The 68,638-nt window shown below is 35.2% G+C and overlaps 3 protein-coding genes across 3 annotated transcripts in view; all 3 read left to right on the top strand.

The window, feature by feature from the left end:
- Positions 1-22,963: 22,963 nt before the first annotated feature.
- LOC117714198 (prolactin-3B1-like) lies at positions 22,964-29,450 on the top strand. The gene is made up of 5 exons (XM_034510882.2): positions 22,964-22,997; positions 24,021-24,178; positions 26,054-26,161; positions 28,038-28,217; positions 29,262-29,450. The coding sequence occupies exons 1-5, from the start codon at positions 22,964-22,966 to the stop codon at positions 29,448-29,450; spliced, it is 669 nt and encodes a 222-aa protein (XP_034366773.1).
- Positions 29,451-49,420: 19,970 nt separating this feature from the next.
- Positions 49,421-55,393, top strand: LOC117714370 (prolactin-like). The gene is made up of 4 exons (XM_034511099.2): positions 49,421-49,707; positions 51,608-51,715; positions 54,142-54,321; positions 55,083-55,393. Exons 1-4 carry the CDS (start codon positions 49,534-49,536, stop codon positions 55,269-55,271), a joined length of 651 nt encoding a protein of 216 aa, XP_034366990.2. The 5' UTR covers positions 49,421-49,533; the 3' UTR covers positions 55,272-55,393.
- An 11,465-nt stretch (positions 55,394-66,858) lies between these two features.
- LOC117713342 (prolactin-like) overlaps positions 66,859-68,638 on the top strand; it is a 6,003-nt gene continuing 4,223 nt past the window's right edge. Inside the window, exon 1 of the mRNA XM_034509574.2 lies at positions 66,859-67,143. Within this exon, the coding sequence (XP_034365465.2) occupies positions 66,970-67,143 (174 nt within the window). The 5' untranslated portion in view covers positions 66,859-66,969. The remainder of the gene's footprint in view (positions 67,144-68,638) is intronic.

Genomic DNA, 68,638 nt, shown 5'->3' with positions numbered 1-68,638 from the left:
TATTACATGAACACACACACACACACACACACACACTTGTCAGAGAAAAAAAGATGAACAGTTTGATAGCTTCAGGATGAAGAACACTGTCTGTGTTCATAATATGCTTCCCTCACCAGAACTTAAATGCAGTCTTTTCTCATAGTAGGAGGGAGATTTGTTTATCTGAGTGTTAACACTATCAAGACAGTATGAAAGGAAGACAAGAATGACTGACACAAGGGGCTATTAGAGGAAAATTGTACAATATTTGTTTTGAAATCAAGTAGTCCTTAATTGTGGACAATTATCTCTGCATTAGAGTATAGTTTGAAGTTCTTCCCTTGAAGTTAGTTAACAGAAGGTGATTGAGCTATGGCTTATACATTTGGGGAGATTATCTTGGTGTAGAATGTCAGACAATCTTGAGGTATTTTGGAAAATGGAAATATGATGTGGGAAATTGTTCTCTCCTACATGGGCCATTTGACCAAATAGTTTTAGTCTACAAAAATATATGTATCACTGGACTTCATAGTACCTGTCAGAATTCCAAAGGCAGAAAGAGAAACAGCAAGTATAACAGAATAAGATATGGCTCTGCTTAACTACTTCATAGTCTACCCACAAATTTAACTGATTTGATCTTATTAGCCCAATAGCATCATGCAAATGCACAAATAAAGAAACTGAGGCTCAGATAGTGTGGTGGCAAATTATTTTCAACTAAATGTAGTACCATTTACTATTTATGCTGAGATAAGTTGTTCTCTGATATTTTGATGTCTTCAGTCCTTTTCATTCTGTATTAGACTATGTTTAAATTTTTTTGTAATGTCACAGTTTCTCAATCTCAATGACCATTTTCTCTTTAGAAGGATGGCTACATTTTCTGAATCCATTCCTATGTTGAAGGACGTCTAGATTCTTTCCAGCTTCTGGCTATTATAAATAAGGCAGCTATGAACGTAGTAGAGCATGTGTCCTTGTTATTTGTTGGAGTATCTTTTGGGTTTATGCCCAGGAGTGATATATCTGGGTCCAGATGTCCTTCAACAGAGGAATGGATACAGAAAATGCTGTACATTTACACAGTGGAATACTACTTAGCTATTAAAAACAATAAATCATGAAACTCTTAGGCAAGTAGATGGATCTAGAAAATGTCATCCTGAATGATGTAAGTTAGTCACAAAAGAACACACATGGTATGTACACATTGATACTTAGATATTAGCCTAAAAGCTTGGAATACCCGAGATAGAATTCATAAACCCCACATGAAGCTCAAGAAAGAAGACCAAAGTATGGATGCTTCAGTCCTTAGAAGGGGGAAGAAAATACTTAGGGAGGAAATAGAAAGACAAAGTGTATAGCGGAGACTGAAGGAAAGACCATCCAAAGACTATCCCACCTGAGGCTCAAGCTCATATACAGACAACAAACCAAGACACTATTGCTGATGCCAAGAATTATTTGCTGACAAGAGCCTGATATAGCTGTCTCCTGAGAGAGCCTGAAAAGCACAAAGGCAGATGTTTGCAGCTAACCATTGGATTGAGCATGGGGTCTCCATTGCGAGGAGTTAGAAAAAGGAATGAAGGAGCTGTAGGGGTTTGCAAGCCATAGGAAGAACAACAATAGCAAACAACCAGACTACCCAGAGATCCCAGGGACTAAACCACCAACCAAAGATTACACATGGAGCCAATCATGGCTCCAGCTGCATATGTAGTAGAGGATGATGGCCTTGTCAGGCGTCGTGGGAGCAGAGGCCCTTGGTCATGTGAAGGCTTGATGCCCCAATGTAGTAAAATGCCAAGGTGGGGAGGGAGGAAGGGGTGAGTTGATGGGAGTGCTCCCTCATAGAAGAAGGGGAAAAGGGGATGGGATAAGGAGTTTTGGGGGAGAAACAGGGAACACTTTAAATGTAAATAAAGAAAACATCCAATAAAAATATTGGGAAAAAAGAAAAAAAGCTCGGAATACCCATGATACAACTCACAGACCATTTGAAGCTCAAGAAGGAAGACCAAAGTGAGGATATTTCAGTACTACTTAAAGGGGGAACAAACTAATCCCTGGAGGTAAAGGTTGGGAATTGAAGATAGAGAAGGGGGAGAGAAAAAGAGGTCAGGACCAGGTGTGTGAAGAGAGAGGGGAGATATACAGAGGGTCAGGAAATTGAACAGAGGTGTGTATCAGTGGGGGATGGGAAACTGGGATAACCACCTGAAAGTCCCAAATGCCAGGAAAGCAAGAGGATCCCAGGAACCAATAGGGATGACAGGTGAAATACACAACAAAGGGGAGGGAAAAAAAAAAAAAAAAAAACCTTTAAAGACCATATCCAGAGGTTAGGCACTGCCCTGATTGAGGGATGAGGCAATCCACTCACTTAAAAAATAATTACCCAGAATTACTCCTGTCTTAAGGAAATACAGGGACAAAGAGTAGAGCAGTGACTAAAGGAAAGGTCAACCAGAGACTGTCTCAACTGGGGATTCATCCCAAACCCAGACACTATTGCTGATAAGAAGTGCTTGCTGACAGAAGCTTGATATAGCCATCTCCTGAGAGGATCTACCAGAGTCTGACAAATACAGATGTGGATGCTTGCAGCCAACCATTGGACTCAGCATAGAGACCCCAATGGAGGAGTTAGGGGAAGAACTGTAGGAGCTGAAGGAGTTAGCAACCCCATAGAAAGAACAACAATATCAACCAACCAGACATTCCAGAGCTCCCAGGGAATAAACTACCAACCAAAAAGTACACATGGAGGCACCCATGGCTACTGCTGTGTATTTAACAGAGGATTGCCTTATCTTGCATCAATGGGGGGGGGGGGGCTTTGGTCCTGTGAAGGTTTGATTCCCCATCACAGGGGAATGCTAGGGCAGTGAGGCTGGAGTGGGTGGGTGGGTGGGGAGAACCCTCATAGAAGAATTGGTAGGGGGGATAGGACAGGGTGTTTCCCAAGGGGAAACTGGGAAGTGGAATCAAAAACAAAAAAAGAAAAATGGCTACAATTTTTCATGATATAATGCCACTTCTTACAAGGTATATTGCTTTAGCACATCATTTGCAAGGGCACAGGATAAATTTTTATTAATAGTAAAGTAGTTGAAGAATTTGTACAAAGGTGTGCAACATACATGAAAAAATGCATGTATGATACTTAACAGGTTTCTTCAGAAAAAACCCTTATGTCTAGACTCACTCTTCTTTAAGAGTACTGGAAAGGTGGGGCATATGACACTCATTATCTGTGCATACTTTCAATTTCACACCAGAATCAAATGGTTAACCTCGATTGTTGAAGAAATGTCATACTTTAGTTCAACAACACTAAAACAATCTGGGCTGAGTGGTGATCTCAAAACTCCCACCATATGGAAAACTTTTGTGCTGCCAAAGGATGGCAGGTTGTTTTAGGGGAAAAGTTCATGGTTGTTAGCACTCAGTCACATGGTAACTCAATCAGCCACTCTGACAATGTGTCCTTGAGTCAAATTCTAGCACACAGTTATGGCAGCAGTAAACAATGTCCTGTTTGAGATTTAAAGCCAACCACATGTTTATAAATTTATTTGTGATATTGTAATTCTGGGCAAAATCAAGTGACTGGGAAGACTCCATCAACAAGGCTATAATTGGAATGGTATTAAACATGCACCTGGTCTTCACAAACACCTTGTAAACATTTGTGCCTACACTTACTTATTCCTGGAACTGTCACCTCTTTTGTGGTAAGTCATTTTACAAAGTTTTATAGTTACTGACAGAAAATTAGGTTTAGTTAAACTGCAGTGAAAAAAAATGACTATTTCTGTGATATGATGATCCAAAGCTCAGATGAGAATTGAGTACATTATCTACCACCAGAAACACTCAGGGAACATTGTAGAAGACGTGAGAAAAAGAATGTAACCCCAGGAACCACAGACAAGATATTAAGAAAGACTCATAGTTTTCCAGCTGGCCATGACTTTGAGTCATCATGAACCTGAGATGACTTTAGTGATTGACAAAGCAACCTGAGCTCTGGAGATGGTATCACAAACTGCAGAACAACACAGGAAGACATAGTAGTGGGATAAAAGTGAGAAGGATGTTAATGTTCCTTGTGGTAACAGGACTATGGAGGACAAAAGACACTTCTTCAGTCTGCTCACAATTCTTCTTGGCTGTTAATGCAGCCATTTAAGTGTGTGTGTGCTTGTGTGAGTGTGAGTATGTGTGTGTGTGTGTGTGTGTGTAAGTATGTGTGTGTATGTGACTGTGTGACTGTGTAAACTTGTGTGTTAACTTGATTGAAGTCAGTACTCAGGTGAAGCAGTGTTCTTGAATTTGAGCCAACATGATACCAGAACCTTTGAGAAATGTAGCCATCTTTGATTCAGTCATGCTTCTTAAGTACGCCTTTACCCATGATCTTTTAAATATGTTCCTTTGTACATGATTTTGTTCTAATAGGTTTGGATAGGATAGTTTCTTTGGTATCATTGGTGGTGAATCAATACAGAACTGATGCCTGAGCATGTCTTACCTAAACTCAAGGGAAGAGCTGATAAGAACTCTTAAGAATGTAATTGATTCACCACTTTGGAGATCAGTGATTTTATTTTAGGGGGATTCTTCTTCTTTGGAGACACATGACAATCCCCAGTCATTTGGCCTAGTTTCAGTTGACATAAGTGTAAAAAAAATGTTGACATAAGTGTAAAAAAGATCAATGTTATAGGCTTCTATGGGCTGAAACATCTATTTCACAGGATACTTTCCAGGAATAAAAATCAGACAAAATGATGAAGCTGTTGGAATTGTGAAATTGAGAAATTGAATTGAGGAATTGAACTCATTGAGAACTAGAGATCAAATGGCCCACTTGTTCCTACTTAGGAAGAAAGAATAAATAATTATTTGTGTTACCATGTCTTGGATGTGTGTCTGTTCACTTACATACTTACATCAACCTAATAAACATATTCCATTTTAATGCTTAATGTAGACAATAATTACAAACTTGTGTCTACCATTTTGTTGTGCTCCAAATAAGATGGCAAAAAGAAAAGCAGGCTTTTTGTACCAATCATCTTACCACAAGAAAAAATAAATTACAAACATAATGACCTACAGACATAAAATTTATTCAACATAAAAGAAAATGATCATACATTCTGAAGACATCAAACTATGCAAAACACTAATTTAATGATCTATCTCCAGATTAATCTCGGCTTCAAATGTTTGAAAGCTCATCTGAGCAGCAAAAGCTATAGGATCTCCTGCCTTTCAAGGTGTGGACTAAGGAAATATATTTCCTACATTTTTGCTATAAAAAGAATGTATGACCTACTCCAGGTATGTCCCGCGCAACCTCCCGCCAGCAGGAACGACGCGACACACAGGATCCTTCTGCAGTAAAGCTTTTATGCGTCTTGAGAGGGAGAGCATAAGCTTACAGATGAAGAGGACCCTGAGGGGGCAAAATCCCAGCCCTTATATATGAAACTGCTCCCCGCCTAGGAAGTGGCACCCAACGGTTGGCTGTATCCTGTCGACCGGTATTGTGTCACAGGTGAGGCAGTGCACAAGGAATGAAAAAAAAACGTCCTAGCACACGCGCAAACCACCTGTTTGTCAGTTGGTCGAGGGGATGTCAGTGCCATCTTGCAATGGCGAATGTGAGGGCGTCTCCTCACACAGGTACAGAACAAAATCTACTCAGCACAGAGCTCCTAGAAAAGTGTTTGTCAGAGAAAAGATAACTCCTCTATCCTCACTAGAGTAGATAATTTCAGTGTTATTTCTGTGTCTAGCAGAGCCATGCCCATTGCTGCTATTGTCAAGTTTTCTTCATTGAGAGCATGTGACAGCCATATTAGATGTCCATGTGTTAACAGAAGTCATGTATTAATGTGTAGCTAAACAATCTTCTTCCTCTCATGTCCTTGACTGACAAAAAACAACACTGTTTTGTTAGTACTGTGTCCGCTTCAGGCTTCTTCTCTAAAGAAGAATTCAGAAACCTTACTAATTAAATCATAAACTATTTTGAAGTGTAAATGATATGCCTTTGCTGTTGGAACAGAGAAAGTTAATGCAGGAGGAAATGGGAGGTTGCATTAAATCAGAAAGGTTTGTAATCACTGCAATACTGGTTCTTTCCTTTAATAAAATTTGAAATATTTTGTTTTGAATTTCCACTTTTTACAGTAAGTCTAAAGTGTATAGCCAATAATGAACTTTCTCTTGTCTTACATAGAGGGGTTTGGTCTCAGTGAGTATTCTTTTATTACAACTGAATAGATATCTAGTTTAGGAGAACTTCATTCCTGTAAACATGTTTTTTCTAACAATTTCTTGTTAAAGGAACCACATCAATTTGAACCAAGGAGAAACACGATAGTCATAAATGTGAATCCAGCCAGGCAGTGGTGGAGCATGCCTTTAATGCCAGCAATTGGGAGGCAGAGGCAGGTGGATTTCTGTGTTTGAGTTCAGCCTGGTCTACAGAGTGAGTTCCAGGATCGCCAGAGATACACAGAGAAACCCTGTCTAGAAAAACCCTAAAAATTGCAAATCCATATACACTATTCTATTTCTAGAGAAAGATACTATTTAAATCTTAATATTTTGTACATTTTGTTTATTTAGTACCTTCTTCCCAAATAATAAGTTTAGAAAGGACAAAAGAATAAGAAAATAATAACGAGGAGAATTAGATGACAGGATAATAATTCCATTCCATGTTTAATGAAAGAAAAAGGATGCAGAAGATATTTATTTCATCTTTGTGCCTTAATTGTTATGTTGTTTTTATTTTTTAAAGTTAAACATATATCAATTACATGTAATTTATGGGCAAATTGTATGTGAACTCATCAAATTATATGTATGCATACATACACACATATATACTTATATATACATATACATACATATATGGAACATCTCTCAAATGCATCAATGAACTGGTCACAGATGTGCTTATTTAATTCTGAAACTACAAAATGTAAATCTCTTAATTTTATCTACGATTTCAATTTTCACATAAAAATTTGTCACAGATTCAGATATTCATCACCTGCCACTTGTGTTAATCCCTACTCCGGAATACTGTGAGCAAGTTCTCCAGACAAAAGTTGGTTTCATCCCTAGTTTGCAAAACAGGATACTGTGCTATGTGTGATTCCTGGGCAACAACAAGTGTGCTGGTTTCAGATCTAACAGAATGGAGGAAAAAACAAGAGTTGGAGAACAAGAACATTATACAGTTGATAACTTGTATATCAATTTGATGCTAGCTCACATTATAGCAAATTAATAAGTTGTCCAGGACCAATTTTAGCATCATCTTGCTCATATGGTTGTCGTTAATAGTCCCAGGGAATACTTGATGTGGGTTAAATATTCCTACTTGAATCCTACTTGAATATATAGTGTCATGTGTATGGAAGAAGAAATGAAGACAGTAATTGATGCTATATTACAAAAGGCTCCTCCTCTGGCTGCATACTACTTAACCAATCTGTATGTGTTACTTTCCTTTGGTCCTACATCTGTCTTTTCATTATTTGTGCAATCCTCCAAAAGACCATTTGCTTTCTCCTGTATCTTAACTGAAAACCATGTTTCCAATACAAACAACGTCTTCTGCCTCAGGAATGACCCTGTAGTGATGAGATCAACATATTTTGGCAACTATAATGTATACTTAAGCATTTGGTATCTACTCCCTGACTTCTTGTCATATAGATTGATTTATACTAAAATTTGCATGTGCCCATGTCACAGAGATAATCTCTTCTCCCTTCATGCTTTCATTGTCCATACCAATAATGTATATAAAACTACTCTCACTAATAAAACGTGGTTATAAAATGGAAAAGGAGAAAAAGGAGAATATTACTTATATGTGTGTTCTAGAATCCCCTGAAAGCATTCTATTGACACTGGAGCCTTTAAAACTCACAAAAAAAAAAAGCCTCTAACACAAAGTGTTATTCTGCTGATAATAAACTGAGGCTCAGGCGGGTTAGGCTGAATTTGTATCACAAATATGCCACTTAAGAATGTGAATCTGAAATTCACCAAGTTTAAACCATTGTTTGTAATCATTAAGCCACAAAGAAACCATCCACCAGTCTTATCTTCTCTATTTTAGCTGCTCTCCTTTTTTCTTTCAGACATGGATTTCATGCATGAGTCTGACAGTGAGTGCATAAAAGCTATCTGTTTTCTATTGTGATTTCTACTGGTGCTAGTATGAAAGACAACACTAATTCAGTGTTCATCACCTATATGTGGCAAAATGGCCTGCTCTACCGGAGATAAGGTTAAAGAAGCAACAAAAAAAATGTAATTTTGAAGGGCATGTCTTTCAGTTTATATTTGTTTCTAATATTATAAATCAAAATGTATACATCAAAAATACATATACAAGTGTTCAATTTGATACATCAGTGTGAAAATCACTTTGGCTACTTAACACCTACAGTGCAAGCATTTCATACATCTGGTGCTGTGGACTTCTATTGAGTCCCAAATATTGACAAAGGAAACTATCAAACAGAACAATTTCAGGAGTGAAGACAGTAGAATATGAAGTGGTAAACAAAACAAAATCAGTTTGGCTTCAGATTAGAAAAAAATAGTTGAGACTAACTAATTTTATTTTAGAAAACTGTACTTCCATGCCATAAACTGTACAGTTCTAAAATAGGTGTTATATTTGGAATATTTTCTCTGGACAATTATTAGTTATCAAATAGGCATTTTAGGCTACCATTTGGTGCAAACACTGCATGTATCTACAATGCCGTAATTTACTTATTTTAAAGCAATCTTCCATCGTGATTACTTAAGCAGAAGCCTTTCTGATAGCTGTTATCAATATTTCACATGCCTGGGACACTGCTGAAAATCCACAGTTGTCTTGCAGTGGCTGGTCTTCCAGGAGACTCTGATAATTTTCTTGTCAAAAGCCAAGAATGTACAGGATAAAAATCAAAAAAATGCTACGAGGAATTAAGTTCTTACTCAGCAGGGTGAGCTCACTTTTCAGAATTCTTTGCTTATCTCTTGCCTGAAAAAGGTAATATTTTTCATAAGGTGAAAATAATTTTACAATATTTCATTTGAAAGATTGGGATTTAGGTATTCAATTTGTTGAATATGGTGTTATTGAGCATTTAGGTGTAAATCTGAACTCCTCCAATATTTCTTAGTGAGAAGCCTAATGCCAATGATTTCAATAAAAAGTAACTTTGCCTCAATATAATTTAGATAATAGCTTCCTATGCGAGGTGGACATTCATGCCTAACTCAGGAGAACTTATAACAGTCATGCTTGGACCTTAAGCATCTTAACACACATTAAATGAAATATTCACCATGTCTCAATTGATGGGGATCTCTCTCTCTCTCTCTCTCTCTCTCTCTCTCTCTCTCTCTCCCTCTCTCTTTTTTCTTTCTCCCTCTCTCTTTCCATATATATCATCTATCTATCTATCTATCTATCTATCTATCTATCTATCTATCATCTATCAGCTACCTATTTCTATATCTACATCTGTATCTATATCTACCTATATCTACACAGACACACACATACACGTGCGCGCGCGCACACACACACACACACACACACACACACACACACACAAACACATATATATATATATATATATTTGAAAGGTGGAAAAGAATCAGGAAATTCTAGTAGAACTTCAAAATTATAGAGTACACATCAGTGAAAGGAAAGTTCAATGGATTAATAGAAATTAGAGTATCCCCTCAATTGCTCTCTGATTAAAATCATGTCTATGATCAAAGCATAATTTTCAGATTCTTCATATATCTACTCCCCCATGGATAAACTTCATCTACTATCAATTGTACATGAGAAAATATATAAACACTTTTTCTATTTTATTTGGCTATTGTATTTATTATATTTTGGCTTTGATACATGAAAATGTTTGGACATACAAATAGAAACATTCACATCCATGTACATACAAATGTACACAAACACATAATACAGATATACAAGAAAATAAGGACCAATAATTATTAATTATGTAAATAATACCTGTCTTTTTGATATTTAGGTTCAACATGAAACTGAAGACAATGATTACTCTACTAGGTTGGAACTGGATAATTTGCAGCCATTCAATAAAGGCATTCAACCTTTTGTCTTTATAACCTATTCTAATGTTTTTCAGGAATACATATAAGGTTGCCACTTGTCTCAATGTCTGGAAGTTTCAAATTATCTAGAGCAATAACTGCTAATTGCATGCATATCTCCCATTTACCCTTTCCCACTATTCTTTTACACTCATGGCTTTCTTTTTAACCAAATATTATTGAATATGTGTTTTTATATGCATTTGTTCTTAAATATAACCAGCTGATTCCACATACAGATATTTGGATTATGTTTTCAGAGCTGACTCTTTGTCACAGGGCAATGAACTGATGTTCTCTTCATGGGAATGATTGCCTCCCATCTTTCCAGTTCAGTTACCATGAAGTAGCAACATAATGTTATGGTTGGGGGTTTACTATAACATGAGTGACTGTATTAAAGTGCTGCAGCATTAAGAAGTTTGAGAATCATTGATCTCTATACTCCCATCATGCTGAATGGCTTCCATGCTCAAAAAATAGTGAGACGTCTCTCAGTGGTGGTATATGGTGGTATGTAGTTTTCAGGCATGTTTTTCAAAAGTACAATGCTTTACATCATGTCCAATCTTTCATATGGAGGTTTAGGCCTAGTCTTATTGTAATTTTTGCCATGTTCAGTTGATATCCCTAGGAGGCCTGAAACAGGATATAGAGGAGAAATGAAACTGTAGATAGGTAAGGTGGGAGAAAAGGGACTCAGAGAAGGGGAGTAAGAGGAAACTGCACTCAGGATGAAATAAATAAAAGAATAATACATTTTTAAAAGGAAGTATGGAAAAGGATATTTGAGAGAAATTTAATAACCACCCAATTTCAAGCCAGAATGTATCTACATACCAGAGCTTATATAGTATTCTAAGATTGCTTTTAAAGCAGTGGCATTATTATATCAAGATTGACAGATGTTCAGTCAAACAGAAACAAAGAAAAGTTGGGTTCTGTCTAATATAACAAGTCAGTGCATAATATGGAAACTGAAGGGCCAAAGAGAGAAGAAAAAATGTGTTCTATGAACTTTCCCATAAATTGGGAATGATATCTACATATACAATTTGGTATATATTAAGGTTAATAGTATAGATGATGCTGAACAAAAACCAAGGTGAATCTAGAGAAAGTATACAGCTAACAATGTGAAGATTATTATAGAGATCCAAGTCTCAGATTCACTTCTGATAGAGTTCTGAGGTCTGGACAGGAAGCCAATGGACAAAATGAAAGACAACATGTCTAACAATTTTTCCAGATTGTAATATGCCTGTAACTTACATCTTAAGCCCAAACTCTGTGATACTCACATAGAAGCATCAATCAAATCCTATTCTACCATGGATCATAGCTCACCAAATCTGGTTATTTACTAGAGCACAATTTACAAATTTCAGGGAGCTGAACTGCTTAGAGCGTCACCTTTCCAGGCAGCCCTTTGGCCTTTTCTTCTTTCTGGGACCACAACATATCTTCATTTTCCTTTTTTCCAAGCAGTTTAGCTCATGTGTGGCTCTTCCATGTAAGTTACATTGTTCCTTTCACGTAGTATAGCTCTTCTGCTACTCATTTAGGTAGCTCCTCATGAGTAAGTGTATAAGAGTGTTTCTCAGCAATCCTTGCATATGGAAAGAGTGTCTTAATTACTTTGTCCAGATTCAAGTAAAAAAAAGCATTTGAATTTTTATTTCTTGAGCATATTGACTTTTGATGCAGGACAAAATATGTCTCATTCCTTAGAAACCCTGTTGTTCCACTTCCTTGCATTTTAACCTCTGACATAATAAGAAGCCTCCTTCCAACATGGAAGGTTTAGTGTCAGAGGAAATTGGTTTAACAAAGGGTTCATTTTCTAACTTCCACAAGAGAAACCAATCTCAGATCAGGCTGCATGCTTTTGGTACCATATATGAGAAGACTGGGATAAAGCCAGAACCTAAACACAGTAATGTCAGAGAGGCTGTTAAAGTTGTGTGGCACACAAACATGAATGTTCTTGTACATAGTTAATCTCTCCTTCACCAAATGGAACAACAGGTAAGTGTGCATGTTCTACAATTGTCACAAAGAAAACAAAGTAAACCAAGATCAAGATCTAATAAGCATCCTACACCTGTCTAAATAATGAAATTCATCACTCAAAATATTCTTTATGAAGAACACCAGAAGTCTAAAGGAATGCATCTAATGATAAACTGTTTCTCTTCCCATCATGAGGGTCTAAGTTTGATCTACAGAATTGGAATATGGATACCAGGCAAGCTGGCATGCTCTTGAATCCTAGTACTTGGAGACAGAAACATAAAGATCCTGGGTCACTTTCCAGCCAGTTTATCCTAATTCATGAGATTCAGAACAGGTAAAAAGCATACTTAAAGGAGGTCAACACCATTTCTGAAAATGATTACCAGGTTTTTCTCTGACCTCTCTGTACAAACACACACACACACACACACACACACACACACATACACACACATATATATGATACTAGAAATAATAGAGTTTACATCAAAATCAAAGGATATCCTTATTTCTTTTAACCTTCTAGTCCAGTCTTATCTTGACATCATAGCACATGGGAAAGCCTACCAGATACTGAAATTTCCTACATTGTAACCAGTGTGGCCAGATTGCCATGAGTTTTCCTTAAGGCTGATTTTGCTGGCTTAAATGAGAATGGCTCACATAGGCTCATGTATGTAAATAGTTTTTCAAGGTTATTTAAAATGTTTTGAAAATGAGTATGATGTTTGGTTTCCCCCAAAAACGGTATGACACTGTGGTAGGCTTTAAAGTTTCCAAAGACCCGTGTCAAACTCAGTGTTTCTGTCTCTGCTTAGAGATTCTGTCTAAAGATATGATCTCTCAGTTACTGCTCCAGTGATGAGTGCCTACTTTCTGCCATGCTCCCCATCATGATGATTATAAAGTCTAACAACATGAAAATATAAGGGTCAACAAATTCTTCCTTGATTTGCCTTAGTAATATGGTTTTATCATTCAATGTAAGATACTGGCTTAGAAATAAACTCTCCATTATAAGTTAGGTTGATCTATACAGGGATAGTATGGGTTTGAATGTCTTCCATAAAACCCAGAAAATAATATTGGTAAAAGAGAAGGGCATTGATTCCTTTCTTTTCCTAATGACTTAACTGATGGGGATAGACATGTCATTATTCTGCTTCCACCCTTGCCTGCATACATTCTATAGATTATCAAAATACATTACACATGATAGATTATATCAAAATGGAACTGTGAATGAGACTGGCATTTTCTAGGAGCAAGGGCCATAAGATTACTGTTTTGTACTGTAGACACACTTTTGTTGTATGTAGAAAATTGATATATTATGGATTCATAATGTCCATCCTTTAATAAAATGATAATAAAAATTTCTTATCTCTTTTTGGATGTCAGCTATATTGTCTAGCAGCAGCTACATAGCTGATTCAACGTCATCTGTGAAAAACCTGACAGTCAGTTAGGCAAGTGGTGGAGCATAATATCTGTGCTCAGAATATATTTGCCCATACTAGAATTCACTCACAGAATAATAGATACCGTAGCATAAGTTTTTGGGTTATTGAGTACAAAAGCAAAGAAGAAGGACAGGGAAAAGAAAAGGGATCATGGTGGAAGTCATTGAAAGGTAAATGGTTACAAAAATGTTGAGATCAAGAAGACTATAAAGATTCAAAGTAATCTCTGAATCACTGTTCACTTTTCCCCTTTGAAGTAAGTACACCAACAGTAAATGAGATACATAGATAGACATTTGGAGATATATATATATATATATATATATATATATATATATATATATCAAGATTTGCTTGATGGTAAACTGTAAGTGGGATTTGTATTACTGTAAGAAAAGTGAGAAATAAAACAGTGGTACAGTTGAAACTTCTGCTGCATCTTTGGGCCCTTTGAGCTGACATTTTGTACAATAAGCATCCAGTTGACACCAAACCATCCAGGATCTCTCAAAACCCATAAGGTAGCAAGTGGGGCAGTGGGTGTAGCAGAACAGAAACAGTCATTTTTTTTTACTACATTAATGATGTATGTGTGGCAGACTCTCTTTAGTCAGTACCATGCCAAATACCAGCATGTTACCAGTCTCGGGCAAAATGGGTACATAATCCAGACAACTGAATAGAACAATGGCTTTTACCCAGGCTCAGGTAATCTATTTCATCTCTCAACCCTTGTTAAAGCTTGGGGTCTCTTTTTACTAAATTGTACCTTGATATAAATTTTCTTAGCATAAATAGAGAATTTTAACCTCAAGGACATTGTCTACTCTCTTGAAGTTGGTCAATATATACAAACTTTTAATAATGTAATGCCTTATTCATGACTTATTATTTACAAAATCATTAGGAAAAGAAGCAAAGTAGAAATTAAAGGATGAGTAGTAGTTACCTATTATATTTAACACAACATAATTTCAGATGTTTTCAAGTTAACTAAAGGATTAAATATGTCTTTTAAACATTTGTATAAGAAAGCAGATACTGGACAAGTATCTACTTTGAGAAAAACAAAGTTTTTTTGGAAATTATAGGATACTTCACCAAATTTATGTTTTGATAAATTGCTAAGTATAATTGACTGTGGCTCAAAATATAGAAGGCTTTGTTCCCATCAGAAACACTCATGCAAGTTACTGATGATAGGACAAATGAATATAGAACTGTGATCTAGAGAAAAGGATTCAGGAAGTCTATTTTCCTGCTTGACCTGGAACTGAGTCACATTGCACTGAGATAACTTTTGTGATTTCCAAAATAATATGAACCCTGGACACTACTGCGAACTGCAAAACAATCCAGGCAGAGACGGGACTGTGACAAGGAGCATTCTAGTACTTCCTGAATGGATGAAATACTGGTTGTAAAATTTTAATTCAAAGCGAATTTTGTCTGTACTGAGGAAGAAAGTGTGTTTTACAATATTCCAATGTCCATAGAGGATAACACTTTTTTTCTATGATTGTTCAAATTGGCATGCTCAGACTCTGAATCATATTTGCTGAAGCAGTTTTATAATTTCATAGCATATATGAAAAAAATAAGCAAAGCTCTTATAATTTTTGTTGTAGAATTTCAGACATAAGTTTAATACTTTTTAAATCAAATCTTTCCAAATTCCTCTTCTCTGACAGCTTGTTTAATCCAACCTACTGCTTTCCTCCCATGCGCATGTGCCATGTTAGTAGTTTCAGAAGTTCAGTGAATGCTACTTGTAGGTGACAGTTAAAGAGGATCATCTAAGGAGCAAGGATCGCATCTTGGTGGCTGTATCATTGAAGCACATTCAGTTCTCACCCTCAAAATAATTGATCGCTAAAGCTGCCTAAGTGCAGTTGTGATTTTTCTGGTTCAGTCCTTATCCACCTTGCAGATTGGAAGGTTTAATGTTCTCTCGGTTATAAGCATGCAGTCAAAATATGCTATGAATTCATATATCCAATGACTCTATGAAGTCAAGGAAATACTAACTCTCTATAGTTGTTCACTGCCTCTGCCTCGATAAAACATTCCAATCTTTCTCCCCTGATAATTCCTGAGCCTTGTGTGTAGAGTATATGATACAAGTAACCCATCAACATAACTCAGACACCTGACTCTGCACACTGATTAATTGTTGGTCTCTGTATAAATATCCATATACTGGAAAAAAGAAGTTGTCTAATGAAGGTTGAGATATGCTCTAATCAGTCACAATAGCTATAAGAACTTAACTGGTACTACCTTAACATTTCAAATTACCAGTGTGTTAAGATTATGTTCTCCTTTAGAACATGCAGCACAGACATTCATATGATTTTGTTCTGGCTAATGGGACCAGGTATGAGTTCTATGATATGGAGTAACAAAAAATCCTATCACAAGGTTACTGTCTAACACTTTTTCCCCACTATTATAGCAGGAGCCATGATTTATATTTAGCAAAGGTTGTTAATATCTTTTACCACTGAACATGAAATGAAGCTTCCAAAAGAATGAAAGTCCTTCAGTAAACATGACCATTCTATATTGATACAGGATTTATTTCTATATATTTCATGCATCAAAATGTGGTACCAGGTAGCCTTCTGGGAACATTAATCTGAAGGATAGATGAGAGATTCTGTCTCATGAAAAATTTGGGGGACAGATATATATAAAACACATATCTAGTAGACACACACACATATACAAACACAAACACATACATAGATCAGGAACATAGAAACAACAAAATATTAGTTCCTTTTATTATCCAATCCAAAGAAATATGTACTTCATCATTATCAAAATATTAAATAATTGAGGGTTATTTTTGTGCTATTCCTGGGGAGACAAGGAAGAAACACTACTCATCTTATGTTCAGATCCAGTGTCAGACAGAAATGACAATAACAAATTCCAATAGGTGAACGACTCAATTTTATTGGTGTCACTTATAGGAATAAAAGTGAAGAATTATTCACATAGCCAAAATATCTCATAGACAGCTTCATAACCAATAGCCCACATAGAATGGATAACAGCTCAAGAAAACCAGAAACCTGGAGTACACTTCAAAACTTGACAAAGATTAACTAGTTAGAACCCTAGTTGTCTCAACTTGTCCCAGGAAACTTACTTGTTTCTGCCTCTTCCAGGGAGCTCACATTGTCTCTATTTTTCCTTTCTATTTTTTAAGCAAATAAGTTCAGGTTTCCTTTGTCCAATTAATTATCAGGTGGTCTGTGTTCCTTCCAGGCAACGTAGCACATTAGAAAATATCTTTCAGAATCATGGAAGTTTAAAATATGTGGGATTAAAAAGACCTAATTAATTTAGTCAAGTTTAGATATTTCCTGAATATATTGAATCCTTTTTGGCATAATTAACTTTCTTCTGTGGTAGAAAGTTTCTCTCCCCTTAGAATCCATGTTGTTTCATCAACTCCCTTTAAATATCTAGCATCCATGTGAAGTTTCTTCAATTAAAGAGGGAAGGTTTATTTTCCATGTATATTTTATGGATGAATGTATGTATATACATATATATGTATATATGTATATGTGTATATGATGTGTATATGTGTCTATGTGTGTATGTGTGTATGTGTGTATGTGTGTATGTGTGTATGTGTGTATGTGTGTATGTGTGTATGTGTGTATGTGTGTATATGTATATATGTATATATGTATATATGTATATATGTATATATGTATATATGTATATATGTATATATGTATATATGTATATATGTATATATGTATATATGTATATATGTATATATGTATATATGTATATATGTATATATGTATATATGTATATATGTATATATGTATATATGTATATATGTATATATGTATATATGTATATATGTATATATGTATATATGTATATATGTATATATGTATATATGTATATATGTATATATGTATATATGTATATATGTATATATGTATATATGTATATATGTATATATGTATATATGTATATATGTATATATGTATATATGTATATATGTATATATGTATATATGTATATATGTATATATGTATATATGTATATATGTATGAGTATGCATGTATGGGTATGTATTTATGCACTTTATATCCAGATCTCTGCCATCACTTCCGGTCACCCCTCACAAGTCCCTCCCTCCATCCCCCTCCCTTTTTTATTCCGATGATGGAGGACCATCGGGATATCCCCACAACCATGTCATAGCATATCAAGTCTCTTTAGGGCTAGGTGAATCTTCTCCCCATGAGCTCAGACAAGGCAGTCCAGTTAAGGGAATAGGATCCACATCCAGTCAATAGCTTTAGAGATAGCCTTTTCTCCATCTACTACATATATACATGGAACCTAGGTCCAACTTCTCTATGCTCTTGGGTTGGTGGTTCAGTCTCAGAGCCTCCAAGGGTCCAGATTAGTTGACTCTGTGGGTCTTTCTGTGGAGTTTCTATCCACCCCAGGGCTTTCAATCCTCCTCCCCCCGACTCTTCCATAATACTCCCCTAGGTCAGTTCAATATGTGGTTATGGGTCTCTGCATTTGTTTTTGTCAACTACTAGGTGGAGCCTCTCAGAGGACAGTTGAGCTAGGTTCCTGTATGCAACTATAACAGAGTATCATTGATACTGTCAGGGACTGGGGCTTGCCTATGAGGTGGATTTCAAGGTCAGTCAATCATTTTCTGCTATATCTGTCCCTGTACATCTTTGAGACATGACAAATTTTGGGCTGATGATTTTGTGGGTAGGTTATTGTACTTATTTCTTCTTTTGGAGTCCTTCCTAGCTATAGGAGATGGCCTGTTCAGGTTCCATATGCTGAACTATAAGTTTCAGTGCTATAAGTTTCAGCTAAGGTCACCCCCATTGACTTCTGGAAGCCTCTTTCATCCCAGGTCACTGGCATGCCCTAGAGGTACCTGCTTCCCCCAATTCTGACAGCTGCAGAATTCCATTCATTCTCCTGGTGCTTTTTGATCTTGCTCCTGTCAATCCCCATAGCTGATCTTAACCACTCCCTCATATTCCCTTACCTATCCACTATCCCATCCAGTTCCCTTTCTTGATCTCCCTTCTATGTCTATTTTATTCTCCCTTGTAAGTGAGATTCAAGCATCCTCACTTGGACCTTCCTTCTTTTTTGGCTTCTTTGGGTCTAGGGAGAGGATCGTGGTCATAGGGAAGTGAAAATCAAAACAACTAAGATTCCATCTTACACCCATAAGAATAGCTGATCAAAACATCAAAAACCCCAAGTAGCAGCACATACTGGAGTTAGAGGAACAATCCTATATTGGTGGTATGGAAGGTAAGACAAATATTTACCAAATGTGTATAACCACTCTGGAAATCAATCAGATAGTTTCTCAGAAAATTGAAAATAGTTATACCTGCAGACCCAGCTATACTGCTACTGGGTATATACCCAAAAGAGGCTGCAAAATATCACAAAGGACATAAGCTCTACTATGTTTAAAGCAGCTTTATTATAATTGCCAGAAACTGGAAACAACAGACATGTCCTTCAACTGAAAAATAAATACAGAATATATGGTTCATTTATGCAGTGGAATGTTACTCAGCTATTAAAAAGAAGGACATCAACAATTTTGCAGGCAAATGAATGGAACTCAAAAATATCATCCTGAGTGAAGTAACATAGGCCCAAAAGGAGAAACATTGTATATACTCACTTATAAGTAGATATTAGCCATAAAGTATGGAATACCCATGCTACATTTCACATACCCAAAGAAGCGAAACATGATGGAAAGTTTAGTCTCAGAGAAAATGGTTGTAACAAAAGGGCTCATGCCCTACCTTTCATAATAGTAAACTCATCTCAGATGAATACATAAGTAATGAAACCACAAATGAGAAGACAAAGATAAAACAAAGCCTAGTCACAGGACGGACAGAGAGGCTATTGAGCATCCAACAAGGAAGTGCTCTATCACAAAACCTCAGATTTCCTATCTCATGGACAATCTCTTCTTCAGGAAATGATTTCACATATTATGAAATGTTGCTAGTCTACAAATTGTCACAAAGAGAACAAAATCAATCATTAAAAGACCTAAAGCATTCTCTGCAATTGTCTAATCCACAAAGTAACTACAATCAGAGTATTTTTTATATTGAACACCAACAGGCCAAGGGGACAGATCTGTTCATAAACTGCTTCCCTGTCATCATGTAGATATAAATTTAATCTCTAGTATTGAAGTGTAGACAGATGTCTGGTATACTGACAAATCCATCAATCTTGATGTGATAGCCACAAGATGATCCAGGGTAACACCCTCCAGCCACTTTGTCCTAAAGTATGAGATTCAGACCAATACAACAACTTTTAAAAACAAAGTAAAAAATTCTTAAAAATGAAAAGATGAAAAGAAGGTTGAATTATGGACTGTGTACCTATGTCCACACATGCACTGGTGTGTGTGTGTGCATGCACACACACACACACACACACACACACCACTATTTAAAAAACAGAGACAAAAAGATCTAATAAAAGTTGAGATAGCAAAATCAACTATCCCCTATTATTTTTATTCATCTATCCAATATACTTTTATATAAATATAAGAACATTAGACTCAAATCATTGCACCAGGAAATATCCAACAATAGCTAGAATGGATTTTCTATACTCCAACTACAAGGACCAGTTTGCTATGAGATTTTATTTTTGATGGATGTTTTTCTAACAAAATGGTCAATGGGCCGACTGTGTGGATGCATAAACCCATAAAATGGGGTTTTATAATTTTCCTGAAACATGGAAAATTTACTGATAAAAATAATATGAATGTCATTGTTTTCTTTCCCTGATGACTTAAATACAAGAGAGAGAAGTAAAATTTCTTCTATGCTTTCCTGCACATATCCTACAGTTTATAAACTTCACAGTGTTAGTGATATTCAGGCAAGATTGTTAACCATATTAACCTGCCTTTCCTGTAGATTAAAAGATTTCGGTTCCTGATTGTCTTGTTTCGTACTGTAGACACATATGGTTCTTCGTAGGAATTTCAAATTCTTGTATTTACGGAGTTCTTCTCCCCCCTTAAGAAAGTGAATGAAAATTTCTTGTCTCAATTTGTAGATACCAAAAACTACACAAGTTGAGGGAATAATAACATTTTTTTTTCAACGAAAAGGTTACAATATGGTTGACAAAGAGTTGTGATTACTATCTATGTTTAAAATTTATCTCCTCCCCACAAAGAATTAAATCACAGAGTGATGATTAAAGAAGTCTTGGTTTCTGTGAATAAGAAAGCAATTAAGACAGACAAGAAAAAAAAAGGAAAAGATTGATCAAGAAAGTCACTGTAGGCAAATGGTAAAGGATTTGAGTTGAAATTCAGCCCGTCATAAAGAGTCAAGGTTATCTCTGCATGACTGCAAGGACTACGTGCTTTCTTCCTCTGAAATAACTACACCTTAGGTGACCAAGATATGTAGATATGCAGTTGACGCAGTTCCAGGGTTATTTGCTTGAGGGTGAACTGTAAATAGGGCTTGGATTACTATGAGACACAGTAAAATGTGAGAGTTAAAATTGCTGAATCATTCTTGAACGTCTTGAGTTAAACCTTAAGAGAATAAAGAATTTATATTTGCCAAACCAAATTGTGCCCTCACAGAATCCTTAGGACAACTAGAAAGGCAATCAGAGTAGATAAAACAGAATATTCTATTGTTTTACTTGCTACCTTAGTGGTCTATGTCGCACAACTACATCTATTCAGAGATCACCATGGCAGAAGACAGCATAAGAAACAGTCTCAGACAGAATGAAGGTAGCACATAGACAACTAAATAGAACTAAGTCTTTCACCTAGGATGATCTATTATATTTGAACGCTCAAGCCTAGTTAAATTTTGAGACCTCTTCTTTTCTTATTACACGTTCATATAATTTTTTTAAATTCTCCTACAAATTCTCAACATCAGTGGCTCATTGAAATTGTCTAGTCTACAAACTTTCCATGATATAATGTTTCTTCTATATGACTTATTTTCTTAGAAAACCTTCAAGAAAAATAAGCTAAATAGAATTTAATGCATTAGTAGAAGATGCCCACCAAACTTGAACATCACAATTTCTGACCCTGAGAAGCTAACTGAATAGTAGCCAATGTAAAGGTTACATTTCTTTCATTTGAGTATTTGAAAACGTGGACATGAAAGAATCCTACTCTAGACAAACCTTTGATTGCTCAGCAGATTTAAATGCATAGTCTACTGTTTATAATACTGCACTTCTTGATTCAATGGTCAAAATACCAAGTCTTCTAAACACCTCAGATACACATGGCAAGGAATATTTTGGCTGCTGTCAATAAGTACTCTGTAGCCTATTATCACCGATGATTATTATCAACAAATATCATTCATTACTCAGCAACCTGGTAGAGTGATCAAGCACCTGGTAATGCATGTATATTTTTACTAAAGTGGCAATGGGTTATGTCTTCAAGAAATAGTTGTGAAATTATATAAAGCTAACCATTATAGGAGGAGGCAATCTGAAAGGTACATTATAAAATGTTGCAAAAACAATGCTTCTGAGGTCATAGGCACCATCTACGTGAGACTCATCAGCTTTTGTAAAACACGCATCATATGGCTATCAAAGTACTTATTAAACCGATTTTTCTGTCCACTTATTGCTGGCACAGTATATATATATTGCGAAAAAGAAACATTTAATAAACTTTGCTGATTATAGACAGAAACTCATCTTTTGATTAAATGCTGAGAATAATTGGATGTTGCTGTGATATGCCAGCCCAAAGCTAAAATAGAACTTATGGAGGGGTGTAGTTGCCACCTGAAACATATAGGGGAATTAACAGATGACAGGAACAGGGGAGAGAATAGAGAACTTTGATCTAGAGAAAAGGTTTGAGGAAATATATTTTCCTACTCAACTGGTTCTGAGTCACTATGGACCTGAGATGACTTTTGTGATTTCCAATCTAATTTGAACCCTGGACAATCTTCCAAACTGCAAAACAATTCATCCAGAAACAGGACTGTGACAACAGTGAGGAATATTTTTGTACTTCCTACAGGGATATAATCTAAGAACCTTTACCTTGACAAAACACATACTTCCCTCTGCCTGGTGACCTGCATGACCTTGGAGGGAATCTGTTAGTATATATGGGAGGTGAAGAGCTGAGGGAAGGCAGCACTTCGTTGGGGAGCAGCAGCCTTCTGGTGTTGTCAGCACTTCGAGAGAACTCCTCCGAGATGCAGCTGTCTTTGACCCAACCATGCTCCTTCTGTAAGTAGCTCTGCACCCACATTCTGCTTCGTAACTATGCTTTCACATGATGATGGTTTGAATAGAATACAGTCTTTGTTGTTTTAGGTGCTGTAATATTTGGAGAACTGTTGCTTTCCATGACTAACCAGATATATATCCACATTGAAATGAGAATTAAAATTTTGTCAGGAGTTGCTGAATCAGTTCTGAGATCGATGATTTTCTAGGGACATCTACCGTGTCTGAGGAAAGTTGCAAATGCAAAGTCCATAGACATTTTGCATTTTCTTACTGTTTTAATTTTTCTTTGACACAAGGTCAAAGACGAACATGGTTACAGGTTTCAAATTTACATTCTGTTATAATGTTCTACAATATTGAACAGAACAAGACACAAGACAACAAAAAATGATCTTGTTGCTGAAGTTGAGAAATTGAACTTTATTGAGAACATAAGAGTCAATGGTTTATTTGTGTTAGTCACAGAAAGAAGCAGTAGCATTATAGGGTGTGAGGGCTTAGATCACTCTTTGCTCATAATTCTACCTGAGGAAGAGTTAGGTTCTGGAATCTTAGGTAGACAATGATAGTATATTTGTGACTACCAATTTAGTATGTGCAATAAATGGCAAAAAAAAAGGCTTAATTTAATGAGTCACCTCAAGTTTCAAATGGTATTTGCAAGAAATATCAATTAATGAACTAATTAAAATTTATTTAATGAAGTGATGAATGAACATAAATTTCCAATTCTTTAAAGTACACAGAGAATGGCTTGAGGATTCTATCTCAGTGTTAATCTCAGTGTGTACAAACTTGAGAAGCTGTGCTAAGGCAAACCCAAGCTGAGGTAATCCTCCTACTTCTTAATCTGTGTGTGAGAGAAATATCTCTACCCACTTATGTGTTCTCTTTGGGCAAAGTGAATTCAGATTCCACTTGTACAGAATCAAGTATGGTATCACAGAAAACTATGAAAAGACAGTATATCCTCCACAGTGTCATTTAAATAGGTCATTTCAGTGTCATTTCTCTTTATAGATGGAGCACTCCTTTTGCTGGCAGTGTCAAACTTGCTTCTTTGGGAGCAGGTGACTTCCTTACCAAATTATGGTGTGTCCACTGGAAGCCTATACCAACGTGTGGTTCAGTTGTCACACTACAACCATGATCTTGCTTCGAAAGTGTTCATGGAATTTGTAAGTATCTATCTATCTATCTATCTATCTATCTATCTATCTATCTATCATCTATTTTTCCCTCATATATTATATTCTGACTTCAGTTACCTTTTTCTTTCCCCATCTTTCACCTCCTCCATCACCATCACCACACCTATTACTTTTGGATTCATTCCTCCTCGGTTTCCCTTCAGAAAATGTCAGCCTCCCAGGGATATTAAACAAACATGGCATATCAAGTTCTAATAAGATTAGGCATCTCCACTTATATTAAAGCTGAACAAGGTATCCCAGTAGTAATACAAGGCTCCTGAAGCAGGCAAAAGTGTCAGAAACAGTCTTTGTTCCCTCTGTTAGAAATCTCACCAAAACAAACAAACAAAACAACAAAAAACAGAACAAAACAACTACAACAAAATAATCCAAGCTATTCAAATATGACATATATACAAAGGGCCTAGGTTTAGAGCCCTGCAGGCTCTCTGATTGTCATTTCAGTCTCAGTGAGCCCCTGTGAGTCCATGTTTGTGGATTTTCTTGTGGTCTTCTTGACCTGGTTTCTATTTCAAATGAGCAAGCATCAAACCCTACCCATCAAACAGAATCCATCATGAGACAAATTTCAAATCAGATGATTTTAGAAGTTAAAAGCAGATATTTTAACATGGAGCAATGATATAGGGGAGTTTAGTGAAAAATGAGACATGTAAAGCAACTAGTAAATGTTCAATTTTTATTAAAGAACTTTTTAACAACTTTTTTTTTGAGATGATGTACAAAAAGCATCAATTTGGTACACTGTAAAATTCTGTCTTTTGTAAAGTGGTCCTACCTATGTGACAATTTTTACTCAGTGTTCTGCAGATTTGTGTTTTATAGGAGTTGCCTTATGATTTTCTGTACAATTATAGTAAAACTAAACTAGAAAACCATGTGAGGAGGAAATCTACTCAAACACACCAATGATGAGGGTTGAATTGCTGGTTTTAATTTTTTTCGGGAGTACTATATCATTTAAATTGAAGGACAGGTTTTAAAAAGGACACTTCTCTATTCCTTGTTGGCATAGTTGATTGGGATAGCACAAATCAGTGAGGATCAAACAAAGAAACCTCCATGAAAAATTGAAAATATGTAGCTTATATCTTTAGACTTGCAGTAGATATACAGCCTCCTAGCCAATCTCATTCTAGTGTTGATTTCATTCCATATCTTATACTCATACTTCAACTGTACAGGACTTCATACACTTCTGCAATTTTACTGATTACAAGTATTAAAATATGTTCTTTAAATAATAACTTACTTCAGTGACTACAGCCTTTGATTGACTAATATATAAATATTAAATAATACTTTTTAAATTTTTCTTTTATCCATTGATAAATATTGCCTTAGAATAAATACACCTAGATTTTTATGATTGCATTTGATATATGATTATGGACTTGAGTGTAATTATTTAATTCTATAATGCTTAGTTAAAGAAAAAGATAATTGTGTGCCAAAAGGACCAGCTATTTTTAACTATGGAAAGAAATGCACGTATTATTTTATAGCACTCACCTCAAACCTAAAATTAGTGATGCTTAAACCATCAGTGTTTAGACTATGTTTATTTTGGTGCTTTATATCTAAACAATATCATTGACAAAGAATAAAACAATAATAAAATAGTAAAGGAGGGAAGAGGATTGAAAGTTTAAAATTTTGATTGCTTATACAATAGGCAGAATGTGCACGTAGGTACTCTTTAGTTCATTCCTGTTTTAATTCTATATACTTATCATTTGTTAAAATAAGTAAAATTTATAAAATTCAGTTCTAATGTGGCCATTAATGTAGTTGCTCAATACTTGTTTCTAAGAAATTAAATTTTTCTGTTTCTTCCAGGATATGAAGTATGGTAGGACATCTCGGACATATGGCCTGATGTTTGCCCCCTGCCACACTGCTGCAATTCCTACTCCAGAAAACAGTGATCAAGTCCACCAGACAAGTGTAAGTTTCCCTTCTGCTATACACACACACACACACACACACACACACACACACACACCTAAACAAACAAAAAACCAAACAAACAAACAAACAAAGAACCAACCAACTTGAATTAATATACAGCATACTTGTGCTGTGTGTGATTACTGGGACAAGTGAGCTCATCTCAGATACAAAAAAAGCGAAGGAGTAGTGACAGACAATCATGTTTTATGGTTGATAATTTTGTCTTAAGAAAAATGCTTGTTTCATATGATAGCAGGTTAATAAACTGACCATTCAGAGCATCATATTTTATTATCACATTTCCTGTGGAATTAATCATTAATATATGCTGAGAAGCTTTAATATGACTTAGACATTCCTGGCTTATTTTACAATTATTTATTCATGGAAGAGTTGCAGTTACACTAAACTCTCATCTGGAGACATATTACTTATTGATCAATGATTCTTCATTTTTAATTTGAAAGTAGGTCCTATTTTTCTTTCATTATTTATGAAGATCTCAATAACTACTTAGCATCCTCTTATATCTCAAGTGAAAAAAGTTTCCTCAACATATGTTATATTCCTCATGATAATGATGAGGATTACATATCTCTGCTTTGCTAAAGTATAACTGCTTTATACTTTATACCAACTGAATATGATTAACACAAACCTTCTTATGTGTGCAGTTCTTAAGCATGTAATTTACTTCTCCTCAATTTGCATAACTAATAACAGAAACATACATGCAAACTATTCTCCTGAATAAAGTCTGAGTAGAGTAATGACAATGGAAGGAAGAAGAGGTGGAGGAAGCGTGAGAATTTACTCATATCTAGAATCCTCAGAAAGCAGTCCACTAACACTGACTCATTTAATCTTCAAAAAGTTACTTAATACATGACATTATTAGGGCCATAAGGAACTGAGGCCACAAAAGGCTACATAAAGATTGAATCACATTAATCCTAAATAGAATATGAATCTGAGATTTATCCACCTCAAACTTTTAATCCTAAATGCTAGGCTTCAAAGATTCAGGCAATGGATTTTGCTATCACCATTTGGCCTACATTTTTTCTTTACATGCTTTATAGGTTTTCTGTAAAATGTCCATCAGCACTTCTTTTTTATTTCATTACCATGACTGTAGCTAACAGACATGGAAGCAAAAACTGAATCAGATACAGTATTCATGTATTTTTTTAGGGAGTGAGCACATACTTACAAGATCAAAGTTCCATGGTGAGGTTAGTAGCAACACCCAACCATTGTTCTCCAGTACCTGACCAAACACTGGAGTTCTCTGCTAGAGGAAAGGGGAAAAAGTCATGTATACTGAAGCCATTATCATTCTGAATGTCTTCTTTTCTTCATTTTACTTCTATTTTAATATTCTACAATGACATAAAGAGAACAAGTAGACATATGAATGAGCAATAAGTTCATTAGTATGAAAATGATTTGTGCCACAGAATCTCTGACAGTATTGACATCACTTAGATACCTACAGTGTTCAGTCAATACTTACAGTTCTTTGTTTCTCATGGACAAGGGAAACACTCAAGTAAAACAATTTCAGCTGGACTACAAACAGTAGCCTACACAGTAAAAACAAAACATGATCAGTGTTACATATTTTCATTTACAATGATTTACAGGAAATCATTGTTAATGAAAATAACTTTTATTTGAGCAAATTGTAATTCTGTGACAGAATATTATTATTTCTATGTTGAACATCATATACTAAAAAAATTTTCTAGATGTTTAGTCATAATCAATCTATGCTGGAGCACAAACCTTCATTCAGCCAACACATGTATCAACCCCTGGTGTATTTTACTTATATTAATTAATTAATTAATTAATCTTGATTGTTTAGTCAGAAGACCTTCTGAAAGTATCCATCACTATTTTACAAGCCTGGGAAGAGCCTCTGAAGCACATGGTGGCAGCAGTGGCTACTCTTCCACGTGTACCTGATACTCTGCTGTCAAGAACAAAGGAATTGGAAGAAAAACTTCAAGGGCTTATGGAGGGACTGAGGACCATAATCAACAGGGTAAGCCTACTCATATGGTGTGTGTGTGTGTGTGTGCGTGTGTGTGTGTGTGTGTGTGTGTGTGTGTGTGTGTGTTATATAATTAAGTCACTGCCTTGCCAATAAGGAGTTGCTATTTATAAATACAATCTTCTTCAGGATCTTTACTAAGAATCACACACATCAGACCTCTCAATAGAAAGTAGATGTTTCTCATCATAACTCAGAAAGTAGCCTCAATAGGTGAAATAGATATCCCTGACTAACACAGAATATCTGATAACAGCCTTAGAACTCCTAAACCTTAACACCTCTAGTATATGTTTGATACATTCAAAGTTTTGGAAAAATATGGAGAACTGGTTAAGTTTAAATATAGAATAATAAGAGAAATTTGTCCGTAAAACCATAATATGAATGATCATTAGGAATATAGAAAATCCTACTCCTTTTCACTGTCCTTTGACCAAATACACAAATACTGCTCAAACATTTTCTTTTTCTCCATCACTCCAATATGAGCATACCTCATCTAAGACCAAAGACACATCAGAAAACATGTATTCTTGTACCATATTTACTTTTAGAGGCCTAATGCTTTCATAATACCTTGGCCCATATGAATGACAAACCTGCTATGTACTAATAAATATTCTAACAATCACAATTCAATGTTTATCAGCTTTAGAGAATGAAGTTAATAAAGTTTGTTTAGTGTAGAAATGTCTTTTTTGTCAGCAAGGAACTTGATCTCAGAATCTACATAAAAATAAAGAAATCTAGTGAGTATTCCTTACTGTCCAAACATTAAGAAGGCAACATGACAGATATCACAGACATGTCTTTGGTGAATGAAAGAATCTTTCTTAAGTCACTATAAATCTAGAAAGATAAAAGTCAGCAGTGGAATTTTAAACAATGTTGACCTCTGATCTCCTAATGCACACACATATTTTCCTGCAAATGTGCTGTCAGTGCATATACATACTTATACACTCATATTAAATAATGGAATGTGTTCAAGTAATACCAATAAAATAAATAATCCTTTTTTTCTTTGTTTAGGTTCACCCTGGAGCTATTGTAAGTGACTATACTTCCTGGTCTGAGTGGTCAGATTTGAAATCACCTGATGAATCTACTAAAAACAGTGCTCTTAGAACCCTGTATCGGTGTATGCGCAGAGATACACATAAGGTTGACAATTTTCTCAAGGTCGTGAACTGCCGCGATGTTCACAACAACAACTGCTGAGCATCCATCCCTGTCCTCTGTCTCTGAGAAGGTCCTTCATGATCTAAAACTCAAGGCACCAATGAATCTCTATGTCTTTGGTCTCTTTCTTGATTTACTTGTTATCTTACTCAAAATAAATTGATTCTTTGCAAATGCTAAATTCAAAGTGAGATTTGTCAATGTTTCATGGGTATATAATATAAAATGTAGTAATGATTTTATGATATTCATATTAAACATTTTTCACAAATACATGTAGTTTACAAAAGTCAAGTGAGTACTGGTATTGGTCACAATGGGTGAAGATGGCTGAACATATTAGAAACTAAGCAAGAAGTTTCTAGCAATCAGTAGGTCCATTCTGCCAGGAAGATGGAAATCTGGGTATAGGTTAAAAAAGTAAACCACAGGTGATGAACACTTTCTCAAAGTCACTTGACAGACAACACGATTGATATACAATTGAACTATCCTTAAACACAGTAAACATCTGTACACACACACACACACACACACACTTGCAAAATCTAACCTTTGATTTCATTCTATCGAGCATTTCCATATTCTCTCCTCTCTGTAAAATTCATGGTCACATTTTTATTAATTTGTATCATATGCACATATGTAGTATATGCACATAAATACTGATAATCTTAAATATAATCTACTTAGTCTGTATGTTATTTGTTACTGGTATGTATGTTTTTAACATTGAACATTTGGTACTAAACAGTGCATTGGTCTGCATTTACTTGGGGAAAAATATTTATCTGACCGCCAACATTTATTAGTTGCCTGTAGATCTTAGTGTAGAATTTGGTGTCTTTTAAAATACTTGGCAGGCTGTTAAGATACATGCATGAAACTGGACATTGGTGGCACATGCCTTTAATCCCAGCACTTGGGAGGCAGAGGTAGGCAGATTTCCAAGTTCAAGGCCAGCCTGATCTACAGAGTGAGTTCCAGGACAGCCAGAGATACACAGAGAAACCCTGTCTCAAAAAACAAAACAAACAAAAAAAGATACATGCATGATGTATCTATGAAGTTTTTTTAAATAACTATTCAATCTTAAGCTTCTATATTGGCATTTTAGACATATTTTGTATATTTCATGGCTTTAAATTAGTATTGGTCTAACACTAACTCATCTCATATTTAAGTTTTTTGACACCCTTTCTCATGGTACAGTTATTAATGTCACATATCAGGGAATACAAATTCCATTTGTTCTTTTGAAGTTTATGTATTTCCTCTCTTTTAAATATCAGTGCTTGTGCCCTTCTCAGGTCTCATTAGATAAGGCTAAATGACAAACTTGTATTATTACATAGGTGATAAATAAAGTGACTAAGGCTCCACTTAAATTCCTCGGAAAATCAAGTGTTTCTGTTGTGGGCAGACTATTATACTCCAAGCACAACCAATGTCCATACATAAAGAGACAGTTCTTTATCAGGGGATTTGCCCTGGTGAGCATCTGTTCTCTCCTCTTTAATGCCCACACTTTTAATATCTTGATTAGTTTCTGCTGCAGTAAGCATTTGTTCACTGAATGCTTCATACTTACTAATGCAGGAATATCATACTGCAGGTCTCTACAGCAGTAGGATGGCAGCAGTATTGGATCACTGCTGACCTCTTCTTTGACTCATTAAATATTTTTCTTCTCCACTGTTACTATACATCCAAGAAGAACCAGAAATTCAAATAAATGAGTTTGCATTCACCACCAAAATGCATACTTTTCATCCATTTTTTTTTACTTTCAAAATTATTTTCTCTATTTATAATAATCTGAGAGAAAATCGTTCTCTACCTCTTTCAATAATACTCACATAAATAAAAGTAACTAATATTGTAATTATTCAACCTGAAGAGAAAGTTGTGTTTAAAAGTAGTTCAACTAGTTTACTGCCACTGAACAAAAATTTTAAAAATATTTGTGCAGTATAAAGTCAAAGTGTGGTAGGAACAAGGAATAATAGAAAAAAATGAATCAGTAATTGACATGATATGAAAGTTTAAAACTAAATTTACCTCCTCTCTCTCTCGCTGTCTCTCTCTCTCGCGGTCTCTGTCTCGCTGTCTCTGTGTCGGTCTCTCTCTCTCTCTCTCTCTGTGTGTGTGTGTGTGTGTGTTTAGGTGAACTTAGCAAGTGGTCATGCATTTGTATTTGTACTGGAGACTAGAAGTTGATGACTGATATCTTCCTCTAGCAAACTTGTATACTAATTGATTTCATTTGACAGTTCATGAATACACATTATATGCTCTAAACATTTTTATTCCTCCCTATAATATCCCTATCCCCTCTCTAACTTTTCTCCTTCCTCTACCTGTGAGCCCCCTTTTACTCTCTTGTATTACCTTTACTATAATTTCAAAGTTGATATAAATTTTACTCTCTAATGGAAATCTACTCTCACCAATAATTTTCTATACTTATTTTCTAGAAACAGACGCACTAAAACCAGGCAGTAGAAATTGCTTTTATCTAAATGTGCTTGTACTTTGTATTCCAATGTTTTACTGGCATTTTACCAGAAATTATAAAAATAGTGCAAGCAAATTAAGCAAAATATAAGCAAAATGATGTAGTCAAATGATTTCAGTCAAATATGTAATATGCTACAACAGAAAAATTAATATTGTCCAGCATTAACAAGTTGCAATTGATGCATCTTCTTTAACACTTTTTTGTGGATAATTTAAAATAAGAAAAAAAACAATCCATTTATTTACAGCACCAGCCTTAATCACTTATGTCTTTAAGTTTTTCCTGCTATAAATTTTTCCTTTCCATAATTGGATCTGGAAAGTGCTAATAGACCCATATGATGAGTGCTTGAAATTGAGCCAGTGTTATTACTACATGGTCACTGGAACTTTAAGACAGAGGAAGTTGGTACACTGGACAGGAACTTGTGAGTTCATTTGTGGACCAAAGTCTGTCTGTTTCTTTCTTCTTGTCATTCCTTTCTCTGTCTACCTATCTTTTACATAGTCCCTCAGCTTATCACTAATTAGAACTTTTAGAAACTCCCTTCTAAAATAATATTTCTTATTAAAGATTGCTAAAATTGAAGAGCTTTTTAAGTTCCCCAAAGTGAAATATCATTTTAAAAGACACCATAGATAATAGACATGCTTCTTATAAGAGAAAATCAGGAACAATCACAAGTAAATTGGACTCTAGAGACATGAAGACAAAAGAAAACAATAAAATGAATTAGAAAGTAATGTATAAACAAATGACATGATCAAATATTTTAAGAAATAGGTTGCCTGACTCATCATGGGAAGGAAGGAAATACGAGCGAAATAAGGACTGGTTTGTACACTGAATTCAAGGGATATTTTTCATTGAGAAGCTCAGTTAACACAACTGTATAAAAGCATACTTGTGAGGGTTGCAATATGGCTGAATAGGTAAAGAAGTTTGCTTCTTATTATGACCAACTGAATATCCCTGGGGCCTCCATATTAGAAAGGGAGACCTTACTTTTTCATGTTGTTCTCTGACCTCTACAAGAATGAGTGTGCATATACATATACATACTTGTATACACATAGAGAGACATGTAATAACATACTGTTGTGAATGTTGTGAGACAGGCTTTTTATGTTGAGACACATATCTACTCTCTCTTGAAAGAAAGCCAAAGCAATGCAGATACCATTAAAAGGCAAGCAAAGGTACAGATACCACTAAAGTTCAACTTGGTGAATGAATTAGTTTTCTTGGTGTTGTTTATATTAATTTGGTTGTTGGGTTAATTAAAGGCCCAGAAATTATTGCATGACAGCTCCATCACCAAAGCCAATCATATAGTGGTGAAAGTGACACAGAAGCAGGGAGGCACAACCACACTGCACAGCATGCAGGAGGTTGGACAGCTTGGATATCTTTACCAGGTACTTCAGCTGGTCTGATCCTCTTTAGGCTGGTGAGCTGCTGTTGCTTTTACATTAGATTTTAGCTGGTCTCAGTGACTTGTAGACAATCTAACCTGTTCCTTCTTCTATCAGCTTGATTGTATGATCTCTGCTTCTGACTTGCTGCTGAACGTGCTTCTGTTACTTCCTTGAGGCTTGACTAAAGAGAGAATGATATTCTCCGGTCTAACTTCTCATTAACTCTTAAGAAGAGAGCAATTCGTGGTTGTTTAGTATTGTTGATTTCACAAAACAACTTCGAGTTAATTTTTTCATATATAATGAAGCACTTATGCATAATGAAGAGTTCCACCTCCCCTGGGAATATTGTGTTGTTTTACCTTTATGTAAACAACCCACTGGAAAGTATTATGTTGTTTCTCTTTATTGGATATTCTATATCCAATGATATTTCTCTCAGAGGAAGCATCTACACAACACTCTCCCCCTTCATATTATTTCTGCTTTCTCTTTCACAATGGATATTCATCTTTAGAGGAGATAATGTGTTATTTGACAATGGTCTTATAACTTCAATGGGGTTATTGAATCCTTATATCTTTTTATTTATACTTGTTTACAGAGCATGACTGGTGTTTTATGAGATAGATATAGATGATATAGATAGATATAGATAGATATAGATATAGAGAGATAGATACCACAGCCCCACCAACAATAATAAATATATATCATTCAAATGTATTTGACAGCAGCAATAACCTAATCTTATAAATAAAAATGTTAATAAGCACCTTAGCCTCCATAGCATTCTTATTTACTAAGGCAATGGCAAATTTTTTCTTTACCTAGGCCTATGAATTTTCTCTTCAAAGGTTTTATCTATGCTCCCAATAACAACTGTGATTGAGACTAATAAGAAATCTGATTTTAAGTTTTACTTTAAGTTTTTATTTATTTATTATATTTTACATGTATCAGTTTTGGCTTGCATGAATCACAGACGTATCTGTGAACTGCATGTGTGTTTAATGTCTGTGGAGGTCAGAAGATGGTATTGGATCCTCTGGAACTATAGTTAGGCATGACTGTAAGGCACCATTTTGTTGCTGAGAAAAGACACTGGACCTTTTGCAAGAACAAATGTACTTTGCCACTGAGCATCTCTCTTCAAATCCACATCACCCCCCTCCCCCAAACACACACACAACCCCTTCTCCCCACACCACTGGTATTTAAGGACTTTGTAAAAGAGGAAGAAGAAACATTGTAGGAGCCAGTCACAATTGCAGACACCAAAGAAATAAGAATTTCAGGACAGAATAGGGCTGACGTACATACTAATTCACAGAGACTCATATGGCATCATGCACAGGTCTAAGCCAGATGGGCTTCCTAGACTCCCAGGACTAAGAGAGAAAGTGGACACAAGACCCCATTCCTAATCTATGAACTATTTTCATATTGATAACTGCTCTCAAAAGAAAATTAGTCTTCTCCAATGGAGTCTAATTAGACTTACAAACAACACTCAATGCAGGTGACATGCCCAGCAGAAAGTAGATAAGACAAAATAAACTTAATGATGTGTTTGGAAGATTTTTAATCTCTTAATGCTATGTTTAGCCTTTTTCCTTTTGTTTTCTATTTATTTTCTAACATTAGAGAGAAAGAAATGCTGTAGATTTGTGTGAGTGGGGACATGAGGAGGATCTGGGAAAACTTATGGGAGAAAAACAAACATCAGAACACATAAAAATATATCTTTAATAAAAATAATATTTTTTTAAATATGATTTTATTATTAACTAATTTGTGCCACATTTTTGTTTGTCACTTCCATTATGAAGCTTGCAGAGTCCACAATTAAGTAGGACTTTAAGTGATAATTCTTCCCAGCAATCTGGTAGCATATTCCAGTGATATAAGAGCTAGGCAACAAGGAGGAAAAACTTTGTGCATTGCCTTGAAATTATTTCTTCAAGTAGTGTAAGCAAAGTATAGAACATCTCAAGGAATAGGGTCTTAGCATCCAGTTCAAGGAGACAACTAGCAACAATGGCAATAGTCTTTCATTGTTTTTGGAGACTCTAGGGCAGTGGTTGTCAACCTCTGCTTGAGACCCTTAAAGGCTTTGAACCAACTTTTCACAGGGGTTGCATATCAGGCATCCTGTATATCAGATATGTACATTACAATTCAGTACAGTGCATAGAAGTTATGCAATAGCAACAAAATCAATTTTATTGTTGAGGGTGACTTCAACAAGAGGAACTGTATTAAAGGGTCATAGCATTAAGAAGGTTGAGACCACTGTACTTCAGAGTAAATATTTTCCTTTACAATGCTTAGTTAAAGAAAATAAATTACTGAGTGGCAACAGGACCAGCTATTTATAACTATGGGTATGCATGAATTATGGTATAGTATTCACTGCAAATTTTAAAAAAGTGATGCTTAAACTCTCAGTGTTTTGAGAGTATGTATGTTTTATAGTGGTTTGTTTTGAAACAATATCGTGGAAGGGCAGGAAACAACAGAATAGGAAAGAAGGGAAGAGTTTTGGAAAGTAAAAAATTAGATCGATTATCTAATGGGAAGAAAAAGTAGACAGTGTTTGCTTAAATTTTCCTTTTGAATTTCTATTTGGATATCATCTGCCAAAAAGTTACACCTACAAAATACATGACTAATATAGTCATATATCTTTTAATTCAATATATCACCCTAAGAAATCAAATCTTTTCAATCCTTCCAGTTTTTTAAGTATGGTATGATAACTTTGACAGAAACTCTGATAAAGTACCTGCCACACTCCCTCCATGTCTATTCCAGAAAGCAGAAAGCAAGTTCATCAGGCAAAAGTTAGTTTACCTCCTTGTTTTTACAAAGACAACAGAAGTAATGCACAAGGTAGTTGTTATGGAAATATAGTGGTGTGTTAATCTCAGATACAAGAGAATGAAATCACACAGATGGAGACAATCACATCATACAGCTGATAATTTACACTCTAATACAAAGGTTTGATCACATGATAGCAATGTTGTAAGTTGTCAAGGAAGAGCACAATATTTTACCAGGATACTTTCTTGGTAGCATTCTTAATACTACCCGAAATGCTTTAATCTGAATTGGATACTCTTGTTTGACTATCCTATGTATGTGGATAAGCCCCCCATGACTGTAATACCTTGTCTTATACGTCAAGTGAAAATGGGTGTAAGGAGAGCTCTTCTCTCTACCAGATCGTGTCCCTAATGATAACTTTTACTATGACGAGGACTCTAAATCTCATTATTTATAATGTAAAATTCTTGTTATATGTTCTGTGTCTTTCAGAAACAATCTGAGTATGATTCACAAAACCTTCTTATGTATGTGCCATATATATGTGTGTGTGTGTATGTATTATGTAATTTATTTCTCCTTCATGTTTATTACTAGAACCTGTAATCTACACACAAACTATTATCCTGAATAAAGAGTGATTTATAATAATGACAAATGAAGAAGCTGTGTAGGAAGAGGTGAGCATTTGCTCAAATATACTTATCTAGAATTGTCACAAAATAGTTCATTGGTACCAATTCATTTAATCCTTAAAGTTCTATAATATATGGTATTATAAGAACCATAAGAAACTGAGGTTTCAAAAGCTTATATAGAGATTGTATCACATGAATCCTAAATAAAATATGAATCTGAGATTTATTCACCTCAAGCCTTCAATCTTAATCCCTTGGCAGAAAAGATAGAGGGAGTAGATTTTGCTATGACCACGTGGCCTGTTTTTTTTCTTCGCATGCTTTACAAGTTTCCTGTAAAATGTGCTGTGAGATTTCATTGGCACTTCACTTTCATTGCCAAGAGACTAACTAACAAACATGGCAAAAGGGAATGTAAATCAGAGATGACAATCATATTTTTCTGGCACTGATCACAGACTTAGATTAAAAACTCATTGTTTTTCCTACTGATCCTGGCATTAAGAGCAACACTGAGACATTTGGTCTTCTCCAATACCTCTCAAAAGTAGGTTGCTGTGTTAGAGGCAAAATGGAGAAGTCACCTATACTGAGAGCACTATAATTCTGAATGTATCTTTTTCCTCGTTGCATTTCTACTTTAATATTCCATAGTGGTATATAAAATACAAGTGAATATAAGTGAGAAGTTAGTTTGTTTGTGTGAAAGTGCTTTGGGACACTGACCATACACTTGGATACTATCTATTCCATCTTCTACCTCAGTAAAGTCCTGTAAACACATTATATTTCTAAGAAATACTTGGGTTCTCAATGGAACAAATCAAATAGAACACTCTCGCCCAGAGTTCAGATTGTAGCAGGTTTATTGAAAACAAATCAAAACCAGTTTGACATTAACCAGGAAATCATTAAGGGTTAATTATTATTTGTTTTAGCAAATTCCATTTGTCTGAGAGAAAATTGACATTTCTGCAGTGCACATAACATATCAAATAGACTTTCTATATGCTTGGTTATAACAAATCAATACTAGATCTCACAATCTTCACGCAGCCATCACATGTATATACCATGCTGTGTTTTGATCATTTTAATGAGATGTTCTTCATGATTGTTTAGTTGGAATATCTTCTGGAAGTGACCATTAGTATTTCCCACGCCTTGAAAGAGGCTCAGAAACAGAAGGTACCTGCACTGTCTACGTGCTCTTCCAGATGCTATGCTGTTGAGGACAAAAGACTTTCAGGGAAAAATTGTATGGGACTGAAGACCATACATAGCAGGGTAAACACTCATTCTTCAAATTTTTCTCCCTATTTCCTGCAAAAAGATAATTTCTAGATGTGAAATAAATTTTCTTAAACATTTGTAATAGTGCAAATTAAACATCCAATTTCACAGCCCTGTGAGTAAAGAACTTGCTGCTTGTAAATCTTATCTCCAGTAATGCGTACTGAGAACCCCACACACAACTAATTTCAGTAAGAAATAGCTACTCCTCATGGTAACTCAGAAAGTAGCTTTCATGTGCAGGATGTATATTCACACCAAACTCAGTTGTGGTTTGATCTTCTAAAGCTTAACAAAGTTAGGGAAATGCACATAATGTCTAATGATTTGGAAAAATACATCATATGAAGATTTTAAAGATAGAAAAATGTAAGAATTTCGTCATGAAACACATAAATATGAATGATGTTGCAGGGAATGGGCAGAGAATACATTAGCTTTTTTATTGTTCTTTGGTCAAATAATGGCTACAATACAAGATGTCTTCCAGATTCTCAATAATTCACTAAAGTCCTTATAGATATGACTTTCTGGGTCGAAAGTACAATAGAAAATATGTATTTTCTATCTTAAGTTCAGTTTTAGACTGCTAATCTCTTAATGATACCATGGGTCATATACATGACAAACCCATGATTTCCAATTAAGCTCTATACATAATACATTTTTTTCTCTAACTTAATTTAACATTTACGAGTTTTACAGAATGAGCCTAAGGAAATAGATGAGTGTATAAATGCTGGCTTTGCCAGCATGAAGATCTAATTTGATCCCAGGTCCCACATAAAATAAATGTGCAGTGACTTTTCCTTAATATCTAAATATTAGGAAAGCAGGAACACAAAGATACCTGATGAGTCTTGAGTAAAATAAGAGATGTCTCCAGAGAATAAAATTAGAAAAAGTTAGGAGCTACCTATTGACATTTCAACACTATAGTTCTCTGATTTTGAAATACATGTGCACACATTCCCATATATTTGCAAAAACACACATTTACAAACTTCTACACACATACCCAAGAAGGAATGGAGACCAAATAACCTTAATAGTGTAAACAATCTGTATTCTTTCTACATTTCTGTTTATCTTGGAGCTGTGGGAAATAAATAACTGTATATTTTGTTCTCGATGGTCAGATTTATAGTTATCTTATGAAGACACACACACACGCCACAAACACACAAAATCACAAGCACACATACATACTAAAATTAGTAAGTAATAGTAATAATCATGTCAAAATCAAAAGCCACCCCATATTTTATTTTACCCCCTGACCGATATGTATTTATATGCAAATATTAGATACTTCCTCCCTTCCTGTTCTCAGAGCATCAGGGAAAAAAATTCTCTGCATTCAAACCATAGAAACCAGTTGATTATGAGTTTTTTTTAATTCTTGACTAAACACAAACTATTCATAGGCAAGTTGTTCCATGAGCCCAAAGCATGAGTTTCTCTGATTCCCATGCAAGCTAGAAAATAAATTAGTAAAAAAAATAGTTTCTTTTCTTTACATTCTGACTAATCTGGTAGGGAAAAGAGTAATCTTCCGTTCCTGCCTGGGGCCATCCTTCAAATTATAAACATCAATAGGACACAGTCTACACCATACCTTAGTGTGATCATGAGTCAAACTAACTGGCCTGGTACTGAGGATTACAGTTGATGGGTCATAGACTGTCCTTCTTGTCTATTATAGATACATCAGGCACATTGTGGGTAGGATATAATAAGATCTGCATATATCTTGAATATTTCAGCATTCTTCCACTTAGAGATAGATAAAGAAACCTTTTAAAATGTATTTATATTGGATATTTTATTTGCATTTCAGATGTAATGCCCTTCCGTCTCTCCAGAAACCCCTATCCATCTCCCCTCCTCCTGCTTCTGTGAGGATATGCTTCATCCACCCTCCCACTCTCACCCTCTACCCACAATTTCCCACACACTGGGGCATCCAGCCTTCACTGGACCAAGGACTTCCTCACCTACCTATGCCTGACACTGTCATCCTCTGCTACATATACAGCTGGGGCCATACGTCTCTCCCTATGTGCTCTCAGGCTGGTGGTTTACACCCAGGGAGATCTGGTTTGTTGGTATTGTTGTTCTCCCCATGGAGCCTCAAACCCTTTTAGCTCTTTCAGTCTTCTCTCTCACTCCTTCATTGGAAACCCCATGATTAGCTCAATGGTTAGCTGTGAGCATTCACCTCTGTATATTTCAGGCTTTGGCTGACATCTAAGGAGACAGCTATATCAGGCTCCTGTCAGCATGCACGTTCTGGCATCTACATCAGTGTCTATCTACCTTTGGTGTATTCACAAGGGTTAGATACCCAGGTGGAACAGTCCCTGTACAGCCCCTCCTTCAGTTTCTGTTCCACCCTATGTCTCTATATTTGTTCTCATGAGTATTTTGTTACCCTTTCTAAGAAGGGCCAAAGCACCCACACTTTGGTCTTTCTTGTTCATGAGCTTCATGTAGTCTGTGAGTTGAATCTTGGCTATTTCCAGCTTTTAGCCTAATACCCAATTATAAGCAAATACATACCATGTGTGTTCTTTTGTGATTGTGTTACCTCCCTCAGGATTATATTATCTAGGTCTATCCATTTACCTAAGAATTTCTTGAATTCATTGTTTTTAATATCTGAGTAATATTCCATTGTGTAAATGTACAACATTTTCTGTATCCATTTCTCTATTGAAGGACATCTGGGTTCTTTACAGCTTCTGGCTATTAAAAATAAAGCTGCTAGTTCATTTGGAATAACAACAACAACAACAAAAAAAAAAAAAAAAACAGGATAGCGAGAACTATTCTTAACAATAAAAGAATTTCTGGGGGAATCACCATCGCTGACCTCAATCTTTCTCAGGACTCTTTTCACATACAGCCTTGGTCAATAGCCAATAATCAGATCCAGAACATACTAAAAATCTATTATGAAGCTAGAGTAATATTGGATTTTGGAGAGTGCGATGAGCTGTGAAATTTTTTGGCTTCTTACTGCATATGCACCAACTCTACAGTTTCCTCCTAGTCAAATTGTCAGCTCATGTAACATACCAGTATGATGAAACAGAGACTCAGGCAAAAGAATGATAGTCTATATACAACTAAATAAATCAGACAACTAAATTTATCCATGATGAATTTGTGCTCTCTAGAGGACATAGCTGATACATGATTGAGACCTTTTTTTGTATTGTATTATAGCCTAAGAATAATTTTTTTATTATTTTTATTGGATATTTTATTTACATTTAAGATGCCACCCCCTTTCCCCATTCCCCCCCCCCCAGAAAACCCCTATCCCATGCCTCCTTTTTCTTTTTGCTTTTCAACACTTTTTAAAAATGTTAATCAAAGGCTTTGTAAGTTTGGTAATGCTCAATCAGAAGTGAAACCTAATACCCATCCTAGATATATCAACTATCTTTGATAGGTGAAGACACTTGAACAACAGCCTCCATATCCCCCCTCACTTTCTCTCTCTCATCACCTAGCTTCTCCTCTCCTTCTCCTCCTCTCCTTACTCCTTCTCTTCCTCTCGGTACACCTCTCACTTTAGCTCCTCCTACATATCACCCTTACTGTTAAAATAAAACTTTTCTTTCAAAATACAATTAGAGCATAATTATGCCAATTTGTACCAGTGAGGTACAAGATAGTCCTAATACCCAGTCCATCATTTTGTTGACTAATCAGAACCTCTGTCATCTCTCCTAACTAAAACACTTAGTTCTGAACCTGGCTTTTTCCTTGGCTTTAGAATGAATGTCAGCTGAAAACCATCCACTCAAATCTTTTCTCTCAAAGTAAAGAGCCAGGATTGGCTATGGGACTATAAGTTTTCAACCCTGTCAGAAATCCAGAGTGACTGAGTTAACTAAAATTATGGGAAGCACAAAGCATAGCTTCTAAAACTTAGCCAATTTATAGAGACCGCTGAACACCTGGACACTCCCTATACTACAAAACGTTGGAGCATCTGATCTTCAGCCTTCTGGCCCAGGATCATCTGACAGACCTAGTGATGCAGAATTATTAAAGGCTGATTACTCTGTCTAGGCAGATATAATCAGTTGACTATTCTGCAACTGTGTCCATTTCTGGAAAGTAATTTGTCTGTAGATGAAAAGAGGCAATTCTTGCTTAGTGGCTGTCTCACCACAACTGGAGTAACTCCAAAGATGCTCAATTTCTTCTTAGAATCCAAGACAGGAAGCTGTCAGGAGCAGACAGGTCTCTAATCAAAATGAACATTACTACAGAAATGTTTGTAACATCAATTCTGTGGACTCCTGCCGTTTTGAAAACCAACTATCCATGTAAGGTAATCTGGACTGTTGTCTGTTAACTCCACTCAGCTATTTCTAAATAAAATATAGAAAACACCCTAACAATAAACTCCAAGCCATGATTTTGCTATAGTCCCTTAACCCACAGGCTAACTGTCTCAAATCAGTTGAAAAAATTAAAGAAGGACTGGGTCTAGGCCTTGTATTCCTAAATGTGTTATATAGGCACAATGCCTATGAGAGTATCAATATTCATTTCACTTTTATGTCAATAAGAAGCTCGTACCAAAGAAAACCTTAAATTTGAAATCAAAGTAAATTTTGTACCATTTAAGAAATTATAACTTCATCTTGATAATAATTATACAGATTTCTACCAATAGGTTATGGCTATGCAATAAATCCTAGCTACTCTACCCTATCCCCACAGAAGCCACTACTTTTCCCTAAAAGACAGCCCAATATTAACCACCTTAGTCCCCAAGCCCAGGGAATAGGGACGCTGACTCTTCATTAACTTCTTTAAGCTGATTACCGGCGTTGAGATATTAGAAGAGGGGTGGAGGGAGGAGTAAATTGATAAGCCTCTGACTCTGTGTCTTCACTGCGTCCAGTTGGAATTCCAGGACCTCAGAGGTTTGAGCAGGTCTGCATAACTTGCTTGATGAGTAGATACACCAAGGCTGTGTATTCTGCAATGTACAATTCTCATAACAAATTTTAGTATCAAGATAATTTTTTAGAGCCATTAATCAGATCAAGGGTTCCAATGGAGAAGTTAGAGAGAAGACTGAAGGAGCTGAAGGGTGCCCCCACGAGGAGAGAAACAATACTAACCAACCAGATCCCCCCCCCCCCAAGGGTCTAAACCACTAGCCTAGGAGCACATAGGGAGGGACCCATGATTCCAGCTGTATATGTAGGAGGGGATGGCTTTCTTGGGTGTAGGTGGGAATGGAGATCTTTGGTCCCATGAAGGCTGAACACTGAGTGGGGGGGGAATCTGAGGGTGGGGAGGTGGGAGTGGGGAGTAAGTGGGGCGTACCCTCATAGAAGCAGGAGGAGGGGGGATGGGATAAGGGGTTCCTGGGTGGTGGGGGGAATGGGGTAAGAGGATAAAATTCTAAATGTAAATATTTTATTCAAAATAAGGGGGGAAAAAGAAAAGCTGTTAGAACCAACATCTTTAATAAAATGTCAGCCTAAGAACATTTTTATTATCTTAACAGAGGCTGAATCTTAATGACATTTTGCACTGTCTTGCATCTTGTATCTAGCCACCACCTGTAAAATAGTCATTGTATAATTCCAACTTCTCCATGTCTCCCTGTTTTGGAAATGTGTCTGAAGGACAACAAATACAGAAACTAAAGAATTGGTAAGAAGATACCCAGAATTCATGGGAAAAGCTATGTTTGAAGATACAAGATTACTGTGCAAAATTACTGCGTCTGGCATTAGTTTCTCCCCTATGATTAGCTGTAAGGGGGCAGGGCACATAAAGTCTACAATCTATGCTATGTATTGGTACTCTTGTTGATTGCACACCATAACTAGATGCTAACTAGTTAAGAAACTATGTGCCATGCTTTCATGAATAAAAAATATTTAGACTTTGAGGGATCTAGAACCTGTAGTATGTTGAACTACATCCATGCTGTCAATAGGCACCATAAAGGCCATTATAGGAAAACTGTTACCATAGCAACTAGTGATCTATATGCCACTATGGAAATCAGTCTGGCAATTCCTCAGAAAATTGAACATAGTAATACCTAAGGACCCTGTTATACCAGTCCTGAGCATATATTCAAAAGTTGCTCCAAGATATGAGAAGGACACATAATCCACTATGTTCATAGCAGCCTTATTTATAATAGGCAGAAGCTGGAAAGAACCTAGATATGCTTCAACAGAGGAACATATAGATAAGGTCTAAATTTACATAATGGAGTAGTATTTAGCTAACAATGACTTCATGAAATTCTTAGAAAAATGGATGAAACTAGAAAATATCAGCCTGAGTAAGTAACCCAATCACAAAAGGACACACATGGTATGCACTCACTAATAAGTGGATATTAGCTCAAAAGCTCAGAATACCCAAGATAAAATTCACAGACCACATGAGGCTCAAGAAGAAAGAAGACTAAAGTGTCGATACTTTGTTCTCTTTTAGAAAGGGAAAGAAAATAGCATTGGGAGGAGGTACAGACACAAAGTGTAGAGCAGAGACTGAAGGAAAGGCCATCCAGAGACTGCCCCACCTGGGGATCCATCCCATATACAGTCATCAAACCCAGATACTATTGTGGATGCCAAGAAGTGCTTAATGACAGGAGCCTGATACAGCTTTATCCTGAGAGGCCTCCTAGTGGCTGACAAATACAGAGGTGGAAGCTTGCAGCCAACCATGGGACTGAGCATGGGGTCTACAATGAAGGAGTCAGAGAAAGGCCTGAAGGAGCTGAAGTGGTTTTCAGTCTTATAGGAGGAACAACACTATGAACCAACCAAAGCAACCAGAGGACCCAGAGCTCCCAGGGACTAGACCACAGACCAAAGACTACACAAGGAGCCACCCATGGCTCCAGCCACATATATAGCAGAGGATGGTCTTATAGGACATCAATGGGAGAAGAAGCCCTTGGTCCTGGGAATGTTCCATGTCCCAGTATAGGGAAATGCCAGGACAAGGAAGCGAGTGTGGGTGGGTAAGTAGAGGCAAAACCCTCATAGAAATAGAGGGAGAATAGATGGGATAGAGAGTTTTCAGAGGGGAAACAAGGAAGCGGTATAACATTTGAAATGTAAATAAAGAAAATATTTAATAAAAAATTTAAAAAAAAGTAATGACTAAACCTCATAGTAAAAAACAAGAATAATATCAGCAAGCCTGAAAGGTGTGTCAAGTTGTTAATAGTAGAATAACAGTTATAATTGCAATGAAACATCTCTCTTATGTGATTCAAGGTGAACCAGCCAGGAGAAAACTTGTGATTTACATTACAGGACAATAAAATCTATGGGTCTGAGGAACACATAGAGTCAAACAATAGTACTAGATTCAGAATTATGGTAAATAGAAATGGCATGCCTGTCAGTGTGCCTTGTAAACATTTAATTTTCATTCTATAGATTACTTAAACTGTCATAAACTTTGAGGCAACAGTTTACAATGTTGATGGTTTGAAAAAAAAGATTAATTGTTAAAATGCCAAGAATAACTGACTAGGACTACAATGTGGTGGTCCAATTTTGGAAAAGAATCATATGTATTTATAATATCTGAAAACTTAGGGAACATTGCAGACAACGTGTCAGAAAGGCAATAAGACCATGAACTAAGGAAAAAGTATTAAGTAATAAGTATGTGTCTCCTGCTAGACGAGACTATGAGTCATCTCAGGACAGATGATTTACAAAATAATTTGAATGATAGAAATATTATGGCCAGAAGCAAAACAGTACTTGGAGACATAGGGTGTGGAAACACTATAGAGGGTATAAATACTCTTTGACAAATAGAGAATGACAATCTTACCTAGACATTGATTCCTTCCCTGTGCCTTTCAGCTCTCCTTACCCTTGGGGTCTCTCTGTATACACAGGATACAAAAGTTTACTTAAGGCAGAACTCAGGTGAAGCAGCATTCCAGAGCTGCTAAGGACACTGGCAAACAACTTCTCAGAGATGCAGCCAGTTTTGAGTCAGCCATGTTCATGTGAGTATACTTACCTTCATGTTTCTCTAAGTAAGATTTATCAAGGCATTATCTTACCAAGATGGGTTTGGGTAGTACACAAGTTGACTTCTGTCACTGGTGCTATGTCTGTGGTGAATTGACATTTTTTTATGCCTCACACACAGATACCAAGCATGAGAGAACAGAGAACTTTTTAGAATGTAATTGCACCAAAGTCTTTGAGGACAATGACTTTCATTGAGAATTCTCCCTCTGAGAGAGAAACATGAACACATCCAGAGCCATTTTATACGGTCTTAACTTACATGAGGGTAGAAGGGGTAATTTTACAGATATCTAATGGAAAAATGCTGTAGAACACTTTTTAAACAAGACATTATCCAAATCAAATGGCTAGCTTGCTAAATTTAGAAATCATATGTTATTTAGAACACAAGATTTGTTGATTCAATTGTCTATACTCCATAAGGTAGAAGCTAAGAACTTTTGGTTTTGGGTTTCTCGTATATGTATACTGTCACTTCCATGAACCTGGAAAAAATGTTCAGTTATAAAGACTAATGTAGGTAATAATAGATTTGTTTCTTTAACCATTTCAACTGAAGGCAAGTGTCATATCAATAAGAAAAGCAGGCTTGTGTTAACAAGCACCTTGTCTTTGTATGCATCATATAATTCATGAGAACTAATTTGATGGCAGCCAGAAATTTATTTTATGAAATGGAGATGAAGTTCTTTGCTGTTTTACTTTATCTTACACTGTATCCACCTCTGAAAAATATCAAATTGACATTGATCAATGATCAATTTTATTGATATCAAATTTACTTTTTACTTTTGAGATTATACTTAGAATATTCCTTTCTTCCTGTTATTCTCTTCAATTCCTTTCATAAACTCTCATTGCTCTTCTTAAAATATGTAGCTTTTTTGATGCATATATTTATATGTGAATACATACATATTACTAAAAATAACCTGCTCAGTTTACATATTGTTACTTGCATTTAAGTTTTGAGGGCTGGTAATTTGGCTTTTGGTTACTGATCAATGTGGTGAGCTTCCTTGGGGAAGATTATTTCTCTTGTTCTTAGATTCCTGAATTTTCTGTGGTTGTTTGTATAGAGATGATTTAAATTCTTATTTGTATCATGATTTAGGAAAACTAATTAGTATAATTAAATGATCTCTTCTTTTTATTCTGTAGCTAAAATATTGTTTGTTCAAATTGGATATTATATATATTTTTGGACTATTTCAAGGTTTAGAATATTGATAGTTAATTTTTCTAGGTATTAATACTAGCACTTACCTAGATATATGTCATTTGTATTTGTGAAAGTTTGTATAAAAATTAAGTTCCTATAAAATATAATTTGTGTTTTAGAAATATTTTAGGACTGTCTCACATGTTCAAAAGAATAGGAGAAATAAGATCACAATAATTGTTTTGCCCTACCAAATTATCAGCCCTGAAAACATGCATTCAGACTTACCTGATTCTATAGATGAATGTATATACACATTATGCCACTATGCATATAATTACAATTAATCAAACAATAGGCTGTGAATTTAAAAAAGAAAGAAGGAGTATATTGGGTCTTAAAGGTTAAGAGGAAAGGAAAATTAAGATAATTACATCATATTCCAAAAAAAAAAAAACAAGTTTTTTCCTTAATAATAATTCTTGATGAAGGAAGTACGTATGATCTGTTGTTGTTGTTTGTTTGTTTGCTTATTGTGACCATTAATTTTTGCAGTAATAGTTAAGTAAACGCAAATATACACATTCATCCTTAGTTTTTTTCATGTATTAATGATCACATGAACAAAAATGTTTTTGAATTTTTACCAACACCATGGGTTAACTGTCTAAACATTACTTACTATGTTAAAGAAGTGCATATTTTAACATGAACTGCATTAGAACAATTTTAATTCTTTTGATTTAATAAACATTTGAATGATTATAATTATAACATATAATGCATAGTTTTTAAAAGAGAGATATTAGCATGCCATTTACATGTTTCAATCTTTTTGAGACTGTACATATTGAAAAGCTGAAATACTATGACTATTCCTAAACCTACAAATCAATGAAATCATGACTGATCAATTTAAAATATTTAAATGTAAGTGTTTTAGAGGAAGATATTCAGATAACATGAAGTCTCCCAGGGTTTCTGTAGTGATGTGATAAAGGATAATCAAGGGAGTGTTATTCCTTGTACTTAAAAAAAAAAAAAGATCTTGGATGGTAAAATTTGGGCTTGTGGAATTCTATGCCACAAAGATGCATAGTGAAAGGCCACAGGTGTCCACTATGTGATAAGATGAAGTGATGACTCTGTGGTGTTGATATATTGACTCTCACAGTACTCATAATAGGACTATAGGGATATCATTTCCATGTTTCAACCTTATACAGTCAATACAGTTTGATAACATTTAAACAATACAGTGTACTCACAAATAAAGTTTAGAGTAAAAACATCAAGTGGTTTGGTAGAATTGTCAGAGCATATGATAATCATTGTGACCTGGCAACTCGAGGCTGTGAAATCATATTTATGACCAGATTCTCTTCATCTTCATTGCCAGTAACCCAGCAATAATGTGTTTATTCTCATCAGAAATGAAGATGATGGAAATATATCTATGCTCCTTTTGACATCATTTATTAAAATCTGGCATTGGATATTTACTTTAAAATACGATAAATTTTTAGAGACTAAATTAAAATGATCATCAAGTAACAAATTATTATAATATGTGAAGGACTAAATATTGTGGATCAGAATTAATGTAAGTTCCAATTGTTTATAAAATGAGAAAGTACTTCAAGAACAAGTAAAGATTGAGAAAATCAACCAACTTTCAAACTATATGTGTGGGAAATTTAAATACCACCTCCATTTTTATAGTGGACAAAGATTATTCCCCACTTCAGATATACAGAAGTACATTATGCAGCACAGGACCTCCAGAACAGAGCTTGCTAGGCAGGCTAAACCTGGCAACTTCGTTTGCATGAATCATCTGGGTGTGATTTTTTGTTAGGCACCATAAGAACCTTGCCCCAAGATGGAGATGGCCACCAGAGGGCTGAGTGATAAACAAGTCCTTATTAGGTGTGAAGGCTGTGCTTCAAGATGGCCTGATCTTATGCAAGCGTCATGAGCCTATGGAGAGATGATACATGGCATGAGTTCATGGGCTCCTGGCAGGGTTTATAAGCTGCACCAGGGAAAGGATTGCCGTGGGCTTGCCATCTTGACTACCAACTGCTAAGCATCCTGAGTAAACTGCTGTGAGAAGGAACCAGTTTTTCCCTGTCTTAATTCCTGCTGGTCAGGGTTGGTGCTGCACAATTTCTCTCTTTATCACAGGGATGCTTCAGATGCTGCTAGTGTCAAACCTTCTCCTTTGGGAGAATGTGTACTCTATGTCAGTGTGCTTTGACATGGAAGAATACAATGAGATACCCATTGAAGAACTCTTTGATAGTGTTATTTTCACTGCTCAATACATCTCGAACCTCACAACACAACTGTCTGAGGAGTTTGTAAGTACTTCATTTTAATCTAGTTTCTTCTATAATGAGCCTTTCAAAAATTCTACAAATTATATCAAAACATATCATAGAAAATTTTCAGATAATATACATTCATAGGGTTTCTAAAAGCTAATACATATTAAGGAATGGTATATAGAGAATGGAGAAATTGATGAAATCTCAAAGATTTATAAAATTTACAATGGTATTAAGTAATTTCATAAATAAATGTTTTTTAATATTTGCTATATTTTTGTAAAATATGAATATCTTTCAACTTGAATTTAGACATTAAGTCTTAAAAGTAAGGCTAGAAAAGAACTCTGATTTCCTGGTCTTGTGTGGAGGGTCTAGTTTCCATGATTATCCTGAACTTAACAGAAATTGAGTATAAGATATATGCATTGCAGTGTATGGGGAAATTACAAATGAACTAATCTGACACTGAGTATAGAACAAACAACAAAAAGCTACTTAGTTAACCCCAATTATCTATAGATTATCACTGACAATTTTCTAATGACATAGGGAAAGATGGTTTAGAATCAATATATGTTGTCTTCCTAGTGGAGACCCAGGGTCTGATAAGAGTCACTCACTGTAGAAAAAACAGAGATGACTTCAACACAGAATTGGGAGTCATGAGACTATACCTAGAGATTTGTGAGGAATATTCATCCCCATTGTCCTTTAAACTCACTAGTGTTTTTTTCAGCCTATATTCATTCAAAAGCTTTCAGCTTCAGATATCCCTGCTATAAAGAGTGAATCACATAAGTGATTCCTTCAAATGAGGTCACAAGAGTTAAACCTAAGTGATATATATACATGTATATACTTATATATGTGTGTATATATATGTATATATAAGTATATATATACTTATATGTATATATATACAAATATACATATGTATATATATGTATATACATATATATATAAACTATCAGTCCAAATCACTAAATGTTTGAAATTTTGAAGTGTCTTACTTATAACTTGAGCTAAATGATATAGAATGATGTATAAAATAGAAAATATAAGACATTTTATGATATATATATCAAGACATTTTATATTATATATATTTAAATATATATGAATATATAAATTTAAATAAATAAAAATAAAACAAGTATATATGAATATATAAAATATATTAATAGATAATACAGACACACACATTGTTTGTGTGAGTACATTTAATCTTGCTTTGCTGTCCTACAATTAAGTACAGGTTTTCATCTCTAGGGTAATCTACTTTTTTTATTAGGCCACTGAGATTCCAACACTTTAGTTTTTAGCATGTCTGTTGATGTTATTATCGTAACAAGTATAAACAAGACACATTTTGTTGTGGTATCATGTGTATAACCCTGTCATTTCTGGGAGATACAATCTCACTGCCTACTTCCAATTACTCTGGCTATACAATCTGTCTGTATTCTCTTTGTGTTTTTCTTTGAGTTCTATAATTAATTTTGACCACACTATCACAATTGCCTTCTAAGTTTATTATGAATTTGATATGATGGTATTAAAAATTCACTGGTAAATGAGAGTTATGATTTTAAATACATATTTAAAAAAAATATATCAACTTAGATCAACAGTAAAAATATATATACATAAATATGGATACATTATTCTATATCATTTAGCTCAAGTTATAAGTAAGACACTTCCAACATTTCAAACATTTGGTGATTTGGACTGATAGTTTTGTAAATGAAACTGCATATCTAAGGGGAAAAACTGTAAGTAGGTTTTCCTTGCTTAGTTATTCAACTTTTATGTAATGCTTATTTATTTTTATAAATTGTACAGCCATATAATACATTTATGTAATTATCATAACTGTACTTATTTATTTTTGAAACGTCAATAATTTGAAACGTTTTATTATTTCTAGGACACAAAATTTGCTCATAGCCTTATTTACAAAGCGAAGAACTCCAGCACCTGTCACACTACTTCACTTGCTACTCCTGCAAGCATTGAGAAAATCCAACAGACACAAGTAAATCTTCATTCCTAGGTGGTAGTGTTGGCTGCAGGACCTGGCAGGCAGGATGCAGGGACAACCTTCATGATGGTTGCTCTCCAGGCATCAATAAACACACAGGAAAAGTTCGGGATTTCCAAAACAGCTTTATTGGCATGATGGATGATGATTGAATTTGGATATGCACCACCCCCCATGAAACTCAGGGCATAACTGAGTTAAATAGGGAGGGAGAGAGGGGGGAGGGGCTGGCGATGAATGCTTAATTGGCTCCACCCTCTGGCCTCAGGCATCTCATTAGTATGTAAATCTCTCTAGGGCCTGAGGCCTGTTCCTCCTGACTGATGGCCATAGACCTCTGGGGGGCAGGAGGGGGGTGGGGGGCCTGTGGTGGTGAGCTGAAGCTAAATGAAAAGAACCAGGGCCCAGGAGCAGAGCTGAACTCTTGCACTCCAATGAGGATCTGAGGTTCCAGGCTTATGCTCCACCAAGCACCCAGCTGCTTCTTATAGCCCACCGCCCCACAATTTCTGGTTGTTCTTAAAACAACTGAAGCAACAAACAAGGTTCACTGTGCTGTAGGTTATTACAGCTGCATTATAGGAGTGGTCTTTATATATCCAACAATAATATGCAGAAGAATGAACAGTTAAAAACAATAACATGATATTAATTATGTTAAATTTATGCTAGCTCAGACTGTAGTAAATTTATAAGTGATCCACAACCAGGATAGTTTTTGTTTGGTTGATTGGTTGAGTTGGGTTGGTTTGGTTTGGGTTGGGTTGGGTTGGTTTGGTTTGGTTTGGTTTTAACCAGTGCTGTGCTTGTAGGATTGTACTTACTCTACTCTTAAATTGACCATTCAGGGATGAATATGCATTCATTCACACATATAGAAGACATGCAAATACAGTGCATTCCTTATAACAAAAAGGCCCCTCCACTCACCTCCACTCACAGTGCCTTTCTTAACAAACCAGTATGTCTTTTTTTTTTTTTTTTTTTTTTTTTGAGATACAGTACTATCCTATTTCTGTTTGCTTTTCATTACTTGTGCATTACTCCCTGACTGGTCTACCTCCATTTCTACTACAATTGAAAATGAGTTAAACAAGAGGCTGTGCTCATCAACTATCATGTGCCTTTGTGTTGATGGGGCTACACATCCTGGCAGCTCTAATGTGTAATTGTTATCTATCTACAGTGACTTGCTGCCAGAAGAAATCTCAGTATAATTCAAACTAAGCTTAATATGTGTACATATATCAAATACATAATTTGTTTTTTATTATTTAATTAGTAGCATCTACCACCTAGGCAGAAACCATATCCATTAATAAAAACGGGATTATAATGAAGGAAGAAGAGAAGGATGAAAGAGGAAACATTTTCTTAAAGCTAGACACTTCAAATTTGCATTGATGCATTTAATCCTCATAAAAGTCCTCTAACAAATGTATCATTAGGACAATTATGAAGAAAACTGTCAAAGGATTACACAGCCCTTATTACACCACTTGCATGGCAGGCAATGATGTAAATCTGTTCTTCATTCACCTTAGGATATCATTCTTAATCATCATGCCACAGTAATCCCAGCAACTTGTTCTGCCATCACAATTTGGCCTGCTTCATACTTTGATGTTCTTTACACATATATAGTAGAATGTTTATTTGGATTCCTCTCTAAGGTCCAATTTAATTACCACTAAAGTTGCTAAGAGACAACATAGTAAGTAGATTAAATTGGAGGGCATATTACATGTTATCTTGGTACTGTGCATACAGTCTCTGTGAGGGAAGATATTTGTGTTTCTAGATTCCAATGAGTTTTACATCAGTGTTGTTAAAGGGAATGCTGTATCATGTTTCTTTTAGTGGAGATGCTCACAAATGTGCTTCTCTACCAAAGGTCAGGGAAAGAAAGGAATGTCAACCATTAAAATTCTATGGATGTGTTGCTTTATTGTATTTTTAATATCATAGAATAATATAAAAATGATATGTGAATATGAGTGACTAACTTCATTGTTTTGATATGAAAATGATTTGTGACATTTGACACTAGTAATACTAGTGTCTTTTTATATAAATCAGGTCCTGTGGACACCTATCAAGTATCAGCAAAGCTTTGATTTCTCATGAACAAAAGAAATAACAAAATAGAAAAGATCACATGAGTTCAGCATGGCAGAATGTAGATGAAAAAAAATATGATCAATTTGGTCTCAGAAAAAAATATGATGTAATTTTTTATTTTAGCAAATTGTAGGTCTGTGGATTAAAATTTCCATTTTATAATGTTTTATGTACCAAAACATTTTCTATATACTCATTCAAACAACTAGATATTGTAGTAACCCATGATCATACAAATATATGTGTGTACTTTGGTGTATTTCAATTTTTTAACTTGATGTTCGGTGATCATTGATTAGTCAGATATCCTTGTGAAGATGATGATCAGCATTTCACGAGCCTGGTACCACCCTCTGAAACAACTTGTGCGTGCAGTTGCTACTCTTGAAGGAACCTGTGAAACCTTGCTGTTGAAAGTCAAAGAAGTGGAGGAAACAAACCAAGATATTCTAGAAGAACTCAAGGCAATCCTTGTCAGGGTGAGTGTTTCTTCTAAGTTTCTTCCCTTCCTTTTACACGAAAGAGGTATTTTGTTGTAATGAGAAATGAATCTAGAGATACTTAATTCAAAATAGTTAATTTAGGCTTCCAACATGTTTACAGCTTTGACAGTAAAGAATTGTTGGCAAGTTGACATCATGCAAGTTTTCCAGTGAGAAGTTTCATATACCTTGACAATCAAAACACAATAGGAGTTACAGTCACTTGGAAAATGCCTTGATTTTGACTGAAATCTTTTATTTCTAAATTTTTCCAAACTTTTGTTCAAAAATATAATGAATATGAGCTGGGGCTGGGTGATGAAGTAGTCGATAAGAGCCCTCCTTACAAGCATGAATGGCTGACTACACTTACCTGAATCTACATCAAAATTGGGAAATGGTGGCTTACAGTTTGTTTTATTTTTACTTTTTATTTATTTTTTCCATTAATTAATTGATTTATTCATTTAACATCATGATTGTTTTCCCTAGTGGTGAGTTAGAAATATGCAAATCCTGGATAAAGAAGAGAACCTATGTTCAAAGAAAATGTACACACAGGAGAGACACAAGGAATCTAAAAAACTCTATCCCAGTTCACCTGTAACCTTCAAATTAATGTCTACACAAACTTACACACATTGATACTCATGTACAAGCAACACACACACACACACACACACATGCACTCACATAGAAACACAAGGAAGGCATAAAAACTGACTACAACAAATAATATAAGTTTTTTTGGTGATAAGGTTCATCCTGGAGCTGAAGAAAATTTCTACCCTGCTTGGATGGGACTGGCAGATGTGAGGTCTACTGATGAAGATACCCGCCTCTTTGCTATTAGTAACCTACTCCAATGCCTGGCTAGTGATACTGACAAAATTGCCAATTACCTCGAAGTCCTGAAGTGTCGCATCATCCAGAACAACAACTGCTAAGCACATATCCATCCACCTATTACTAGGATAGTCCCTGATGATCCAGATTATCAGTGCTTCCTTTCTTTGATTTTCATCTTTTGCATGCATATATGTGTATAATGAATTGCTCTTTAAAAAATAAAATGGATTCCTTTAGAAATGAGATCATTGTAAGACTCCTAAATGTAAAAGTGTGTGTGTGTGTGTGTGTGTGTGTGTGTGTGTGTGTGTGTGTGTGTGTAGGGGTGTATCTTTGACTCTTTTGTCTGCTCTTGAGACCCTTTTCGTCATACTAGGTTGCCTCATTCATTTTTGGTATTAGAGTTTACACCTAGACTTACTGCATCTTGTTATGATCTTAATATACCTAGGAGGTCTACACTTTCCTGAAGGGAAACAGAGGTGCAGTGGATCTATGGAAAAAGGGAGGTGGAAGAGAGAAACTTGGAGTAATAGAGAAGGGGTAAGCAGTGGACAGAATGTATTGTATGAGAGGTGAATAAAAAACAGTCATATCCAAAATTAAAATTGGTCATAGATTACTTTGTCCATTTAATATAAAATTGATTTATGGTATTGAGATATTCCTGGGAAAACTTCTAAACTTAATGGTTTGGTTTAACAATAAGACACTTGATAATTTACTCTAGAATAAAAGATCAAGATGGATGAACTACATGCAAAGAGAAGAGCATGCTTAATCAGTAAGTACATTTGACCAAGAAGATAGAATTTTGGAGATAGGCTTTGAGAGCAAGTGGCTCTTTACAAGCAAATTTTCAATCTAATGACAAAAAAGACAAAAGTGTACAAGTGAAGTCTTTCTAAGTACCATACCTTTTAAACATTCCAGAACTCTATTAGGATACAAGTATGAACTGTCTCTATATTTCTCCAAGAACTGTCTTCAAGCATACTCCTCCTTAACACCATCTCAGACAAATTCCACATTTTAGGTCCCTATGGTGCTGACAATTCCTCTCATGCACAAGTTACCTCAGACTCTCCATTTCCTCCAGTTATTAAGGTCTCACAACAGGGAAGGCAGATCTCATCTGTTCTTATGATCAAATAAAATAACTTATTTTGTGCTATCAAAAACCCAGCTTTTGTATTGCTACAAGTGGGTGAGAAAGAATTATATGGAGCGTCTCTCCATTTCCATGGATAAATTTGTGAAGGAGAAACCAATTATCCATGATTATATTTTTATTGCTCCATCAACACTTATTTTACTGATAAATTACAGTAAACATTTTACAATAGACTTCTTTCTGAAACACGGTACAGCATAAGACACTGTGAAAATGGATCCATGATGCATAAAAAATGAAGGACACTTCCAGTGTCTGTCAGCATACAACACCATTTGTGCAGGGATATAATGGAGACATTCCTTCAGGCATATAAAGAAGTGTGAAAATCAATGGTTCTAAAAATACTCCCTCAAATTCTTAAATTTGAAAAAAAGCAAGCAACTTCACTGGCAAAAATTTTATTTTGGTCATCCTGAATATTTTCTTAATATATCTTCCACATAAACAGAGTTCCTTGTTTTTTTGCTTGTTTGTTTGTTTGTTTCTGGCCACTGAAAAGACTTTTCCAGTTTTTCTCTAAATATTTATTCTTAGAAAGTCATTCCAGATATTTTAATCAACTCTGGCCTTGAAATAAATGTAGGAAAATATGGACATGTTCACCTTCATCCTAGATGAACTCAGGTAAACAAGGGGTAACTAGGGTATTTTTCATGAATGAGAAGTCTATGCTGACTCTGAATCTGATGACTAAAAGAGTAACAGAGAACCACAAAATGAATGTCAAAGACCCAGAGTTTTCCATTATCTAGTACCGGAAAGTAGTACTGAAAATAAAGCACATAGTGATAGATGCACATTCATGTGAGGAGGTGGAAGATCTCTTCCAGTAACAAGAATCATACTTTTCATAACTGTAGTCTTTAAGCCTTCTATCCTCTTCTGGGATTCCTTCAGTGCAAGTACTGAACTGTTTGTTACATGACAGGAAATCCATCCAGAACAAGAACATAACAGAAAAGTCTGCAAGCCTGAAGTACCATCCAATACAGGAAACATTAAAGGCTTTGGAAACGCACAGGCATACAGCCACAGTAGGTGGCTGAGCCTGGAGAATATAACTGTCTAATAAGAAGTGATACCCCTCTGCTACTCAGACATTTGGGGAGGCTGAAACAGAAGTAAGTTGAAAATATTAAGGCTTCTTGCTGGAGCAGCCTTTTTCTGTGTGCTCATTCGTGTCTAGCTTCTGTAACCTAAAACTACCACCTGTCTGAAGTACCCCACATGCAATACAGGTTGCTTCAGCAATTGCAAACCAAAACACCAAAAAAAAAAAAAAAAAAAAAATCAAACAGACAAGGAAAGACTGAACTTTCAGGTTCTCCGAGTATTACAGCTTCAAGATTGAGCTAGAAATGATATGTTATTGAGTTTTCTCTTTAATTTTGTTCTTTTCCAAATTATTTCTATGTATCTGCACTTGGGTATGTGAATGTAAATGTTGGCTTGGAAACGTATCAATGGAGCTGTAGTTACAGGCAGTTGTGAGCTACTGATGTAGGGCATCAATACAACTTGGATCATCTGCCATGGTGGTGAGTGCTTTCAACTTCTGAACCTGGGCTCCTGCCTGGTAAATAGTTTTTTACTGCAAAGGAGAACTCCTGAAAAGAAGTTTAAGGAAACCCTTCTTTAAGGCTAACTACCTGATAGGGATTAAGTGACTGTGAAACATTTGGAATGTTGCAGGTCTTGAGCCCAATGACACTTTTTCTTGGGCTATTATATTTTAGTTTCCCCCCCTTAATTTCCATTCCTTGCCTGCCTTAGCTTCTTATCTCACACCCTGTAACTAACAGACAAAACAGACCCATCTGTGGAGTGGAAAGTATAGAACATTGAGTGAAGTAGCTTCAGGAGAGATCAATACATTTTTTAAATGTGAACAAGTGATACAATGTAAACTAAAACTAATAGCAAACATTCTAGAAAACAGCTAGACAGGAGATATCCCAGTGATTGAATAGAGGCAAAGGAAGATGCTATGGAGTTACCCAAGGAGGTAGACATGAACAGTCCTTTTAAGTTTGCTTATAAATAAAACCTTACAGATAGAAAAGTCTTGTCCATTTGAAGCAGGATAAATCTCAAGAAACTCATACTAGTAGTCAAAATAATTGACTATTAGTCACACTTTTAAAAAGACAAAACATAAAATTGCAATAGTCTGTAATGTTCAGGAGTCCATGGCACTTCCCAGACCAATACCTTCAAAATAAGTAGTCCAAAAGAAGGAAGCCTCTGTTGTCTAATATAGACAATGTTATCCTATTTTAGGGTAACTCATTTTTAGTGCTATCTCCCACTAAAGTAGTAGATTCCACAGTGATTTTTTTTCCCAGCCTGATTCTTTTGTTAGATGCATTTCAGAAAAACCAACAGATTTTTTTTTTTTTTTTTTTTTTTTTTTTTTTTTTTTTTTTTTTTTTTTTTTTTTTTTTGATATTTAGAGACAGGGTTTCTCTGTATAGCCCTGGCTGTCCTGGAACTCACTTCGTAGACTACGCTGGACTCAACCTCAGAAATCCACCTGCCTCTGCCTCTGCCTCCCAAGTGCTGGGATTAAGGGCGTGCCCCACTACTGCCTGGCTTCCAATGATTTTTAAAAGGTCTTCAGTGTTATTTATTTCTCTCCATAATCCTTCTGTGACCCTATAGCCCACTCCCCTACTCTTACTGTTTCACTCTTTGCTTTTAACCATTTATACTGAGGAGTTCTCTTTCCCCTCATTTGAAAATTTCTCCACATGCATCCCTAGTTATGTTAATGTCATCTGGCTATTTTAAATAAAACATAGATACCTGAAGATTAAAAGCTAGCACAGACAGATAAGAAAAAGCATATAGCATTGTGTTTGTGAGTCTTGGGTACCTCACTCAAAATGATTGTTTCCTATACATTTTTGTATAGGAAAATTTTTGATTATTCCTATACAATGATGTAGTTCTATACATTTTCTGTGAATTTTAGATTTTATTTTTCTTAATACCTGAACAATATTCCATTGGGTAAATTCAAATTATTTTCAATATCTTCTCATCAGTTGATAGATATTGTTCATTTCCTGGCTACATACCAGCAAGCAGGTATCTCTAGAGTAGGATATGGAATCCTTTGGGTATATGTACTACAGTGGAATAGCTTAATGAAGTGATAAATCAATTACTCACTTATTGGGGAACGTTGATACTGATTACCACAATGACTTCTTTATTATTTACACCTACCAGCAGTCAGTAACTTTTGTTCTTTCTTAATATGAATTTCAACACTTGTAATCTTTAAAAAATATTAGCCCTTTTGATATAGGAAAGACAAAAGCATTAATTATTATAGTATGGATTTCTCTGATGCCTAAACAGGGTAAACACTTTAAAACATTTTTCAGGTACTTTTTTTCATCATTAAAAAGCTCTATTTCATTCTACACCTCATTGTAAATTGAATTTCTTCTTGATTTTAGATCTTTGAGTTTTGTATATTCTATATATTAATGCGTCTTCCTCGCTAGGTTTTATACTATCATGGATTCTTCTGAGCTTTGGGGCTTCACTCATGGTTCTGCCCCCAATACTTCATCATGTTCCTATTTTTCCTACACTACCCTCTCCACTCTCCCATCCAGTGCCCTCCATCTCTGCTCTCTGATTTCTTCTCCTTCCCAAGTGGGATCGAAGAATTCTCACTTGGGTCTTTTGGCTTGTTAACCTTCTTGAGTTCTGTGGACTGTTCTTGAGTTCTGGGTATTCCATATATTTGGGATAATATCCACTTATTAGTGAGTACAGACCATGGATGTCCTTTTGGGTCTGAGATACCTCACTCACTAGGATAATTTCTAGTTCCATCCATTTGCCTGAAGAACTCATGATGTCCTCATTGTTAATAGCTGAATAGTATTCCATTGTGTTAATAAACCATATTTCCTTTATCCATTCTTCCATTGTGGGACATTTGGATTGTCTCAGAAAAGCTGGAAAATAAGCCAAAACAAATGAAGTTTTCTGCTGATTCTTACACTTCTATCTTGATTCACACAGAAACTCAGCTACACACATGACTATCCACATATTCACAAACACAAATAAATCATTTAAATCAGACATATACACAAAAATTTAAAAATTACACATGAATTGTATTAATAATTTATTCATGTAATACATGTATTAATTTCCAAATTTAAGATAACTGACTCATTCTCATCAGTTGTAGGATGTACAGTACAAGCCAGGCAGATGGTACCTTGATATGGCCTGAAGCAGCTGCCACACATCCACCCTTGCTATTCTGCTAACCAAAGAGGAAACTGAACAGATCCAAGTGAGTCTTCAGTTTCTAGGTTAACTTAAAGAATTAAGCAGTTCACTAGCTAGGTTTTGAAGCTATGCCTTGTGGGTGTAATCACACATGCAGAATAGTGAAGGATGGAAGAGTAATCAAAAAATAATCTGCATTTTATACTTGATCAACTAAGTAAAATTATAATCTAAGTAATATTAACAGAACTATAAATTGTTTATCCAGAGAAACTGTTTTCTCAATGAACACAAACGGGGTTGTGCTTACTATTATGAAGTACACTTTGAACTCAATTGCAAGCATACTTAAATTCATGTATATAAAGAGGAAATGGAAACACAGTTTCATTTATTATACATTATGAAAGGCTCCTGTGTGTGCAGTTTTGCATATTACTGATCATCAAAGTATCTGAAGACTTTCAAGACCATCCTTGACCTACATTCATTTCTAACATGTAGATGACATGTGCCATCTACAAATTTATTTCACAAAAATACAATAACACATGCATGCTTTCTTCAGCTCTTGAGCAAATACCAAATGAACTATGAACATTGCTGTTTTTAGAACAGTTAATATAATTTTTAAATTATCATTGCATATGCTACAATTCTCCTAAAAGAGACACTTACTATGTGTGAAGACAGAAGATTACTGTGCAAACTTACTGTGTCTGGTATCAGTTTCCCCTTATGATTAGCTCTAAGGGGGCAGGGCACATAAAGTCCACAATCTATGCATGGTATTAGTACTCTTGTTGATTGCATACCATAACTTAATGCCGAATACTTAAGAAACTCTGTGGCCTGGTTTTATGACATAAAAAAATATGTAGTCTTAGAGGGATCTAGAATCCATACTATGTTGAACTACATCCATGCTGTCAATAGGCACCATAAAGGCCATTCTGGGAAAACTGTTACCATAGCAACTAGTGATCTATATGCCACTCTAGAAATAAGTCTGGCAGTTCCTCAGAAAATTGCACATAGTACTACCTAAGGACCCTGTTATAACAGTCCTGAACATATACTCAAAAGTTTCTCCAAGATATAAGAAGGACACATGCTCCACTATGTTCATAGCAGCCTTATTTATAATAGCCAGAAGCTGGAAAGAACCCAGATGTGCTTCAACGGAGGAAAAGATACAGAAAGGGTCTTACATTTACATAATGGAGTACTATTCAGCTATTAAAAACAGTGAGTTCATGAACTTCTTAGACAAATGGATGAAACTAGAAAATATCAACCTGAGTAAGGTAACCCAATCACAAAAGAACACACATGGTATGCACTCACTAATAAGTAAATACTAGCCCAAAAGCTCAGAATACCCAAGATACATTCTTGAAGCTCAAGAAGGAAGAAGACTAAGGTGTGGATACTTTGTTCTTTTTTAGAAAGCAGAACAAAAGAGCCATGGGAAGAGCTACAGAGACAAATTGTGGAGCAGAGACTGGAGGAAAGACCCTCCAGAGACTGCCCCACCTGGAGATCCATCCCATATACAGTCATCAAACCCAGACACTACTGTGGATGCAAAGAAGTGCTTACTATCAGGAGCCTGATATAGCTTTATCCTGAGAGGCTCTGCTAGAGCCTGACAAATACAGAGAAGGAAGCTTGCAGCCAACCATCAGACTGAGCATGGGGTCCACAATGGAGGAGTCAGAGATAGGCCTGAAAGAGCTGAAGTGGTTTTCAGTCTTATAGGAGAACAACAATAGGAACTAACCAGACCCCTTCATAGCCCCCAGGGACCAAACCACAAACCAAAGATTATACAAGGAGCCACCCATGGCTCCAGCCACAAATGTAGCACAGGATATCCTTGTGGTACATCAATGGGAGGAGAGTCCCTTGGTCCTGTGAATGCTCAATACCCCAGGGTAGGAGACAAGGAAGCAAGTGTGGGTGGACAGGTGGAGGTAAAACCTTCATAGAAGTAGAGGGAGAATAGATGGGATAGAGGGTTTTCAGAGAGGAAACAAGGAAGGGGTATAACATTTGAAACGTAAATAAAGAAAATATCTAATAAAAAATTCTAAAAAGTAAAGACTAAAACTCTTAGTAAAAAACAAGAATAAATAAATAATTACAAAAGTTATCAGCAAGACTGAAAAGTTGTGAAGTTGTTAACAGTAGAATAACAGTTATACTCAGAATGAAACATCTCTGTGATATGATTCAAGGTGAACCAGTCAAGAGAAAACTTGTTATTTATATTCCAGGAAAATAAAATCTATTGGTCTAAGGACTACATAGACTCAAACAATAGTACTAGATTCAGAGTTTTGGTAAACAGACATGGCATGCTTATCAATCTGCCTTGTAAACATTTAATTTTCATTCTATAGATTACTTAAACTGTCATAGACTTTGAGGCAACAGCTTATAATGTTGATGGTTAGAAAAAAAAATTAACTGTTAAAATGCCAAGAATAATTGACTAGGACTGCAATGTGGTGGTCCAATTTTGGAAAACAATCATATGTATTTATGATATCTGAAAACTTAGGGAACATTACAAATGACGTGACAGAAAGACCATAAGACCATGAACTAAGGAAAAAGTATTAAGTAATAAGTATGTGTCTCCTGCTAGACGAGACTATGAGTCATCTCAGGACAGATGATTTACAAAATAATTTGAATGATAGAAATATTATGGCCAGAAGCAAAACAGTACTTGGAGACATAGGGCGTGGAAACACTATAGAGGGTATAAATACTCTTTGACAAATAGAGAATGACAATCTTACCTTGACATTGATTCCTTCCCTGTGCCTTTCAGCTCTCCTTACCCTTGGGGTCTCTCTGTATACACAGGATACAAAAGTTTACTTAAGGCAGAACTTAGGTGAAGCAGCATTCCATAGCTGCTAAGGACACTGGCAAACAACTTCTCAGAGATGCAGCCAGTTTTGAGTCAGCCATGTTCATGTGAGTATACTTTCATTCACGTTTCTCTAAGATTTATCAAGGCATTATCTTACCAAGATGGGTTTGGGTAGTACACAAGTTGACTTCTGTCACTGGTGCTATGTCTGTGGTGAATTGACATTTTTTTATGCCTCACACACAGATACCAAGCATGAGAGAACAGAGAACTTTTTAGAATGTAATTGCACCAAAATCTTTGAGGAAAATGACTTTCATTGAGAATTCTCCCTCTGAGAGAGAAACATGAATACATCCAGAGCCATTTTATATGGTCTTAACTTACATGAGGGTAGAAGGAGTAATTTTACAGATATCTAATGGAAAAATGCTGTAGAACACTTTTTAAACAAGACATTATCCAAATCAAATGGCTAGCTTGCTAAATTTAGAAATCATATGCTATTTAGAACACAAGATTTGTTGATTCAATTGTCTATACTTTATAATGTAGAAGCTAAGAACTTTCGGTTTTGGGTTTCTTGTATATGTACACTGTCACTTCCATGAACCTGGAAAAAATGTTCAGTTATAAAGACTAATGTAGGTAATAATAGATTTGTTTCTTTAACCATTTCAACTGAAGGCAAGTGTCATATCAATAAGAAAAGCAGGCTTGTATTAACAAACACCTTGTCTTTGTATGGATCATATAATTCATGAGAACTAATTTGATGGCAGCCAGAAATTTATTTTATGAAATGGAGATGAAGTTCTCTGCTGTTTTACTTTATCTTACACTGTATCAACCTCTGAAAAATATCAAATTGACATTGATCAATGATCAATTTTATTGATATCAAATTTACTTTTTACTTTTGAGATTATACTTAGAATATTCCTTTCTTCCTGTTATTCTCTTCAATTCCTTTCATAAACTCTCATTGCTCTTCTTAAAATATGTAGCTTTTTTGATGCATATATTTATATGTGAATACATACATATTACTAAAAATAACCTGCTCAGTTTACATATTGTTACTTGCATTTAAGTTTTGAGGGCTGGTAATTTGGCTTTTGGTTACTGATCAATGTGGTGAGCTTCCTTGGGGAAGATTATTTCTCTTGCTCTTAGATTCCTGAATTTTCTGTGGTTGTTTGTATAGAGATGATTTAAATTCTTATTTGTACCATGATTTAGGAAAACTAATTAGTATAATTGAATGATCTCTTCTTTTTATTCTGTAGCTAAAATATTGTTTGTTCAAATTGGATATTATATATATTTTTGGACTATTTCAAGGTTTAGAATATTGATAGATATATTTTTAGGCATTAATACTAGCATTTACCTAGATATATGTTAGATATATGTTATTTGCATTTGTGAAAGTTTGTATAAAAATTAAGTTCTTATAAAATATAATTTGTGTTTTAGAAATATTTTAGGACTGTCTCACATGTTCAAAAGAATAGGAGAAATAAGATCACAATAATTGTTTTGCCCTACCAAATTATCAGCCATGAAAACATGCATTCAGACTTACCTGATTCTATAGATGAATGTATATTCACATTATGCCACTATGCATATAATTACAATTAATCAAAAATAGGCTATGAATTTAAAAAAGAAAGAAGGAGTATATTGGGTCTCAAAGGTTAAGAGGAAAGGAAAATTAAGATAATTACATCATAATCCAAAAAAAATACAAGTTTTTTCCTTAATAAATAATTCTTGATGAAGGAAGTATGTATGATTTGTTGTTGTTGTTTGGTTGTTTGGTTGCTTATTGTGACCATTATTTTTTGCAGTAATAGTTAAGTAAACCCCAATATAGACATTCATCCTTAGTTCTTTCATGTATTAATGATCACATGAACAAAAATGTTTTTGAATTTTTACCAACACCATGGGTTAACTGTCTAAACATTACTTACTATGTTAAAGAAGTGCATAGTTTAACATGAACTGCATTAGAACAATTTTAATTCTTTTGATTTAATAAACATTTGAATGATTATAATTATAACATATAATGCATAGTTTTTAAAAGAGAGATATTAGCATGCCATTTACATGTTTCAATCTTTTTGAGACTGTACATATTGAAAAGCTGAAATACTATGACTATTCCTAAACCTACAAATCAATGAAATCATGACTGATCAATTTTAAATATTTAAATGTAAGTGTTTTAGAGGAAGATATTCAGATAACATGAAGTCTCCCAGGGTTTCTGTAGTGATGTGATAAAGGATAATCAAGGGAGTGTTATTCCTTGTAATTAAAAAAAATGATCTTGGATGGCAAAATTTGGGCCTGTGGAATTCTATGCCACAAAGATGCACAGGTGTCCACTATGTGATAAGATGAAGTGATGACTCTGTGGTGTTGATATATTGACTCTCACAGTACTCATAATAGGACTATAGGGATATCATTTCCATGTTTCAACCTTATACAGTCAATACAGTTTGATAACATTTAAACAATACAGTGTACTCACAAATAAAGTTTAGAGTAAAAACATCAAGTGGTTTGGTAAAATTGTCAGAGCATATGATAATCATTGTGACCTGGCAACTCGAGGCTGTGAAATCATATTTATGACCAGATTCTCTTCATCTTCATTGCCAGTAACCCAGCAATAATGTGTTTATTCTCATCAGAAATGAAGATGATGGAAATATATCTATGCTCCTTTTGACATCATTTATTAAAATCTGACATTGGATATTTACTTTAAAATACTATAAATTTTTAGAGACTAAATTAAAATGATCATCAAGTAACAAATTATTATAATATGTGAAGGACTAAATATTGTGGATCAGAATTAATGTAAGTTCCAATTGTTTATAAAATGAGAAAGTACTTCAAGAACAAGTAAAGATTGAGAAAATCAACCAACTTTCAAACTATATGTGTGGGAAATTTAAATACCACCTCCATTTTTATAGTGGACAAAGATTATTCCCCACTTCAGATATACAGAAGTACATTATGCAGCACAGGACCTCCAGAACAGAGCTTGCTAGGCAGGCTAAACCTGGCAACTTCGTTTGCATGAATCATCTGGGTGTGATTTCTTGTTAGGTGCCATAAGAACCTTGCCCCAAGATGGTGATGGCCACCAGAGGGCCGAGTGATAAACAAGTCCTTATTAGGTGTGAAGGCTGTGCTTCAAGATGGCCTGATCTTATGCAAGCATCATGAGCCTATGGAGAGATGATACATGGCGTGAATTCATGGGCTCCTGGCAGGGTTTATAAGCTGCACCCGGGAAGGGATTGCAGGCTTGCCATCTTGACTACAAACTGCTAAGCATCCTGAGTAAACTGCTGTGAGAAGGAACCAGTTGTTCCCTGTCTTAATTCCTGCTGGTCAGGGTTGGTGCTGCACAATTTCTCTCTTTATCACAGGGATGCTTCAGATGCTGCTAGTGTCAAACCTTCTCCTTTGGGAGAATGTGTACTCTATGTCAGTGTGCTTTGACATGGAAGAATACAATGAGATACCCATTGAAGAACTCTTTGATAGTGCTATTTTCACTGCTCAATACATCTCGAACCTCGCAACACAACTGTCTGAGGAGTTTGTAAGTACTTCATTTTAATCTAGTTTCTTCTATAATGACCTATTCAAAAATTCGACAAATTATACCAAAACATATCATAGAAAATTTTCAGATAATATACATTCATAGGGTTTCTAAAAGCTAACACATATTAAGGAATGGTATATAGAGAGTGGAGAAATTGATGAAATCTCAAAGATTTGTAAAATTTAAAATGGCATTAAGTAATTTTATAAATAAATGTTATTTTAATATTTGCTATATTTTTGTAAAATATGAGTATCTTTCAACTTGAATTTAGACATTAAGTCTTAAAAGTAAGGCTAGAAAAGAACTCTGATTTCCTGGTCTTGTGTGGAGGGTCTAGTTTTCATGATTATCCTGAACTTAACAGAAATTGAGTATAAGATATATGCATTGCAGTGTATGGGGAAATTACAAATGAACTAATCTGACACTGAGTATAGAACAAACAACAAAAAGCTGTTTAGTTAACCTCAATTATCTATAGATTTTCACTGACAATTTTCTAATGACATAGGGAAAGATGGTTTAGAATCAATATATGTTGTCTTCCTAGTGGAGACCCAGGGTCTGATAAGAGTCACTCACTGTAGAAAAACAGAGATGACTTCAACACAGAATTGGGAGTCATGAGACTATACCTAGAGATTTGTGAGGAATATTCATCCCCATTGTCCTTTAAACTCATTAGTGTTTTTCTCAGCCTATATTCATTCAAAAGCTTTCAGCTTCAGATATCCCTGTTATAAAGAGTGAATCACATAAGTGATTCCTTCAAATGAGGTCACAAGTGTTAAACCTAAGTGATATATATACATGTATATACTTATATATGTACATATATACATATGAACATATATAAGTATATATATATGTATATATATACATATGTGTATAATATATGTATATACATATATATATATATATAAACTATTAGTCCAAATCACTAAATGTTTGAAATTTTGAAGTGTCTTACTTATAACTTGAGCTAAATGATATAGAATGATATATAAAATAGAAAATATAAGACATTTTATGCTGTGCATATATATATATATATATATATATATATATATATCTCACAAGATATTTTATATTGTATATATTTAAATATATATGAATATATAAATTTAAATAAATAAAAATAAAACAAGTATATATGAATATATAAATACATTAATAGATAATACAGACACACACACATTGTTTGTGTGAGTACATTTAATCTTGCTTTGCTGTCCTACAATTAAGTACAGGTTTTCATCTCTAGGGAAATCTACTTCGTTTATTAGGCCACTGACATTCCAACACTTTAGTTTTTAGCATGTCTGTTGATGTTATTATTGTAACAAGTATAAACAAGGCAGACATTTTGTTGTGGTATCATGTGTGTAACCCTGTCATTTCTGGGAGATACAATCTCACTGCCTACTTCCAATTACTCTGCCTATACAATCTGTCTGTATCCTCTTTGTGTTGTTCTTTGAGTTCT

This window comes from Arvicanthis niloticus, chromosome 8, assembly GCF_011762505.2.
Source record: "Arvicanthis niloticus isolate mArvNil1 chromosome 8, mArvNil1.pat.X, whole genome shotgun sequence".
NCBI lineage: Eukaryota > Metazoa > Chordata > Mammalia > Rodentia > Muridae > Arvicanthis > Arvicanthis niloticus.
This window is presented reverse-complemented; position numbering and strand designations above follow the sequence as displayed.

Bases quoted from the DNA above. Each gene is read 5' to 3' on its own strand.
- LOC117714198 (XM_034510882.2), top strand. From the start codon at position 22,964: ATGCAGCTGTCTTTGACCCAACCATGCTCCTTCT. The intron at 24,179-26,053 runs GTAAGTATCTAT...TGTTTCTTCCAG, and splicing joins CGAAAGTGTTCATGGAATTT to GATATGAAGTATGGTAGGAC. The intron at 28,218-29,261 runs GTAAGCCTACTC...TTCTTTGTTTAG, and splicing joins TGAGGACCATAATCAACAGG to GTTCACCCTGGAGCTATTGT.
- LOC117714370 (XM_034511099.2), top strand. From the start codon at position 49,534: ATGCTTCAGATGCTGCTAGTGTCAAACCTTCTCCTTTGGGAGAATGTG. The intron at 49,708-51,607 runs GTAAGTACTTCA...TATTATTTCTAG, and splicing joins CACAACTGTCTGAGGAGTTT to GACACAAAATTTGCTCATAG. The intron at 54,322-55,082 runs GTGAGTGTTTCT...TTTGGTGATAAG, and splicing joins TCAAGGCAATCCTTGTCAGG to GTTCATCCTGGAGCTGAAGA.